Here is a 72,089-nt window from a genome sequence, read left to right as displayed (position 1 = left end):
TTTGTAACACCACACGATCCGTTGAGGGGGCCGATCGATCAAATGATGTTTATGTTCGATCAAACGTTTGACGAATTCGGTTTTGCCTGAACCGCTAGGTCCAGCAATGAGCATGTTAAAGGGATGGCGAAGATACAAAGCCTCCCAACTGGCACGATCTAAGTGTTCGTCGATGACTTTGACAGTAGAGGAAGAGGGAGCAGAGACAGCAGAGGTAGCCATGGTATAAGAAATGTCACTTGTGACACGAAAAACAAACAAGACAAGAGTTTATATACTTTTTCAGAACACGTTTATTGAATGTTTCAAATATGAACACGAAAGACAAAAATACAAACAACCCAAATAGTGATGTACAGGAATATAAAACACAGCAAAGCGATCAAAGTGGAATATAAACAAGTGTCTGTACAACATGTTTTGGGTAACCAAGATGTCCTAGGGACAGTGTGTAATGTTCTTACAGTCTCTACATGAGGTATTGTCACACAAGTGTCCTCCCGGAATGACCTTTCAGGAATGTCCATGACAGTCCTGTCCTGAAGCGAGTGGTTGTTCTCGGTGACGGGTTCTTCTGGCACCGTCACTAACACAGGTTGAAAAGTAACTTTTTTCCTTGAACAACTCTTGTGCATACTGGGCCACTTCTTGGGTCCAAGCCTCAAAACCCCCCTTTTTCCAGTCACGAACATCTGTCCAATGAGGGTGTAAGTCACAAGCTACACACACATCGTCATACACGTCTTGGGTCGCTAAAAGTTGACGAATCTTTTTTTCCTGTTGAGGTCGAGAAGTATCCAGATGAAAACGCAAGGCTTTGAGCAAAAGGAGTTTTTCGTGACCATTTAAGGCCATGGAGGTGGTAAGTACTGATCGTAAAGAGTCCACAAAGAATCGGCTGGTAAACGAAATCCCAGAAAACAAGTCACTAAGACACACACCACTTGTCGTCCCAAATTGAATGGATACAGTTCTTGTAATAATCGATGGTAATGATCCACGGTTTGAATATGGTCATTGAGTTCCTTCCACGGAATCTGTTGGATGACATACGACATAAGTCGTGGCATAGCAGCCTGTTTTTATAGTCTCTTTGTTTCGAAAAGAATACACGTACTTTCTAGCCAGTGATCTTCGTTCTCCAGTTGGGAATGTAAATCTTGCATACTGTAACCGAAACGTCAGAGTTCGATTAGAAGTTTCCTCTTCCGCTAAGTAGATTCCACGTAAAATATGTTGGTAATCCTTTACCTCGTCTTCCTCAATGGGTTGCTCTAGGTGAATCTCGAAGTAACCAAAATGATCAACACGTGAATCATCGGGGGCCTGGAAGTATTGAACAAGGTCTGACCACTGAAACAATTTCTGACGAATCAGTTCTCTTATACCATTCAGGTACCAGTGGTTAAAGATCTGGTGACGTAACGGATGCAATTGTTCTTTACGTTTCACTTGTATTTTCACCAGCTCTCGGTAAATGCGTTCTCTCAACTCCACAGGCAAGCCCAAAATGTACTCTTGTAAAGTATCCATAAGTATATACACTGTTTTTGGAATCGTTGGGTGGTAGCCAATAGCCTCGTTTAACTATGTGCCTAATGTAATATCCACTCATAATCAGTCTTCTTGTACTTTGGAACAGAGCATAATTTAAAAACGGATGAATCACTTTGAGTTTACGTTTCACTTGTATTTTGACCAGCTCTCGGTAAATGCGTTCTCTCAACTCCACAGGCAAAGCACCAATGTTCTCTTGTAAAGTATCCATGAATAGGTCATACTAAATCCTCTTTGGTCTGACACAAGAAATGTACTCTTTGCACAAACATGGTTTCACTTCAGTGTCGAATTTAAATCGTTGAATCACTAATCTACACATTACAATTCGTTCAGAAGTTTCCTCTTTCACCAAGTTGACATTGTGTTCAAGATGTTGGTAATTCGTTAACTCTTCCTCTGGAATTCGATGCAGTACGTTTACAATGATGTAACTACAATCGTCCATACCAAACCAATCCTTTTTAAAACTAGAGGATCGTTGATCAATGTCTGTCCGATGGAACACTTTCAATTGAATCAGTCCTTGTATAGCCTTCAGGTACCAGTGGTTCAAACACCGGTGACGTATCGGATGCAATTGTTCTTTACGTTTCACTTGTATTTTGACCAGTTCTCGATAAATGCGTTCTCTCAACTCCACAGGCAAAGCACGAATGTTCTCTTGTAAAGTATCCATGAACAGATTATTATGGTAAAAAGTTACTTCAATGTCTCGGTCCCACTAAAGGTAAGTAATGACAATTCGGTGACCATCGAGCATGTTCTACGTAGGCCGAATCTTGCGGTTCCCAGTGGTGAAGTGACACACTGCAACTGAAGCATTTGACTTTATCTCCTTCGCCCAAGTAGAAAAATCCGGCTCTGGCTAATTCTTCAGGGGTCGGTCCTCCCAGATACTTTGGCCATTTTCCTTTGAACGATTGAAGACGATTTTCAAAGTCGCAGTATTCCGACGAACGCACAGGAAACGAATATTCGTCTTTCACAGGTTCGTTTCGATGAGGGTTGAGTGAAATGGGCAGGAGTTTGCTCAGGGCTGGATGACATCCGTAGGGAGGTAAACGTGAAGGTCGACATTCTCCTTTAAAACGAAACCCAGTAAAATGTCCAAGAGGACGAGCAGCATCGCTTTCGCATCCCACAGGTTTGACACGCACAGCATCACTTTCCATGATAGGGGTAGGGGCACTAAAGTTCCCATGATGCTTTACGGCATCGCTCAGGTCACAAGGTACAGCATCGGTCCCATCGCAAGGCTCACAATCGCACTCGTCTGCAAACTCCGTTACGCAATTACAATGGTAACCACATGGACAATCGCAGTTTCCTTCCGGACATTTTCCGTCGCAATGCCTGGGTCTTATCCATCCAATATTAGTCACACTAGAGGAAGATACAACTTTTTTACAATCCCCAAACTGGAACGATGTCTCTTTCAAAGTATTCATCTTGTTTGCTCGGTCTTGGTAGTCACAATGAACTATCGATCTTGACCATAGCCCCCTTTTTATACTAGTCGCAATGCAGTCTCCAGCTTGTACATCTTTCCTTTTTTACGTTTTTTATGTCTTGTTTCGGAAGGTACCGTCTCTAAGGTACCGTCAACATTGTACCGTAGTGTAATGGGTGGAAAGGCCATAGAAAGGTAAGGGCAGTGCGGAGACCATCGAGTATGTTCCAGAATAGCTGAATCTTTATAGATACATAGATCCATTCGTAACTTCAATCCACAAGCGAAACACTGTACCTCGTATCCCAATCCTGACTCAGGTCCCAAGTAGACAAATCCTGTTCTAGCTAAAACATGCGAAGAAGGTAATCCTTCCCTATCCGTAGGCCATTTCTGAAACGTGTCCAATCGACGGGCACAATCACAATAGTCAGGTAAGAAGACTGGAAAATGGTAGGGTTTGAACTTGGAGTTCTCATCGGGTTTCTCACTCGATTCTTGCTGTGGCGAAGTCATCTTTCTGGTGGGTGGCTATCCTCTTACAACCAATGTTTTATACCAACGTGTCCATACGGTAAGGTGAAATGATTGGGAAGTCGAACTCTCTTCTGGTACACGATTTGATAAACTTTTTCCAAAGGTCGATTGATGATGTGGTGAGTGGGTAAACGTACAATCTTGTTCGGTTGGTGAGTGGTCACTTTAAAGTTTCCATCCTCTCCCGATTGCAAGGCTTCTTTCAATACCCCAAAGTTGACCACTCGACTGGTACGATAATTCAGAGTCAGTCCTTTCACTTTGCACGTCGTGTGCACTTCTCCTTGTTTGTCCCGGTATTCGTAGCCGTAATTTTTGGGACCGCCACTGACGAAACTTAGAATCTTGTCGTCGGGATGCTCGTCTGTCCAGGCTCCTAAACGGTCTCCTTCGATGTCAGGGTGATGTTGAATCGGGTGATGGATGTAAATGCAACTGTCCGTGTCAAAGTACAGGACGCGTTCTTCTAACAGTTCTAAAGCTTCGTACAATTTTAAGCGAGCATGGGCTGTCACGTAAGCCGCAATGATGACATTTCCAAAAGGGTCGTCTTGTACAAAGTCCAGATCTTCTTCGTAATTGACCAAGATCAAATTCTCTCGAACGACGTCCACGTGTTTCATGTATTTGGTTTTGTCGTGAATCATCTGGAAGTAGCGGGAAGGTTCTGTCAAATATTCCGTCTTGGGTAAACACGGTCGTTGTGCCATTTTACCCCACAAGCAATTTAACATCACTTTGGCAAACGATCGCCTGCCTTCGTTTTTCTCGATGTGGTCTAAAGTGATGCCTTCTTGTTCGTAGTATTTCTCTTTGAATTTTATTTGGTCTTCGGGAGTGTGACACCAGGAAGGATAGCCGCTGGCTTCTTGCTTCAGTTTCAAAAAGGCATCCACGTAGTCGGCGAAAATGCCTTTCTGACTGGGATCACCCTTGCGGTACTGTTGTGTCTTGGGAAAGTGGCAAATTTCGTACACTTCTAACAGTTGGTATCCCATGTCCAGAGCTTTGAACAATTCTACTCTGACCCAGGTTCCCGTCAAGGCCCGTTCTTCCTGGCTGTGATGGCAAGGTTGGTCTTGGTTGCACGTTTCGGCACAAGTACGGCACAAGGGAAACATCAGTTTGCCTTGACAATGGTGAGGTAAGACGGGATGGTATAGGTTCGTGGGAGGCAAAACTTTACACTTGATCAAGCCTTCGTATTGTCGAATGTTTTTCAGGTCGATGTGTTCCGTCAGCAATTGCGGGTGCCCTACAGGAAAGCGACAATATTTGCACACGTAGGGATACAGCGAACACACGTCCAAGTATTTGATTTCTTCTCCTTTCTCTTCGTCGGCTTGGTACAGCAAACAGGTGGCATTGGTCCTTCCTCCGTACAAACTATCCCTCGGGTTCAGCGGGTCCATGAACTGGTAACTTTCCACGGCACGTTTAAACTCGGGATCGGTTTTCAAACGGTGATCGTACTCGTGTTCCCACATTTCCACCACTTGATATCCTTGCTGTTCTAACTTTAGGCGTCGCTGACAAGTGTCCTGGTACAAGTCTTCCATGGTTCGTTGCAAAAACTGATTTTTAGTGCCACGGTCAGGGTAACAAACGGGACATCCGTGAAATAAGCAACCGTTAAACTCGTACACGATCTTGGGGTTTTCTAAGTCCCAGCCATCGACCGAATACGTTCCGATGGTCTTTTCGCCCCCTCCGTTGCGGGCATGCTGAATCCACTTGTCTTCCTTGTCGCACAAGTAATGTAACCAGCGTAAGGCTTTGACCGAGTATTGACGTTTGACAAAGTGGGTCGTTTGAGGGCTGATGACAGCCACGGTGTTTTCAGGCATGAATCGTTGTCGATACACTAAGGAACACGCTTTGGCAATGGTGCAAGCTTCTTTCAAAGGATCGACCCCTCCGTGTTCCATGAACAGTTCTCGAAATTTTCCACAGCAACGCCGTAAAATGTCCACGTCGGAACGACAATACTTTAGCATTTCTTCCTGAAAGTCGAAAGGGTCCGAGGCGTGAGCCTGGTACCAAGCGTAGAAAGCTTCTCGTTGTTCGGTACGCATGTTGTCGGGGTCGTAATAGTGAGCCTCAGGTAAATGGGGTAGAACGGCGTGTTGATTGGCTTCCGTATTGAAAAAGTGTGGAAAGTACCCTTTAGCCATTTCTGTCATTCCAAACGTTTTAGGCATTCGACTCAAAGGCATGGCCAAGTAACTCATCGAATCTTTAAACTGTACTTGTCCCACTTGCATGAAAATGATTTTGGCTCCGTTCAAAGTCACTTTAGGACGCTCGGTGCCTTGTTCCGTATAGTACCTCAAAAGAAACTGTCCATCGTATCCGGAGAAATTGTGAGCCATCACCGTGGCATGACGATGACAATCTCCGTAACGTTCGATGTCCTCTTGGCTCCACGTCTTGTCGATGGGGTCTAAGACCCATTGGGCAAAATCGTCTAGCGTCTTTGGTCCTCGAAAGATTTTTTCACGCCCTCCGGGAATCTTGCTGCAGTGAGGGCAATGACTGAAGATAGGTTCTTGAATGCACTTCTCGCACGCTCGATGAGCCACGCAGAAATTAGGAATGTGAATGCCAGTCTCTTGCATGCATTCGAAATCGAAAAAGATGAAATTGCCTTTTTTATTCTTGTGACCGTCCTCTTTCTCTGGTGGGGGTTGGTATTTTTGCACGTAACATTGGTGTTCCAAGTCCACGATGTGGTGACAAATGTGACATTTTTTCTTTCCTCGACATATGTGTGCCTTGGTATTATTGGTACGTAGGCCTTGTCTACACGTAGGGCACAATCTCAGGAGTTGACAAGCACATTTCTTCTGTGAACCTTGTGTCTTCAGATGTTGTTGGTAACAGGTAGGGCTGACAAACGTGCGCAGACAAGTTGAACAAGGCACTGGTTCTTCGCTCAGACAGGGTGAAGAGGCCAAACATCCTGAGCATTTCGATCCACAATGTTTGTGTTGCTCTCGATTATTATAACCATAGTCACATTTCTCACAATAATAAACATATCCCAGGAATCCAGTGATACTGGTAATGGTATCGAAATGTTCATCGTGATGATAGACATGAATGTATTTTCCGTCCTTAAAGTCTTTGCCTCGAAACAACAGAGGCCCGCGCATTTCTTGAGGGTGCACTTTCAAGGTGTAGCGTGGAGCTAGGACATCTTGCAATTTTTGCATCTCAGGAATGCCACAGGGTGTGTCGTTGGACAGGCCAGCTTGTTGCAACAGGAGTTCTGCTTCATTTCGTTGTTTGGCTCGATCGGATCGTTGAATGGTTTTCCAGGTTCTTTTCCATTCTACCGTGTCGTTCTTGTTGGCATAGGTTCGTCCCACCACGATGGCACGGGCTAAACACATCTGGTCTTGAGGGTTGTGAATTTGGACGAGGCTCTTTTTGGTACTGCGAAGTTCGTTCACCAATAAGACCTTATTGCGTTGTCCAGTCCCTTGAGGAAGAGAAACGTGGGCCATTTTCAGTGTGGCTTTACCATCGGTGATGTCAAACTGGTCATTAGATTGTTGTACGTGTTGAATCTTGTCCATGATTTTGGAAGGGGTTAGTTCTGCGGGTCTGCTAAACTCGATCCAAACAGGGGATTTCAAGCTGTCGTGATCTATGGATAGTGTCAAGCGATCGTCTTCTTTGGGTTGACATTGTCGCTTAAGTGAAGTGAGCAAAGAATCCCACATCTCGGTGATGAGCCCTTCTGCTTTCTCCAAGGGTACGTCGGACTTGAAATCTTTAAACTTCACCGTGTAGGTGTAAGCCGTGGTTCTAAATTTTCTAGAGGAGCGCTTTTCCGTCTCTCGAATGGAATAGTATTTTTCAGGGTTGACTAAGGGTGACGAACTTGGTTTAGAGGGTTGGGATTCTGGTTCACTCATGTCCTCTTCAAAATCACTAGCATGAATTTGTGCCAAGATTTCAGCCCTGGTACGAGGCGATAGATCACGTTTCTGCCTCTTACTTTCTTTTTCTTTCCTCTCAAATGAATGGGATCGTTTCATCTTGAGTGAAAAACGTCAAATGACTCAAGTTCAAACACCATAGACTAATTTATAGTCATGGCAGACTAGCGTATATAAAAGGGTGCGTGTCTTGTTCTTTCACTATTCATTTCACTCTCAAGCCGAGCACAACGATGGAAGAGACTAACCAAATCGAACGTTTCGTCAGAGCTTTGCGAGGGGTCATTAGAAAATTCTCTTCAGACCAGCCTACGGACTACTCTCCTTCCTTTCGAGATAAAAGTCAGGATACTTGCTATATCTGTCAGAAGAAAGGGCATTGGTCTTCAGAATGTCCAGACCGTCAAAAAAGAACAAAAACAGGGACTAAAAAAGACAAAAGTCAAGATACCTGTTATTATTGTAAAGAAAAAGGACATTGGTCTCCAGATTGCCCAAAAAAGAAACAAGAGGAGTCAGAAGAAAAGAGGAATTCTTCAGAAGAAGAGAGGGATTCTTCAGAGGAAGAGAGGGATTGTTCTGAGGAAGAAAGAAGACAAGTGAAGAAAAAGAAACAGGAGAAAAAAAAGAAAAAGGGAAGAAAGGGAGGAGGAAGAAGAAGAAGAAGAGGAAAAGAGTGTGACGGTGAAAAAATTCAAAAAACAGAGAGACTAAACAAGGAGACAGAAGAAGTCAATGAACTTTTTAATTATAGTGTTATGTTGTGAATTGTGAATTGGATTGTAAAAAATGGAGAAAAGAATAAATGAATGATATAAGGTAAGTGTCTTTGAGTTTTGATTTTAAAATAAGAAGCTACACTCACGCACTCATACACAGACACGTAGTATAAGGGTAAAATGGGTGAGTTATTTTTTTGAGTTATTGGCAAATTGAAATTGTATTTCTTTTCGAGAAATGTGGGTGGCCCTGAAAAGGGCCTTTTTTCTTTATGGTGAAGGGGTGAGTTTAAGCAATCAACTTTAACTGCCTTAAGCCTTTGCCACGGCCAAGGCCTACTTCTGGACTGCGTAATGTTGATGATGATAATGATTGGGTTGAAATCACTAAGGGTGGTACGGTAGGCTTAGTCACAGGGTTGACGTGTTTAGCTCGGGAAGGTCGTATTCTTTTCGGTCGTGATAAAGAAGTCTGATACATTTGTTTCAGACTTCTTAACTCCGCTAAAATGTCCAACAGTACCGTGACCGTTTGATTTTCACCCTCTTGTTTCTTTGCTGCCACTTCTTCTTGCTGTTGCTGCTGTTGTTTTTTTCTTACCTCTTCTTCTTGCTGTTGCTGTAGGAGAAAAGCCTGTTCCGCTTCCTTTTGTCGTTGTATAAATTTCTCCAATTCTTCTTTCTGTCTCTGTCTAAAATTCTCCACTTGCGGTAATGAAGAAGGTAACACAGGTTCCGGAACAAATTCTTGCGAGGAGAGAAAATCCACAAAATCCCAATTCACCTCTTCTGAAAGTAAGTCCGGGTTCCCTTGGGCGGTCTCCCCTGCTGGTGCACCCCATTGGATCGTTTTCTGAGTTTCCGTCATGTTGAATCACTGTCGCATAGATTGACTGCACACAAGCGCTAGCGAATCTATATTGACTACGTGACGTCACAGACTGCTCTCTTCGGATTGGATGCGGGCTGACTGAATTCTGTAACACGTGTTCGGATTGGTGAATGAACTCAATCCGTTTCAATCCTTTCTGTCCCTATAAATAAGCGCAGTTCACTGCATTGATTCACCTATTCTCGGAGCCTCAACATGTGGACCGACGTTGAATCTTCAACCCTTGTGTCAACAATGATGTTCAGGACGGACATGCTCATGTATGTCCGATCCAAGTGGACCCTTGTCCACAGGACCAGCAGCAGCCTGTGGATAAGAAGAGTCTATATAGAGAGACAAGGTTGCCTCAAGAGGACTCTAATGTATGACCCTGCTGTAAGACGAAGTTTGAGGACAAGAAGATGTCGCAAATGCCCTTTATGTTAAGGGCATATTAACATAAACCAAAGGCCCTTTTCAGGGCCAGCCATATATCTCGAAAAGAGATAGCCTTTATAATTGCCTACCCTTTTTAAAAAAAAAAAAAAAATCCCATGTTAATTTCCCTTGACGCTAATCAGACCCAAGATTTTTTTTTCTCCATGTTAATTTTCCCTTGTCGCTAATTGGACCCACGATTTTTTTTTCTTCTGTATGTTAAATTTCCCTTGTCGCTAGACAGACCCACGATATTTTTCTCCATGTTAATTTCCCTTGTCGCTAATCGGACCCACGATTTTTCTCCATGTTAAATTTCCCTTGTCGCTAATCGGACCCAAGGGTCTCTGTAATGCTAATTCCCATTGTCGCTAATCCTACCCCTTTCACTACTCTTATTTACTGTTCAGCTGTATATCGATGTGCGTGCACGACACACTAGAATGTGCCGCTTTCAAAACTGTTCCATTGCTTCAATTTATTTCAAAATTCCTGTTAGGCCTAATACAGGTAAAAAAGAATCAATGCTGGCTTCCCTATGTCGGTCGACTTTGTGAAAAAAAACCGACATACTTAAAAGAATCCAAATGAACCAAAGTTTGCTTCCTTATGTCGGCCCACTTCAGAAAAAACTGGCACAATTAAAAGAATCCAAAGTCAGTTTCCGGGGTTGGATTGCTTTGTAATAAAGTAACCTTTGTATTTGATATCCTGTCGGTAATATAAGCAAGGAGTTTATTGCTCGCTGCCAGTTGTGTTTATTCATCACCCGGGATTCTGTTTGCTATATGTAAGCATAACTGCTGTTGCACGGTGAATTGTATACACAGCAATGACTTGCTTTAATAATACCTTTTTAACCCATGCTAGCGAAAGATTATCATTTGCACTTACAGTGAATGTATTTTAAAATAATGATTGTTATTTGCAAGATACCTTCGTATAGTTAACCTCCATATAATACAATCTCGGTCACTTTGTACCTTATAACTTATCATATGTGAATGGCAGGTGCCTTCAAGCAATCAGGTGATATTCTCATCTCTTTTGCGATTTTGTTATCTGACATAAGCTATACACGCAAAAGTAAGGATGCAAATGCCAGCCGGCATCCGCTACCATATACGGAGTTCGTGGATATATTTTGTTTATTTAATACACTTCGCATGATGAAAAATGGAATACTATTAAATGATAACAATGCAATGTTAGTTTCTTTCGTTTTATTTTGCAAATAAGTATTTGTTTATATATTTTATTATACGTGCGTGGGGAAGGACACATTCAACACTTAATTACTTCCTTTCTTATTTGTATAGGAAAATGGAGCAATTATGATCGACGATATTGACTAGCAATGACAAGCCTTCAGTTTATGTGCGCACACGCTAAGACATCAACTTGAAAAATAAAAACCATAAAATTAACTGATAAGAGCTTCATATTGCAGCAATTGAACACTGACGAAATGCTCTGCATTATTCTCTCTCTCTCTCTCATTTGTAATCGAGTGTATATTATATGCAACAGTGTTACAACCTGAAGACTAAAATTAAATATATTTGTTATAATATCTCATGTACACTACCCTTAGAAAAATGTATACGTATGCTGCAGAATATTATCTTTTAAGTATTATTGTTTAATTAAATTGAGAATCTCGTTGTGCAGATGCATATATTTTGTAGCATAAAAGATATAAAAATATTTTAATTAGAATGAGCAAGATATTTTAGTTTGTGTTTTCTCTCTCATATATGTGAACATTTCTAAGTATGATTATTTTCTTTCAAAGAATATTAAGATAGTATATATATATATATATATATATATATATATATATATATATATATATATATATACTTTGAAATGGCGTTAAGTATATGCCCGTCTGCTCACGATGTCAGTAATGTGTAACAAATTATTATGCAATACACAAACCGGTTAAAGAGTTATGGACCGGACACGATTTGACCTTTGACCCTCACTCTGACAGTAACCTTGCTTTTGCATGCGCTGAAAGATGCGAATTACACATCGTTTCGATGTATGCAACATTTGTCCAAATATAATTCGAATATACTAGTTCAAGACTTACAGTCCGGACAAGAATTAGATAAACACGGATAGAAAGATACCACGAGGCATTGCATAATACGACCCGTCATACGAGGGGGGGGGGGGCGGGGCGTATAATAAACACATTTATGCTTTAAAAGCTGTGTAACGTTGTCTCTTTAAGAAGCTTTTCAAGTCTGAATTCCTTCTCTCCCTTTTACGAATGACGTGCATTCAGAATACGCCTACTGGAAATTACTCCCTAACTTGCTAGACCTCTGCGTTGGTCAAAATCCTGGCGAGTACTGAAGTGATCGTAAAATGACCTGTAGAGTAAGGATCTACGTCAGACAGGTGCCCCGCCCATATTTCCATAACTCAGCCCTGATTTGATACTGGGGTCTCGTTGGGTTGTAGTCTGCCTAGTTTATTACGCGCATGTCAAATTTCTTTCCCCAGCGGCTAGGCCAAAGTTTGGGTGTGAATAAACAACCTCTTCCAGTTTTACCAGTGACTTCGCCCCTTTGACGATAGCCACCCCTTTGTTCCCTCCAGTGTCGATTCAAGCCGGATTCTTGCGCAACAAAGGTCAGTTGCCTATTGTCGTGGCGACATTCTCCACCACATGTAAGTTGTGTACACGAGGGCTGTCTTCACAACGTGACAAGTTACACTATAAATTTATTCAGCTAAACAGAATATACGCCATATATAATTATATAAATGTTGTTAGCAAGAAATAAAAATACACCACTGTATAAAAAGGCGGCGCTCTTGTTATTTCAATATCTCACCAAAGCAACTGCTCAAATGCTCTGTTGTCCGTCCGTCAGTCCGTTTAACTTGTTTGCACATTAGACGTTTCATCATTATACAATCTTAATTAAAATGGAGAAAAAATATCGACAACACCTTGCATTTCAACAATACATCGGTTCCTTTAACCAATTTAACCAATCTTGTCAGCAAGTAGGTTATTTTCATAACACGTCGTGACTTTTAAATCCAGAATGATGACAAAGTCCCCCTCATGGATATTGTTCAAAATATGCTGTGGGGTTCCGGTGGGAACTGAGGGGCATGGATAAACGTATTGTGGGTGCTTTGGCCTGTGACCAGACTTAGAGAGTCGTTTGCCATTGGGACCAAGAAAAATGAGTGGAACAAATGATATAATCATCTCGGTGCTGTATCCGCATGGTATTTGATTGGTGGAGCTTGGATATGACGGCTTTCAGAGGTTCGTGTCTTATGAGTGACCCTTGGGTCTTTTTGTTGATTCCCCATACTATCCCTGTATTGATGCTGTTCTTGCGGAGGGAGGGAAACGTGTCTCCTTGATGGCTTGCTAACGACTCATCCATCAGGGCGCTAAACATAAGGCAGAGGTGAAAGGCAGTGTTCTTAGCTTAAGACTGACCCACATGCATGCCCTGAGGTGTTCTGAGTGGGAGAAGAAAGGTTGTGTTCGTCGATTGGAAGATAGTCCGAGAACAAAATTTCAACAACGAAGTCACGGTAATGATAGTGCCTACTAAATCTGAAACAATGGCCATCCGATCCATAAGTACAGAGTGTGGCTATGTCATCCCCACCGCTCCAGTGGCCTAGTGGTTACAGCGTCCGCTTCGGATGCGTGAGGTAGTGGGTTCGATCCCCGGCCGAGTCATACCAAAGACTTACAAAACTACCTCGGCTGGCGTTCAGCAATAAGAGGTTAGTGTTAGGACTGGTCAGCATGGTGTCAGGATAATGTGCCTGGGTTGGACATCATGCTACATGTCTGCGGCATGATGCCCCAGTGCTAGATATCATTATAAACGGTCACACTGCAGACATCGTAGCGATATGATTGAAAAATTTTTTAAACTACGTTAAGATTCCAAATCACACACACATCATCCACAACGTGGCGAGATCACTTGTCAATGCTGGTGTTCTCAATGATTAGCTGGTGGAGTGCAAATGTTAGAACCACCATCAAACTGATGATGAAGGCGGGCCAGAAAGTCCATAACTCTCCCACACTGCGAACGTAACTAAAGTCAGAACCATATGTTTGTCGTAAGATCAAAATATGCTGGACCGCTGGTGCATATTTTTGACGGAATTGGAGCAGGAGGACAAAGTTCAGGGAGCGGAAAAACGTCCTCAGTGGAGGTTCGGAAGGCAGAATCTTCCCATGCTCTCGTGTAGGGTAGAATCGATGATGGTACTGACAGAACAATCAAAATCATCTTGGTTGTGTGGAGTGGGCCTAACGCATGAGACTTACCTGCCGAAGACTGATGAAGTATGTCATAGAATTCAGGGTAGAATGTGACTTCAAGAATGTTGCTGAGCAAAAAGGCTCTTCTCATGGCAGTGTGTTGAGAAATTGCTAAGTGGCATCTGTTGAGGCATGAGATCTACTACTGGTATCATGCCAAGCGAGTATCATGAGATGGTACGAGTTAAAATGGTGATTGCACAAATCTGCAAAAGTCGGATTCAATGTACTGGAAGCCTGGGCTGTTATTGTTTGAACCCGTAATGTCACTGTTTGGCCCTAAGTGATTCCTATTAGAGGGCCTAGGCCTGTTGTAATGGAAAGATATCAATAGGATCATCAACTGGGACGGTTTATGGTATGTATGATCTATGTAACCTGTCCATATGTCCGCTGAATTAGAGGGAACTTGGCTGTTTGTAAGCTCTGTCCCATTCTGTAAGAAGAATCAAGTCGGACCCCGAGAAGGCAAGGTAGGGTGAGTTTCAAAAATTTGACGAGCCCTGTGGTGGTGACTTGGATGATGGAGCTGTTTCCCAGTGTGTCAATGTCCAGCACTTTGTGGTTAAATGTTAAGTTGAATTATCTCCCTTGTTCCCATAAAGGTTCACACTGCGGAAGAAATCAGCATGCAGACTAGTGATGCCTTTGTTCTGAGCTGCATGTTGTTTGCCCTTTGCCCACACATGTAGTTCTAATCTGTAAGACAACATGGAGCAAAATGGATTAAGCTGTGGCCCTGTACCTGTTTGAGAAAGCAATGTGCGTGCCGAGCTAATTCATTAAAAGTGTCACCCAGAAATTAACAAGTCAAATAAGGTAAGGGGGAATCATACGGGTAAACTATGATGACCATACCACCTGTTTACAAACCTGTGTGCCTGCACATGTGATGTTTGCATACCGTGTAGGCACAGAGCTATAGAAAATGAAGGTTACCTGGAAAAAGTGATAGACGATTTCAATGGCCATGCTTACCTGTAGGGAGTTCAAGGAAGGCATGTGCAGGTAGAATCATTGCAGCATGGTGTTTCCAAAGCTAAAAATACAATGGTAAAAGAATTCACCTTGATGTGCAAGAAAGAATGGAATTATACATATATAAGGGGTTCTTCGGAGCATAAATACATGCATGTAAACAATGTAGCCTGAACCTAACTTCTGAAGTCATATGGGCTACAAGTGTGCATGACTAAGTGTTCAATCAATATGATTTAAAGTTATTCCGATAAACATGACTCAAGGGTGTCCTATAGAAACAAGCATGTGCAGGAGGTGACTGAATGAATCATGTATAGCATGCTGACCTATACTTGTCTGACCCGAGTGGAAGAAGCACAGAAATGTACATGAGTATATATATTACACACAAAAAAAAAAAAACTTTGTGTAAAAGGGAATTAAGTCACAGTTATCGACATGTACAGGATAGGTGTGACAAAATCAGTTATGAGGCAATACTTGTTGGGAAAAAAGCCCAGAGACCGCCTATGCAAGTAAATGCATTATTATAGTTGGCACCCGGATGCTATGAAAGCCTTGGACAAAACTCGCCGATATGTACCCCCTTTGTAAAGGAATTATGCATATATATATAGGAGTTATATGAGCACTAAAGACTTGCACATATAAAATAAGTATAGCGTGACCTGACTATGTAGTCACCTAGGCTCCACGTGCAAGTACCTAAATGTGTGATGATGACAAAGTGTGGCAACTTGTAAAGGCAGAACTTTGTTGTGATTGAAGGAGAGAAACAACTTACAATATAGATGGAGTATACTTTCCTATGAAGTGAAAAACTCCTCCACCTTGTTGTTGTTGCAGGGTTTAATGCCATTTTTCAGCACAAGATAGGCTATATATGGTGGCCAGTACAACTTGTGAAGAACCCCGGAAAACCCCGGGAAGAACCACCGACCCATGAGAAGCTACTGGCAGGCTTTCTCAGGTACCCTTGTTAGCCGAGCCTGAGACTCGAACCCACACAGACAGATGAGATGGCAATGATCAGGAACGGTAAGGGTTTTAGACCACTTGGCTCAACTCCTCCAACTTCTAGTGGCATATCTTCCACGTATCTTCTGGCTTTTGAGCGGTCTCTCGTGATGACAGTGTACTTCTTAGCATGAGCAGAAGTAATGATTAAGATATCCTTACACATTGGTGTCAAGTCTTATATGTAAGGTGATATCATTCTGCCCAACCACCAAATAGGTCGGCAGACAACATTTAGCTCCCTTGAGCTAATGGTAGTATCTGGGAGGGCTGGATTTACAAGGTAGTGATAGTTCTAATAAGGTATTATGAGTGGGTAATGTATTTGAAGAAGAAATATGTTCATTGGAATTTACCTGCTGATTAACACATTAATATAATCCAACAGTGGATTTGCAGTGCACATGATGGTTTGATATATTCCAATATACTTAACCAAAGACAATAACAATGCGGACTACTCCGGTGCCCTAGTGGTTATAGCTTCCACCTCGGATGCGAGAGGTCGCAGGTTCGAACCCATCCCCAGTCATACCAAATACTTATACAAAGCGGTACTAACAGCTGTCTCACTAGGCACTCAGCATTAAAAGCTTAGTGTTAGGACTAGTTGGCCTGATGTCGGGATAATGTGACTGAGTTGGACATGATGTTACATGTCTGCTGCATGATGTCCCATTGCTAGACATCACCATAGACTGCCACACTGCAGACATCGTAGCAATAATACTGAATTTTTTTAAAGCTACGTTAAAAATCTGTATCACAAAAATATTACAATGCCCAAATTGACACATAAACACAGCCTGAATGAATTATAGCATATTTATTATGAAATCTCAAGAGAAGTGCATTTCAAAATTCAAGTTTTGACTATTTTGGCTGTAATTGTCAAAGTTAGTGCATTAATTTTGGATCTCCTTTGTCCAGGTTTTCATCCATTAGTCCTTGGTGCATCAATATTTGTCTGACAATCCATAGAAGCAAAGTATTTTGTGTCACTGTCAATATGGTATCTGAAACATTTCAACACAGTAAAAAGGAAATAATTCATATCAAAATTGCTTAAATCAAAGTTGGTTTTGCATTTATTGTTTTAAAACAACTACTAGTCACAATTTTGGTGTATACACAGATATAAAAATTCAATTTTGGTGTTGGAACATATTTTGGTGTTACTAAAAACAGCACACTTCAATGGGTTTTTTCTGCAACATGTATCTTTATCCGTTGCTTATCTTATGAGACTTTGCTCTTAAAATAAATGCGTGAGAGAGTGAGGTTTGGATCTTTAACATAGATTTAACAATTTTTCAGTCATATCACTACGATGTCTGCTGTGTGACAGTTTACAGTGATGTCTAGCACTGGGACATCATGCTGAAGACAATCAGTCACCAGGCCGACCAGTCCTAACACCAACCTCCGAATACTGAGCATCTAGAGAGGCACCTGCTAGTACCATTTTCAACAGTCTTTGGTATGTCTCTGCCAGGGTTTGAACCTGCGATCCCCTGCATCCAAGGCAGATGCTCTAATTACTAGGCCACCTTAAAATAAGTAACAGAAAAGAGTGAAAAGTAACAAGCTTTATAAAATTCAACAGAAAATCTATTTACATGGAATACAAAGTAAAAGTGCAACAAATGAAAAAATTACAATATTGCAAATTAAATCCCAAATAATGCTAGAATTACAGGCACACACCAAGATGACAAATGTTCTGAATAAACCTGAGTGGAAATACAAATTAAACTCAATGATGAAGGTGCTGATGTGCCTATCTTGGCCAGTATTGTGGTGTTGTATCAACATTCTTTTGTTGAATCACAGCAACACAATTCCAAGTTTGAATTCCCAGTGAATGTCTCTGCCCAAGAATTTTACTTTTTTATGAGCACTCTGCATTTCCAGAGAAAACTCAATTAAATTGAACAATTTGAAGAAATAAACTCCAGCCCAAATTAATTACTAAACAACAACCATAATACAATTTTGCTAGACCTTAAAACAAGAATGAATAATTTTCCCAGTGACAAGATTAATATAATCTATGTTGAGGTATGGACCAAAGCAAGGAAGTCCCTGTCAAGGGGTTATATTTGTTTCACCCTGAGGCAATGCCAAGTGGGGAGACAAAATAATGTAACCCTGTGACTGGGATTACCTTATTTTGGTACTAAACACCAACAGATTAATGTTCTCACCCAATTTTTTTCTGATTGAATTAAAATAACCCTGCACCCTTGCAAATCAGCATATTTAAAACACAGCATCAATTAGGTACTATTATTGCTTCTCACTCTTTATAGAGGTCATCAGGTTTTGGCCACTTGGATGAAAATCCTAACCATTATCTAAGAAGAATCTAGCTATATATATGCTGCTCTTAGAAAAGGAAAACAAAATCAAGAATAAAGTTATAACAGTAGTGTGTTGAAAGTATTGTGCAATGAGCATCTCAAGCCATGTGCTCTTTTGTTTATCCAATAATGTGCATTAAGATGAATATGTTAATGAGTGCTATGGGGTGACCTGTTGACTTTAAGTACACAAGTTCTACGCATGAGAAAAAAGAAACATAAAATCATTGGATAGTATTACTGTACAATGTATTACCACATTTCATTGATGGATGTAATATGCAATTGATGATAAAAAGTTAATATATATTATATGGTTAAGATTTAACTTTCATGTTCTAATTTGCAAAATGTTTTATGGTAGGGTACAGTATGATACTGTGCAGAACAATGTGCCTACTGGGTACAGTTATCATGAAGTGTATATTGACATCAGGAAATTTCTAATTCAAGCCTTTCTTGAAAATTTATATCTTCTGTCCTAAAAAGATGGCAAGTGTTGCCAACTAGTGAAATGATATACTACATGGAAATATCTTTGTTGAACAGTGTGTGGACCGATGAATGAACCACTACAGTTGGTAAGTGCAGGAGTTTTATTTGCAATTACATTTGATTCAACTGGGACTGATTTTGGGTGTTCAACAAAGTTAGAAGAAACCAGTCTGACATAACACATTTCTGTTTTTTGCTTGATTTGATGTAACACTTGATAGAGTTCAGTTTGTGTGGCTAGTGACGTGTATTGCCTGTGTGTCTGGAGCTCTATCAAAGAAGTTTTATGTGTGTGTGAACATGTTTTGCATGATGGTATCAAAGTTGGAGAGACTTTAATTTGCTTTTTGTTATATATCTGTTGGTGTTGGCTTTTATAACAAACCCATCAGACACAGTGGAAGACATCAAGGGTTTCTTTCAAAAAGTAGTACCTAGCGCATGGACTACATGATTGATACAGCAGGTATGAGATAAGTAGACTGAGATAGGAAAGAAAGTTTAGCAAAACAGGTAGATTTATCATTTGCATGGGTGAGAATATATAGTCCTCTACTTGACCTCGGGTCACAATTAGCATTTTCTAATTAAAACTATTACCTAATGAAAAACTTCTATTTGGAACTTGGAAGGTTCAAAATGTTTACAAGACAAAATGTTGGTTATAGTTAGAAGGTCTGTTACTACAGTTATAATACAGAACATGGACTATGTCAGGTACACCTGGGGAATCCCAAACACCTACACCCAGATGCAAATAAACATGTTTAATTCTATTAATAATAATCCTCATATTAAACCCATACACAATATTTTAGTTATGTATTCATGTAAATTAAATATATATATATATAACACTTAAATTCACCACAAACTTCATAATTAAAATGGTTTTCCTCCAGTATGCATTGTCACTGCTTCGTAGGTTCAGTCCTCTGACCAGACACACTACCACATTCAAATGGTTTTCTTCAGTGTCTAAGCCAGTCTTCACATACATTTTCAAAATACAATCCTGATTTAACGTTTATCACATACTTAACACTTGAATGGTTTATCTCTAGTACCAGGTATGTGGCTAATCAAGGTGAAGCAATTCATTCACTCCATACCCAAGTTATTCCATAGTATACATATTTATGTGTTCCAAAATTCAAAGTACTGCTCTGGATGAACGTTTTATCACAAACTTCAAATTTGAAGGGTTTTTCTCCAGTATGCTTTCTCGTGTGGTTATTTAAAGTATCTCTCCGACTAAACAGTTTATTACAAACTCGACATTTGAATGGTTTCTCGCCCGTATGAATTCTCATATGGTATCACGGTACCAATTGTTTTTCCATATACCTCAATGCTAATGTTTTGTGAAATAAATATACTTTCTGTCCTACTTGGGCATGCATGTCACACGCTGTCATATAGAACAATGCTAGATTGTCAATTTGACAATGACATAACCAGGTACTCCATTGCATTTAAGAGAGATAACTCTACTGGAACTAGACAGGGGTAAGAGTTATCTAGTCACAACAAGCACATTTTCAGTCATGTGTACCATATTTTAAAAAAATCATAAAAAATACAAAATATGATCTAGATAGAAATTAACACAAACTCACATGTTGCCAAGAGGCTCAACTTTTTTTTAAGCCAAACAGAAAGTACAAGTCTTACATAATGCACCAATCACAGGTAGTTTTGTTCTTTAATTCTGAATACAATGTTCCATACACCTTAAGCTCCGCCCACCTGGACTTGCGCAATTGGTACCGTTATACCTATAGCAAACCTTAATTTTTCCAATAATCTGTGAAATAGTTCGGGACTGTATAAGTAACAAATATACTTAGTCTCACTTGTGAAAAACAATTTGATGAGGTACTAACCTATGTCTTATATGAATGTGTATAGAAATGTCATTGAGCTGTTTGAACTATTGTTTTCATACTTTTGCTTCACCATCAAAATCATCTTTTGAAATAAAATGAATTCTTTCAACTATGAGTTGTATCTTATTCATATCAGCAATTATTGAACTTCACATAGGTGATATGGGATAAATCACATTATATCATATTATGTAATAACTAGGTCAAAGGTCAATGTACCAAATAGTATGCACCTGTCCTACTTCAAAATGTACAATTCACCTAAAAGAAAGGAATTTATATTTGTTTGGTAGGTGCAGAACTTAACATCAGAGACAGGTGGACATGACCCAATCTTATTATAAAGTATAAGCTTTGACCACTTTACACTATCTACAGATACAAGAGGTCACTAACCACCAGTCCTCACACAAAGGTCCACCTACCCATCCTCTTTGTAACACAAATAGTAAGCTTTCCTCCTTTGTAATGTGAATAAAATTGTTTCAGTAAGCCAGTCAGTCACCAAATATAGTAAATCGCAGCTTCTAAGTGGTTATGTTTGGATTGGGAGGTGAAATTAGGGGAATAAAATACAGAAAAATGCCAAATATAAACACTAAGTATAGCACATCAAATGGAGTTAAAAACAGGAGGAAAGTGTTTATCTAAAAGGGAGAGGTAGCTTATGATAAAGGAATTAAAGGTGGCAAAATCAGCAATGCGAAAAATGAGAAGTGAAAGTTTGATGACCTTACCTTGGACAAATATATGGGGCAGGGCCCAACAGGTCCAAGGACAGCCCAAAGGCAACTGTGCTATAACATCCCTTACAGGACCCAAATTTCAAGTGAAGTTGTGTTCATTTCCATCTAATATAAAAGGGTGAATAATTTAGATAATATAGATACATATAAAGTATATTTCTTCTACATAAGAATTTAATAATAATTGGCATAAGATAGAGAGAAACTTATCTCAGAGCCAAGCAGAACATACCTTATCAGTTTTTAAACTTGTAAACTTTACTGTGAGAAATTATCAAATTGCTTCTACTTACATTTGCATCAAGATTGAGGGCTAATATAATACTTCACAAATCTTCTCTTTATTTTCATAATCAGTCACTGAAAATGTGAGATTTTATTTCCTTGAAATGTTATGACTGGTGTAAGGGAGATAACTGAATGATATACATAAGGTGTGGTAACCTTGAATACATTATCCATGTAATATAGATGAGTTCATCAACAACCTGTATTAACTTCATTGCAATTAAATTATCTCAAAATACATTACTGACAAAGTGAGAACCTAACATTTAGACTCCTATGTTTAGTGGAGACCTCAAGAGTCATGTAATTTTAATTTCTAAGATGACGCAGCTCTTTCATATCACATAGTTCATATTTTCTACAATGCCGGCATGTAGAGTGCAGCCTTCCATAACCATGCAGATATCATCTCATGCCAATTTGGATTCTTGCGATGGGATGCAAAGTTTCAAGAACAGTGTGGATTTGAATGGAATGAATATGCACTGTGTGACTAAAATGGTTATCATTCTGTAATGTTGGACCAAACATGGAAATTCCACAGGAGCAGCTTGACAGAAAGAAATAGGATTAATTGAAAGTCAATAGTAGATTATAATTGGGCTTATACAAGTGCCAATGGGAAATGCTGACTTAAGGAAACTGTTCTTGTTTGTTGGTATTCACTGCTACTTCAACAAAAGGGAATGCAAGAGAACTGAACTAACTACATGAACAATTTCAAAGCAGGAGAGTGTAAAAAAAAAAAGGGACAATTAGAGCAGGACAATTCAAATCAAAATGGGAAGGAATACCAAATCCTTAATAAATTACCTAAAAATTACTCATGCCAGAACATCCCACATGGTACAAGTGATCTATCTACAAGTGTACTTAGAATGTTCTCTATACTGGTTTATGGCATGCCTTACAAGAACAAGATAGTTGTTTTTGTACACATGATTTTTCATCTTTTGCAGGTACAATAGCCAATATTTGGCCAAAATCAACTATATTATGTTTACATAACTTATTTTGTTGCATGCATTCCAATCTAGGAGGTAACAGCACATACATAAAGGCATCAGGTAACACAAGCCTATATCTATCATAGCTATAGTTATCAAAAGCCCCCATCCAAAGCCATCTTGTGCTATTTTCTAAAGATTTCATACATTTTATTCTTAAAGAACTTTCAATATTTGACCAAAAGTGTTCAGCATACATTTGTTTTCCTACATCAAACTAGTATAGTTCATAAATGCCGCCCACATGTATGCGTTTCTATGGAAACACTGTGAGGCTATTCTTTCCTTTAGGTATCACGGTACCAATTGTTTTTACATATACCTCAATGCTAATGTTTTGTGAAATAAATATACTTTCTGTCCTACTTGGGCATGCATGTCACACGCTGTCATATAGAACAATGCTAGATTGTCAATTTGACAATGACATAACCAGGTACTCCATTGCATTTAAGAGAGATAACTCTACTGGAACTAGACAGGGGTAAGAGTTATCTAGTCACAACAAGCACATTTTCAGTCATGTGTACCATATTTTAAAAAAATCATAAAAAATACAAAATATGATCTAGATAGAAATTAACACAAACTCACATGTTGCCAAGAGGCTCAACTTTTTTTTAAGCCAAACAGAAAGTACAAGTCTTACATAATGCACCAATCACAGGTAGTTTTGTTCTTTAATTCTGAATACAATGTTCCATACACCTTAAGCTCCGCCCACCTGGACTTGCGCAATTGGTACCGTTATACCATATGGGTTTTCAAATTACTGCTCTGGATGAACATTTTATCACAAACTTCACATTTTAAAGGTTTTTCTCTGGTGTGTATCTTCGTATGCTTTTTCAAACCAGCATTACTACTGAACATTTTATCACAAAATTCGAATGGTTTTTCTCTCGTAGACTTTATGTTGATGCTAACATTAACACTATGACTTAACATCTTATCACAGAAGTGACTATTGGACACACGGTACTAATTATACGGAAGAACTGTGAACCAGTCTAGAAATGGAATTACATCACAATTAATACTTCCAGTTCAGTACCCACGAATGTAGTTCTAGTCTATTTTTAGAACATTTTTTCCTCTCTCATTTTGATGGTGATAGAAGAGTTTTATTTATGCAGTTTTGGTAGGGATTTAAAGGTAACTGTTTATTCTTGATAATATGAGCTCAGGGTGTTGTTGTCTGTATGTATTTTGGCGACAGTGCACAGTGAGTAATTTAAAGGCCTTGGTGATGATCCGGAAGTGAAATACGTGTTCTGGTTACATGCTGTTATGTTGAGAGTCAATGATCTAAAAAAAGAGCAGGTCAACCTTTGACAAGAACTTCACCGTGAAGTCATCTTTGAAGGTATTTTAGATTAACATATGATTTGCATTGATTGTCACACAGTGGAAAGGTCAGTACTGAGAAACAAATGTAGAGAACATATAGTAAAATTAATTGTGTACTATGTCCAAATGGGTAACAAATAATAGAGTATTTACGGGTTTGGTGGTCCATGATTGGTTAATAATGAAAATTAAAATTTTAGTAAAAATATCTTTTGAGAGCTTGTCCTATATGTAATTTTTAAAAAATATCCACAAATTTCTACTGATGCAATTTTAGCATTCTTACAGGCTTGACTCAGAAGTACTTAATAAAGGAAGTAGCACCTGATTCATTTGGTGCAGAATCAATAACATGTTTTTCATGCACATGTATGTAAACAAAATGCCGCGGGTCATATGGTGTTCTCCACACATAAGCTTGCGCCAAGGTTAGATATGCATGGAGAATTATAGGTCTCATCATCAGCACCCTGAAATTTTAAGTTATTGAATTTTGAATATGATGGTATTTCCATATGTTTATTTTTGAAGTTGAATTAGTACCGTGTGTCCTATTCACACGGCGGTCGTGGACGAGTAGGGTTCTATAGCTCACATACGTGATAGGAACCAAAATATCTCTGTTCAGAACCATTTAACATCTGCGCTGGGAACCAATAGCCATACCTAAAACGCGCGTCGAAGCAATATTGAGTCCGGTACTTATGACATTATTCCAGATTATACTTTTATTATTATTATTATTATTATTATTATTATTATTATCATTGTTGTTGTTGTTGTTGTTCATTACCACACTGCTGATTAAAGTTAAAAATATTATCATTGCCCAAGTATTGATGTAGCAAAGCTATTGGGAGCTTGTTATTGATGTAGGCCCTTTAATCATATTTAAAGATATCATATTTAACATTTAAGAAAATATCCTTTACTTGTTTACTGATTTGCCTTAATGAAATTGAAACTTTTCTGATGAAATTACATAGGCTTAAGTGCAATTGATTCAAAATCTAGTTAAAACTGACAAAATCTTCTACTAATTACCTGAATGAGAAGTGAATATATAATTTAATTCATACTGACCACAACATTTTAGATTTATAATGTTTTCATTTCACATTACTTTTAGATTTACAATGTATTTCATCTTCTTGCTTTTCACACTATTTCATCAATAACAACAACAACAACATAGCAACAATATCAATAGTGAATATATCATTTAATTCATACTGACCACAACATTGTAGATTTATAATGTTTTCATTTCACATTACTTTTAGATTTACAATGTATTTCATCTTCTTGCTTTTCACACTATTTCATCAATAACAGTAACCCGATATAACAGTAATTTTATTACTTCATGCTGTGTCTCCATGTATATTTTATTTTATTTGTTAATCTCCATTTAAATTCTTCATAAGACTGGTGGCTAGGTTGGCATTTTTATGAGATAATCCAAGTCTCATTTGATCCAACATTTTAATGCTTTCTTTTCCTAGTTCTTATCTCTATATGCGTGCTGCAGTTTTAAAAAAAAAATAGTTATAAGTAAAGTGCTTATACTTATATCTTTGAGAAAAATGATATTTGTCAAAATCTACAAATTACTTGAAGGTTTTAACTGGATTCATTTTTTTAAATAAGATTACTGACTGTCTTAACAGTTGATGAAATAAAAGCTGTAGACTGGAAGAAAACTAAAGCAAATAATATCTTCAGTATAAACAGCAGTACTAGTAATTGTTGTACTTCTCATGGACTGACTTGGAATTCTCTCTGTGGGATTCAGTTTCGTGAAATTTTCTGCTCTTATGCTTTTCATAGGTTAGTTTTTTCATTCCAAATTGTGCTATTTCTAGTGGAACTGACCCTCTCCCCCATCCTTCTCTTGTTGAACCCACTACTTGTATTTTTATTAGAATTTAGTGCTTCGGTTTAACTTTTCAATCAAAACCTTCGCAAGTCAAACAAAAATGTTACTAAGGGTTGGTGCCAGGGGAGCGGTCCGCCCTGGGTGACAACCAGAAAGGGGGAGGGGGGCTATCAGGAGAGTTGAAATCCCAGTACAAGTTTTCAAACCAAATGAAAAATTCGCCAAAGTTAAAGTTGTTTACAATTTGGTTATGACAGCACTGTATTGTTTAAAAATCTACTTACAAACATAATATATTTTTTGTGTGTTTACATTTTAAAATTATTGGGAGGGGGGCAAAGGATGATCTGTCCCAGGTGCCAAATACTTTAGGTATGCCCACGATGCTTTTACATTTAATAGCGAGCAAATTTAAAATCTTATTATTTTGTCCTGAAGATAATTTCTCAAATATTATATAATATAAGAAATTATAAAATAAAGTGATGCCGGAAACAGTGCCTATAATTTTTGTTTTCTAATGAAAGTATTAACAATATATACTTTTAGCACTGTCAATTCTAAAGGAATAGTCGATGAATGTGTCCGATTGGGACTATCATTTCCAAAACTTTACATTCAAGAACATACTCACAAAGCTAAGGGTAACTGTATGTGATACATAAAGCCAGTGTCATCCATGTTATCAGGGTAATTCATGATTATGTGAAAAGGTTAAGTTCTACATTGCATGACAGTGATAGAGCCAAATTTGGAGATGATATTTTATTCCCTCAGAACCAACTTATACATTTATGCTTGTAAATGCCTGCGTAAAATATCTTGTTCTTCCCGCACATTGGTACGAGTCAAATTATCTGCATGTAAATTGTTTAGCATCTCCTGTTCCTTATGTAATATAATTTAACATCTTTATTATTTAGTCATTGCGCAGAAAATCGTGGTTTCTATGCAAGGTACCAATATAGGTATATTTGAAGATATCCATCATCACTCAGAATCACGACATCCGTACTCAAAGATATCCTAACAGAATTCCTAATTACAGACCATTTCATTTATTGAGAACAAATAACAAACTGTAACGACATTTAATAAACTTTGAATTAAGGTAAAGGAACATCTGCGTCCTCTATGCCACCCACACCCCCCCCCACATATTTAAGAACATGCGCAATGAAATATACACAAGTTACCTCTTTATATTCCAAAAAATTGTCCTAGATTTATTGGCTATGAACTCTTAGATATTATCTATATACATACAAAAAAATGAAAATCTTATTGACAACCGCACTTGACAGTCTACCTAAGTATATTTATTACTACAAGTTTCGTCATATCATCTGCGCCTGGAACCAACATTACAAATCATATATGTCTAATCTGCCATACACCCGCATTGAAATTTGCATCCCATTTCCTAATAATTTGTCGATATACCATGTGTAACAGTGACATTTATGTCATCGATCATCGTGGGGATCCAAATGAAGTTCGTATATTATTATGCCATATTTAACATATTTACCAGGAAATTTGAAATTCATTGTGCATTATTAATCCACAAATATCAAATAATTCTTTCGTTTCATGCAGCTTCACATAAATCAAAGCTTCATGGATCTATGCTACAAATACTGTATCAATTTTAGCATCCGTGCTCAGATTCAAATTGTATATATGTCTTTGTAAGAGCCCAAATAATATATACTGGGTTCCATCATATTTGTACGCGTCACATTATCTCCATCTTTATCATTTACCAGGATATTTGAAATTCTGTGTGCTGTACAAATAAACAAAATGTTGATATTATTCATGCTCTTCACGTTGTTTCGCTTATATCAAAGATTCACGCACATGAGCTATACAGTGCCGTGTTAATTTTAGAATCCATGATCAGAACCAACTTATATATTTCTCTTTGTTAATGCCCGAGTTATGTATATATATATATATATATATATATATATATATATATATATATATATATATATATATATTGGGTTTCCTTCACAATTGTAGGCGTCTAATTATCTTCATGGATATCATTTAATATCTCTTGATCCTAATGCATTTTGATTTAGCAGCTTTCTTCTTAAGTCGTTGCTCACATGAGCTGTTTCCTATGTAAGGTACCTACATTAATTTCTTTCAAGCGGTGCATTTGCGCTCAGAACCACAATCTTCTTACCACTGCCTGTCACAGCACAAGTTGATACCAAAATAAACATGAGTATAACTATTTTTGTTTACAATAACCATATGATACTGACCACCAGTAAATGAAAGAGCTATTCCTTATTTTAGACAAAAATCGTATCACGAGGGTATACAGTGTAACAATCGACCAAAGTCTGTTTATTACTGCAAGTTCTCTTAAAACATCCGTGCTTAGAACCAACATTTCCTGGTGAAAGAAAATTTCATAAAAACAGAGTTCCGATGCTCATTCATCTTTTAGAACAAATGACAAAATGAATAAGATCTTTACTGCCGCATTTAAATTCACGTCCTTTTTTCAGTCATTTGCCGATAACATGTAGATTACGGACATTTACTTCATCGATGATAACATCCCTGCTGCGAACCAAAACAACTTCGTATATGAGTGTGTGTGCTTTGGATTTTTAACGTAGCTTTACAAAATTTTCAGTCATATTGCTATGATGTCTGCAGTGTGACAGTTTATGGTGATGCCTAGCACTGGGACATCATGCTGCAGACATGTAGCATGATGTCCTACCCAGTCACATTATTCTGACACCAGGCAGACCAGTCCTAACATTAACCTCTTAATGCTGAGCGCCAAGCGAGGCAGCTGTTAGTACCATTTTTGTAAATCTTTGGTATGACTTGGCCGGGGATCAAACCCACGACCTCCCACATCCGAGGCAGCCGCTCTAACCACTAGGCCACCGGAGCGGTCACTTCATATATGAAATACTACAATCTAGATAACGTCTTTAATAGGATATGTGAAGTTCAGTGTGCGGTAGATACCAACAAATTTCGTACAGTTCGTTCTTTTCATGTTTTACTTACGTCAAAGATTCATCCACCTGAGCTATAAAGTACAGTATCAATTTTTGCATCCATGCTCAGAACCAATTTATATATTTCTCTTTGTAAATGCCTGAGCAAGATATATTTCGCTTACTACACATATGTAGACGTCACGTTATATTCATTTAACATCTCTGGATCTTTAGGTATTGCAATTTAGCAGCTTTATTCTTAAATCGTTGCTCACAAGAGCTGTTTCCTATCTTAGGTTCTTACTCTCGTTTCTTTCAAGCGATGCATCTGCGCCCAGAACCACGACCTTCGTACCACTGCCTGCCACAGCACACGTTGACGCCAAATAGACATCAGTATAACTATTTTTTTCGACAATAGCCATCTGATACTAACCACCAGTAAATGAAAGGACTATTTCTTATTTTAGACAAAAATCGTATCACGAGGATATATAGTGTAACAAACGACCATAGCCTGTTCGTTACGACAAAATTCCCGTATAACATCTGTGACTTGAGCCAAGATTTCCTGGTGAAAGAAAATTACAAAAACATAGAGTTCCGATACTGATTCATCTATCAAAACAAATGACCAAATGAATAAGATCTTTACTGCCGCATATAAATTCACGTCCTTTTCCCAATCACGTGCCAATAACATGTAGAATACGAACTTCTACTTCGTCAATGATAACATCCCCGCTGGGAACTAAAACAACGTATATGAAATATTATGCATTTGAAATTCTGTGTGCTGTATAAATTCAACAAATTTCATACTGTTCTGAGTCAGATATATTTCGTATCTTACAGATCTGTAGACGTCACATTATCTCCATGTATATCATTTAAAATCTCTTATCTTTAGGTATTGCAATTTAGCAGCATTATTCTTAAATCTTTGCTCACAAGAGCTGTTTCCTATCTAAGGTACCTATACTTGTTTCTTTCAAGCGATGCATCTGTGCTCAGAACCATGACTTTCTTGCCACTGCCTGCCACAGCACAAGTTGATGCCAAAATAAACACAAGTATGACTATTCTTTTTACAATAACAATCTGATACTAATCACCAGTAAATGAAAGGACTATTCCTTATTTTAGACAAAAATCGTATTACGAGGGTATACAGTGTAACAATCAACCAAAGTCTGTTTATTACTACAAGTTCCCTTATCACATCCGTGCCTGGAACCAATATATCCTGGTGAAAGACAATTTCATAAAATTAGAGATCCGATACTCATACATCTTTCAGAACAAATGACAAAATGAATAAGATCTTTACTGCTGCATATAAATTCACGTCCTTTTCCCAATCATGTGCCAATAACATGAAGAATACGGACATTTACTTCATCGATGATAACATTCCTGCTGGGAACCAAAACAACTTCATATATGAAATACCATTTTCTAGGTAAGATCTTTACTAGAATATTTGAAAATCTGTGTGCTGTATAAATCAACAAATGTCATACTGTTCACGCTTTTCATGTTGTTTCACTCACATGAAACATTCATGCACCTGAGCTATAATGTACTGTATAAATGTTTGCATCCGTGCTCAGAACCAATTTATATATTTCTCTTTGCAAATGCCCGAGTCAGATATATTTCATTTCTTACACATCTGAACACATCAAATTATCTCCATGTATATCATTTAACATCTCTTGATCTTAAGGTATTTACCGTGCAACACCCCATGCACACAAGCCATAAACGCCGTGTGGAGTGCCTATAATCCTACACCAGCTATTAGAAGAAAGGGCAATTGTGTAAAAGAAGGAGATGAAGTCACACCAACATACTATCCAACACATCTCTTCTACCATACAATACCCAATAAACACTATCCTAAACACCTTGTGACATCTCTTAAATCCCACACCTAATATTAGGGGTATTATGTAAACTCATGGACTAAATCTCTCAAACATACTATCCAACACAGCACCTATAATATCCATTGCCGCATACACACAATCCAAAACTAATGAACTGTTCCCAAATCAAATGTCCGATGAAGGGACTAAATCTCTGAAACATTATATCCATTACATCACCTATAACATCCAACACCCCATGCACAATATGCATTGTGCAGTGTCCCCATACTTACTATCAAAATAAAAGGGTAGGATTTAAAGCAAGGAGATTAAATTGCACAAACATACTACCCAACACACTACCTATACCATCCTACACCCCATACACATTATTCAAAAGGGATCTTTATAAAGACCGGTATATATTCGGAACAGTCGTGTTACTGTTACCGCCTGACCTTAAACTGTTGCTCCCACGTTAAACCTATGGGTGTATTGATAGGGTCAAAAGTGTTTGTAGTGACATAAGGGTTTATGGGGATAGAAGGGTGTATAAGAACAATAGGGTTTATGAGGCTAGAAGGGTTGAGAGAGTCAAAAGTGACCCTTTAAACTTGTTTTCTGTTAAACCTCTGAACCCTTTTAACATAGGAAATCCAGTTTCTTCCCAAGAGTATCTCCTATCTAAGTCTATGGGCAGCGTTAATTCGTGTTTGTCACCCATTAAAGACCACGTCAGGCTTAGATGGTGTGTTCAATACTATATTTGTGTGATTTGATCTCCTTCCCACATTTGTTTATAAATAATAATGTTCTGCTTTGACTTGTGGACAAAACAAACTTCCTACATCCATTATATTAATAGAAAAAATATTTTTAGCTAAAAGAAAACAATTGTTCTGGCCTGAAACAAATTTTAATGCACAAAGTCTAGCTACATTTCATTTTTTTTATCAAAGCTGTCTTAAATTGACATAATTTTAAAACTATTGAAATATGCTTCCACCTGCTTGATATGAAAATAAATTAGAGGCTATCTGGGTAAGATTTAGTAGAACACATCAGGTGGAACATTTCCTGAATGTTTGATGCCATTAAATGAATAATTTAAAAAAATATATCAAAATTATGTTTCTCATCTGGTAGTCATCGATACCATGATATACATATTGGTTTGTTTTTCATGCAATGGTAAATGCTTCCTTCAGTTCTTTGGCCTAAATATTACCTATGTATTATTCTGGGGAGAAGTGAAAAATATAGTTTAGACTGTACATAGTTACTGTGGAGTTTGAATGGTCTCTACAGAAACCATAACTTGCAGTACATTATTCCAGGAAAATTTGGCCAAATATGGCTGTATATTTAGATGCCAAAGTATGTTTTTGATCATCATGTTATGGAATAGATTGTCACTCCATAAGTTCCTGTTGGACAGATGATAAATGCATAATGTAGCATACTATGTGTGTCTTGTGTAAAAAGTTCTTTAAAGTTCCTAGCAGTCTGAACACGCATCGTTCTTAGGACCAATTTCATCAATATGATCATTCGGGATCTTTGGTATCAGAATTTGTCTCGTAGAACTTATGGAAAGTTATTTTAAAATAGAAATCTTTGGAAACCCAGCATGTCTGCTTTTACTTCTCTTTTATGCATTATTAACCCCATAACGCTCTAGGTGCATGCACGGATGTTAATGAAAATTCTGCAACAAAGGTGGTTTAGATGCAAACATCAGTGTCACATTGGTTGATTGATATGATTTTTAAAATAACTTCCTCAAAGACATTAATTCGATCTTGAAGGTGGCACCAAGACAATGTGTCACGTAAGTGGCGGTAAGTATCTTCTGTTCATTAAAAACTCTTGTTAACTAAGAACTCAAATTGTCGTGAATGAAATATGAAGATAACCAGGTGATATGTAGTGGCTGCAATTCCACCAATGCAGTTTCTTCAAATTCATTGTGTAAAAGCAAAAATAAAGTGCCAGGTCCTTTACCGACACTCTTCATGAAGTTGTCACAATGTCTTGGGTTCCTTGCTGACTCAGTTCCTGAAATGTACATAACCAAGTAATCTAAACTGTCAATTATCCTTTGCTGTTACCCTTTCCAAAAAGAAATGAGTCTAAGCTATTCATTGTCCTTTGCTAACAAACTGCCCAGAAGTTTTTAAATGTACTTTATATTTTGATTTTAGAGATTAAAACAAATTTATTTTGACAAAAATGCACTTGATAAAAAAACAATGCTATTTCCAAACCGATCTAGTTGGGAAACTTTCATGATTTGGATATTTGTGTAGTTTCTCGTGACTGTTTTCATGCTTTCTGTTAGTTTAAAAAAAAAACAGGTTTTATCATTTTTATGGAATGAAAAGATGACTGTGATGTGTCGAATTTTGAATTACAGAAAATTTAAAGTTGAACGCATTGAGCAATTCAAGTCTTATCGCAGTCAAGCCAGAAAAGTCTTTGGGAGGGGTCACTTTGACCTTTCTTCATTCATCTCCCCCATGTCAGTGTAAACTTAAAAGGAACAGCATTCAGACCTAGTAAAATTGACGGGTATCTTAACACAGTCCTTAGAAAGTAAACATTTGAGCTAACAACCCTAACCGCTTGGTAGGAACCTATGTCCACTTATCACATTTTCAAAGGGAAATTGTCATGCACTGTTGTACACAGATTCTGAGCCATCTAAATCTGAAGAAAGTAATTTTTTTTTTGCGAAAGATTAGGGACCACCGCATTTAACTGGGTAAAATAAATTAGGACGTACACTTTAGAGCAATCTGACTTTAAAGTGACGAACCTAGTCGAAATTCTTTAGTCTGGAAATTTCCTAGAAGAGGAAACTTAGTTGACTCCATGGAAAGCATAAAAGTGATTAGTGCTTTCCTCGTGAAACAAGAAAGGACCAGGTGGTCATCGTGTAAAAAGAAAGGTATGCTTAATGCTAGGACGCACAAGTCCTGAAAGAAACAGTGACAAGGTATGCAAATTTAGGTTCACATAATATTCTATTAATTGTTTGTTTTATGAAAATGTGTTTGCTATGACTAGGTTTCTATATTATGTATCGTGTATTCAATTCATGGGAAGGTTTGATGCAAGAGATGTTATGCCATTTATTTGATTCAATTTCATGGAAAGTGTTGATGCTATAGTTATATTGCAATTTATTTTATTCAATTTCATGGAAAGTGTTGTTGCTAGAATTGTTATGCAATTTATCTTTTAATTTTAGAGTTATTAGTTCCTTGGTAGAATTGATTGCATGTGATCCAAATATTTATATGTGTAGGATTTCATATGGTTATATGAAATAACTTGCTTGGTGTTAGAATGCTACAGATCATCGTGAGTTAATGATAATTACCTAGTTGAGTTACATTTCTTTTGAATTTCACGCAATAGATATCGAACATGTAGTAGCAAATGTAAAATAATACTGTAATATTTAGTAGACGCTCACGTGGTAATTTAAGACTTGCTGCTGGAAAGCAAGGTCAATGTCCTACCATACTAAGTCAGAATGTACACAGTGTGTGGATAGCAACATGCTCTGAATAACATAAAGTGAATTATGTACCTCTAAATGGAAGGTATGCAGAATTATGGGGTAAATTTGTCCTTTAAGGAACAGCTTTTGTAGAGCAAGATGAGACCGTCCAAAAACAAGAGTATGGGGAAAAGAAAGAAAGAAGGAGGAGGTCAGAATAAAAGGACCAGGAAGTCCATGAAGGGGCAGAACCTAGAGTTTAGGAAGGATGAACTAGGAGACGTTGATATACGGTCAAAGTGAATGAAGGTGATGCAATCGATCGTGGACATTGCGCTCTTTTCACCTCTTGTTATGATGATGTAATAAATCCAAATTTGACACACCAGTTAAATTCTACTTAGATAATCTAACTTGAAGTGGAAGTGCCATTTTATTTTGTTCTGTTTAAATTTGTTATTTTCTTGTCAAAAGGGGGCTTGTATTGTATATTTTCTTCCCAGTATTCTCGCTCAGTTCTCTGTTGAAATTCCATTCTTCTTTCACTCTTGCTGGGATATAATATCGAGGGAGCCAAACCCAATTAACCACCCCTCTTACTAAGAGGGCAATGTTACAATGACAAATATACACAACTTAATAAACTTTTGCATTTTCTATAAGAACGTTTTTATTTGAGAAACTAATTAGAAATGAGAGAAGAGGAGCAGTTTTGTGTTCAGTTTTTCTAAAATAATAAGATTGTCCTCTAGGCAAATTAAAAATAACTCTCATGGCTCTTGTACTACTTGTTTTCTTTGAGATACGCTGATACACCTAAACAAATTTATATTGGAGTCTCTTACCTTATTGAAGATGAAAATAATCATTGTCTTCTACTAGACATCCTTCATAATTGAAACTAAATATAATCTACATTTGCCATTAGCATAACAAGATTTTCAGACCATCCCCAATTTAGAAAACTAAATTATGGGTCCTCCACGAAATAAAAAAAATGTTGGGGTTGCTACACCAACACCAGGGGATAAGGGGAGCTCCCCTAACACACACACAAATAGGGAACAATTCCTAGAGTATGTTTTTATTTATAGATAGATAGTTAAAATTATTCTTTATACATGTAGATAGATAGTAACAATTATGCTTTAAATGTAGGAGCTTCTGGGTTCTTCATCCACTTCGGTCCCTTCCACAGACACCTTGCCCATTTGTTCATGCCACCCATCAACAATATTCCTGAGTCTGGCCTAATCTCTTTGTTTTATCTTTTGCACGATCTATGCCAATATTATATAAATATGCTGAATGTAAAGCGACATTGCCCCTGAATCCATCTTTACCGTCAAATAAATAAATATAAGCCTAATCATGTAATTGTTGTTTAATGAGAGACATACAGATGAACAGACAAAGACACTCATGTTATCATGTATACTTTTACTGTGTACTACCTTGAGATGACTTCCACGATCCCAGTGTACAAGAAATGATTGGCTTTATCTACTGCTGAAAAATAGCGTACCCAAACGGCTTGGATTCTGGGAGAACACATCACTAAGTATTACGTACATCTATTTCAACCCATCTTTTACATCAGTAGTCTTTTATTATCAAATACATTAATCTTTAAGCCGCGATATAAAATCTCTCACTAGATCTACCTTCCATTTGCACCTCAGACTAGCACTTGGATGCATCACCTGACTACATATTTAACGGAAACTCCAACATATTCTAACCTTGTCCTTCCTTGAACGCAGTTTCCAGCCACTTTACATTGAACACAAGCTTAATTGATTGAGATTTTGAATCAGGCAGAATAAATAAACATGAAAAATAGAAAAATGTATGAAAATGTAAGAAGCAGTACTTAATTATAATGGATTAAAAGGACAAAGTTTGATCCTTATACAATTTGACGCATACTTGACTGGATACTACAAGTTCATAGTGTATGCTTTTTCACTTTGATGACCACGAATAATGAGACAGTTTGAATCAAAACAGAAAAAAGCAAACACAAAGTACAAGTTTTGACAATTAATACAGTGCACCATTTAATGGACAATAAAAACACATAAACAATGATCATCGTACAATTTGATGCAAATACTAGGAGCTCCCAGTTCCTGGATTTCAGTCACATACCTGGTAATTAAGAATAATGAGACAGACTTACATCATTAGTTGAAAGACCATAACTGCTGTAATAAAGAGCCAGACTAGAATGGACACAAGGTCTAAAATCTGCATTCCGTAACGATTTTTCTGTCCAGTCAACTGAGCTCTGCTGTAAATGAAAGTATATCTCAGTTAGTTTCCCTGTATGCTATATACATTCATTTCTTAGCATTGAACTTTGCACTGTGTCCAAATCCTAAAATAGACTTGGGCTACATTTGTGGGTAATGAACCTGAAGAAATAATTAGGACCCCAGTCCAAATGTGGGTGAACAATGTGTATGAAGTCTTTGTCAAAACATTGCACACAACTTGGAATTCCATATTGTTGCGCTTACTCCAGAAACTGCAAAGTGAAGTTTCCAATGTTTAAAAGTAAAACTTCATCAGAAGGCATCTTAGAGATTTTCATCGTTTTGCAGGAGTAATTTATGCCTCGCACAATTTTAAATTAGATGCATCAAAATTTCAACTTTGTCTGATTTTTCTGGAGCGAGTCTATGGAAATCGTTTGTTCATTTCAAAGGCAAAGTTTGATCTGTTACACAATGTCAACATCATTTACGTGTTTTAAATTATTGCATGATGTCAACTACTTTGCCGTGCATGTTTGCTATATGTATGTTATGTTAACGCTAGATAGCTAATGCTGCAGATAGGACAAGATGGTCAAGGACCTGCTGGGATTAGTGAATATTTATTGGTTTGTGCTGTGAGATCTTGATATCTCACTGGATGAGCTGCCAATGACGTCTTGATGAGATAGTGCTGGTGATGACGTCTCTAGGGTCACATGAGTTTTATGTATCATTTTTTTGTCCCTGGTGACACAAAATATCCAGAGCACCTGATATAATCAATATAAACTGGTCATCACACTTGGCAAACTTTACATACTAACTCGGTGCTGTCATTATTCTGTTTGAATGGTACTTCAGTGATTACTTATTATCGCCATTCATGTGTATGACCCTCAGATATCTACTGAACATGATGTCCTAAGAACTCGTCTTTCTGTTTTATTTGATTTCTTATACTGACTTATTTAACATTTGAAATTAATTGACAAAAAAAATTAAAACACATGAAAAAAAGAAGAGAATTAATGAAAAATTCATGAGCAGAGAGACTAACAATTAAGCGATATAAATAAAAGAATAAATAAATAAATAAATCTGACTCAAAAACATGTAGTAGGTAAATGGCAATTCCAGAACTAGACGGGAAACCAGCCATTCACCTGTCAATGAAAAAATGGTTTATAAATATATTAGTGGATTCCTCAGCTATGAATTTTGAAGAATCATACGAGTGATAGGTATTATAATTTATGTAATCATCATTATTTACATGTAAGCTAAATGTAAAGTTTGTGTGCCATCAACTTGTTCACCTCATCTCGTCTCATAGCAACAAGTGAGGAATATAGCTTGTGGATATATTTAGCTGCAACCTATCTCGGGCATGACTTGACTGATCTTGGATATCAAATTCCTTTTGCCCTCAGTTCAAGTTTATGCATTCTAAGTATATAACGGTGTCGTCCACGTTGGAGCTGGCTCATGGTAAATACCTTGCAAGGAAAGTGGCCTGATTATTATGACAAGTCCTTTGTACAGCCAGTTGATATCTACAAGTGTGCATCCACTTATGTACTGTCTGCTCCATCTCAATCTCTCTCTTCACTTACTGCGATGTTAACTGTCATTGAAATTAAACACAGTCACAAAGACTATATATATATATATATATATGACATGATGACATGCCCACTTTTTGACATTTATAAATGTTTCTGATACAATAGATATTGCATGTTTGATTCTGCTTTTATGAAAAAATTTGCTTTTTCGGTTTACATCGGAAAATCTGGAGCTATTAGAGAACACGACAATACATCACCAATATTTGTTCATTTTCTTTCCATATTAATATATTATCTCATACATATATGTAATTGATACAAGTATATTCAGAGTCGATCTTTAAATAGTGTAACACACTTCAGTGATGATCTTGACAATATTGATGGAAAGATTTAAATTTATTTTATATATTTTAAAGGACTCATTAAGAGCTCAATGTTTCCACCTTTATTTAGCTCGCATGTGAATACTTTTTACGCCATTCATGACATATATTGACTAAGAAACAAAATGGTATGTTTAGGAGAAAAGACAAATTCTAGATTACCAACAGCCACACCTACCATGAATATCTTGGGGCATTTTGAACATTTGGCTTTTCTTTGGAGCACTAAACCAAAGTTCCAAAAATAAGTTCAACCTTGTGCTATGTCAAAGCATAAGAATGTGTATTACCAATTTGCCAGAAAGCTAGTCTGACAGATGGAGGAAGATTTTCAAAATGCCATTCAATCTTCTCAGGATATAACCAGTAATCATGATAAAGAACAATAATCGCTATAATATTTGTAATGACGCAGGGAGTACGTACAAACAAGCAAATTAATCTGACAGATAGGAGGATTTCCTGATTGGTCTCATTAAATCAGGAATCCGGCAAAAAAGTAATGATAACACAGGCAATTCAATAACGCCTTAAATCCATATTGAAGCCAATATGGAACCACAAAGACCAATCCTGGAGAATGACCTTACTCTTTACTTTTTGTCTCCTGTCTCTAATAACTCATCATACTGAAGACAGAAAAATGATAACCAGTCTAGAAATGGGTGAAGATAAAATAGGCTATATATAGGTTTAGCTGGCCAGGATTAGTTGATGATGAAAGTTTGCTTTTAGTAAACAGAATCCTTTGAGAGCTTATCCTAGCTGTAACTGAAAAACACAGAGATATTATTTTGTTGATGGAATTTCAATGCTTTAACAGGCTTGAGTTTGGAACACTCATTACTGATATTAGCACCAGACTCTTTGGAGCGGAACTGCATGCTTAAAGGTGATGAATTCTCATGACTTTATGTCCCACCAATTTCATTCAGTGAATGTTTTCAAACTTCATATTTTGTATTTTAATTGGCTTATGCTTATCTGACCTAAAATATGTGTTCTGGGGAATATGCGGTAATATCTGTATTTGTATCTCCTCTTCTGTAATGATTCATGCACATATAGCTGGTCACCTTGACCTTTGACTCATTTATGACATGGCTGCTAATATATTTCAATCTTAAACTGAAGAGAGATAAATGGTGACAGTAAAAAAATGTAACTGATGATTAGACAACTTTAATATTTTTTTCTGGTTTCCGGTAGCCAAAGTGGTTAGAGTATTCACCTCAGATGCAGGAGGTCACAGGTTTGAACCCAGGATGAGCAATACCAAACACATAAAAATGGTACTATCAGCTGCCTTGCTAGGCAATCAGCATGAAGAGGTAAGTGTTAACACTGGTCGGCCTGGTGTTAGGATAATATGACTGCGTGGGACATGATACTACATGTCTGTGGCAAGATGCCCCATCACTATAAACTGTCACACTTCAGTTATCGTAGCTATTAAGTCTGAAAAATTGGTAAAGATACTTTAGCAATCTAAATCACACACACACACACCCTTAAATGAAGCTCAAATACTTAAATGTTGCCAGAATTGCCCCATTGCTATAATTGGTACAAATGAACTTGCGATATAAATAAATATTCATTAATGTAATAACTGACAAGTGAACAATAAGCAGTGTTTACTACTAATTCTAGGACTGTCAAGTAAATCAAGTGTGGGTCTAGGACTCATGATACTAATGACATGGAAAAATGGGAACCAGTAAATTAGAGTATAAACAGGTTTGGCTGTCCAAGATTGGTCGATAATAAAAGATAGATTTATGAGCTTATCCAAGCTGTAATTGAGAAAATATAGAAATTGTTTTATTCATGGAATTTCAATCTTCTGACAGACAAGTTTGCAACGCTCATTATTGAAATTAACCCCTAATTCTTCGGTGTGGAATTGAAAGCACGTTTCAAACACACATAAAACACTAGAGAATGATGCTGCCAATATGATTTTCTCAACACATAATCTCTCATCCATGATGCGTCTGTACTAATAAAAAACATAGGTGCAATCATGAGCACTCAGAAATTTAAAGTTATCAAATTTTTAATATCATAATGTTTGCATAGGTTTACTATGGGAACTGAATTAGTACCATGATTCCTTTAACTACTTTCCTGCTAGTTATTTAAATAAAAAAATTTCTGTTTGATATATGGTGTAATTTAGAAATAGAGCATCCTATTGACCAGGTTTCTTTGTCCATATCAACACAGAATGAAGATGCATCAAAGCTTTATGACAAAATATATGACCACTTTGGCCATGGTACTCAGCATTAATGCTAAGGTTCATTACTTTACAAGACTTAATAGATTCAAATATCCTTCTGGTCTTGGGTTGTACAATACACTAAAACTTTTCAAAGGGAAATAACCCACTAAGCTACTACATAACCATATTCTTTAGCTTTTTCTAAGACATCTGGGGTCTAATGATATTTGTTTGCATTAAAACAGACACATGAACCAATAAGTCTTCTTTATTGTAGATATGTGCATTTGTGTGCCCCTTGCATACAACTTTCGATGTGCTATAGAAAGGCTTGAGAACAAATGTATTGATGGTATATGATATTTCAACATTTTTATAGTATCAGTTTCAGATGTGAGCCACGTTAACTTCTGTAATGTTTTGAAAATTGCCGAATCCTAGATGAACGAACAGAACAAAGATAAGCTTTAGATATATAATGTTTGCCATTTAAAATATATGTACAATGCTCATACTGTAAGAAAATCTAGATACTGAATATTAAATTATGTACACTATAAAGGGACATAATCATGACATAAATATTGAAACTGGGAATGGAGACACAATAGCAAAGATCAGAAAAATAGTTTCCGAATATACTGATATTTTACACAAATTACTGATATTTTACACAAATCACTGATATTTTACACAAATCACTCATTTTTTATATTTCTTTCTTTTTATGGACATTTCGAAGTGCAAATTCTTAGCTATAATTCAAGGCAGAAGTCAGCTATGCAATGATTAATCAATTTGACTAAAGTCTATAAAATAATAATAATAATGGAATTATTCTGCATGATTTATGATGATAGCACTGATATTTACCAGAGAATGTCATGGTAGCAAAATATTTTTTACTCTGCTAATATGTTCCATATGTATTATTGTCAAATTGCTATGTTTTAGGTTTATAAAGCTTCCAGCCTCAAGAACATTCCATTGACTGGCTTGGTAAACGCTCCTTTGTCAAGCTTTGGTGGGATCTGAAAATAACAGAATGATGTCCTTATTTTTGCAATGAATGGAAATGCAAATGAGCCTCTTAAAGCTGATAATAAATTTCTGCTTTTTCAAAACAATTATCCAGATGGAGCCAATTTGAAAAGATTTCAATGACTTGAGATTTCACAGTATCCGCTATCTGCATGTCAAGTTAACTTTATGAACAGAATTTTTGAATATGCTCTCATCACTTTCAATTGTCATGAATTTACAAGAAAGTAAAAATGACTAGTTACTCTCATGTGAAAACAATGGCAGCATCAGCAATGTTTTAAGTAGTCAAATGCTCGATCCAAAAATGAACTTTAGGAATTGACTTTCATTATGCAATCCACTTCACTTCAGCAAAACAGTTGTAAATAATATTTGGGTAAAGTCTGTAAATAGTTCCTGGTCCTTTACACTTACTTATGCCCGCTTTAGATAAATAATTATTGTTTAGTTCAATAGCTATATGGCATAGCAAAATGCCTTTTTCAAACGGCAACAAAAAAAAAAAAAAAAAAAAGAAATCATCATGCCAACATACCTCAGTGTCAGGTGCTGTCTGAAAACGGAAGTTCTGGACCATGCCAACAATTGCCATCTTTGCTTGCAGTAAGGCTAGCCTCATTCCTATGCAGTTTCTAGGCCCGGCCCCAAACGGCAAGAATGTGAATGGTTTGATGTTATCCTTGTTCTCAGGAGAAAACCTTATTAATTATTAAAAGATCTTAGGATTCAATAATTAAGAAGTAATTATAATAATATACTTATGAATTAATCATAGCCCAAAGTATATTCTCTTCTAAATAATTTCATGAAGTTTTCTTCAATTTGTTAAAAAGGTCACTTAAAGGAAAAAAACACAAATGATGACTATTTTATAAATCATACTTTCAGAAACAGTACAACAGATATTGATATGAATGTGGACAAAGATATACGTACAAATAGTAGGCAGAAATGTGGATGAAGATATATATTGTTGTTGTGGGGTTTAATGCCATTTTTCAGCACACGATAGGCTAAACATGGTGGTCAGTGTTAATGGGGAAGGAAGAATCCAGGAAAACCCCAGAAAGAACCACCAACCCACGAGAAACTACTGGCAAGCTTTCTCACATATCCACATTGACTGAATCCGAGACTGATAGATACTGACTCTTCCTTTTTGTATTCTAAACTCTTTATGTTGAAAACCCTTTGAAACCATTTAGATATTTGCAATTATATAATATAAGCAGCCAGTAGGACAAGGTTATCATTATGACTCTTTTTGGAGATAAAATGTAAATTTATCTAATGCCCTTTCTCTGATATTAAAGGACAGAACTGGATACCACTGCCATGTAAGTACTGGTTATTTCTCTAGTTCTGGAACCCGTTCCAGTGGCCATGTGGTTATGGTGTCTGCCTCAGATGTGGGAGGTTGTGGGTTTGAACCCAGGCTGAGTCATACCAAAGACTTATAAAAATGGTACTAACATTTGTCTCGCTTGGTGCACAGCATTAAGAGGCTAGTGCTAGGACTGGTCGGCTTGGTGTCAAGATAATGTGACTGGGTGGGACATTATGCTATATGTCTGCGGCATGATGCTCCAGTACTAGACATCACAGTGATTCACTATAAACTGCCACACTGCGTATATCGTAGCGATGACTGATAAATTGTTAAAGCTACATTAAAAATCCAAATCACACACAAACGCACGAACACAAATAAAAGTTATGGATGAGTTCTTCCATGTAAGTAAATTTCCATCATTCTATAATAAGGTTATTACCTGGAATCAACCGACAAAAGGTAGGTAAACTTCTTTTCACTTCTTGACTGGAAACATGAATGAGTTGGCATTTTTGCCTTATACATGCTGATCCTATAACTTTGTTCCTTCTATGAAGTCCTTTACTGTGCACTTACAAACATATCGCTCAATGCTAATTCACATTTATTTGAAAGAATGTCTTCTTGTTATTAAGTAATTGTCGCATCAAAGTTTTTGAAGATTTAAAACTGGGTGAGCGAGAAAAAATTGAGGAAAGCGAACATCAAAGAAAAATTCTGGACCTTTGGTAAATAAACAAGTGATGGAAGCAATCTCAAATATTTGCAGATCTTTGGCATTCCAAACCGATCACCCAATTGGCAAACTGCACATAACCCTTCTTAAAACATTGTGAAATGTATGATCATTATTCCATTAAAAGATATAAAATTAGTTGAAGATACAATTGATTGATTGATTGGTCAGTTGATTGATTGAATATGCATTTTACAGCACACCAGCACTATAAGGCCAGATAGCCCAACAAACAGTTATATGAAGAAAAAGAATAATCAGAAAGGTTTATTATAAAAGAGTGATAAAAGTATAAGAACACAATGTGGTAGTAATACATGTGGGTTACTGATCAATAGGGATGTAATGTTTTTTTGGTGTAAATTGTAAAAGGATAAGATAAGTAAGGGTGATTAACAGTACGAATATTCAATGAAAATACTCAAAATAAATAGGATTGAACACTAATTAAATTTTTGAACAAGAAGTTTAAAAAAAGAAGTTACGCTGACCGTATCAAAAAGTGTCTAACATGTTGAACATTGTATTAACGATCTTGTAGAGACTGGAGCTAGAAACAATCCATCATAAAGTGTTTCACATGTGAAATGTTCGTTCCAAGAATCTCACCCAGCTGGGTCTTTGACTTTCAATATGTAAGAGTGGGTTTATTATGACCTATTCTGATGCTTGCAATGTCTTGTTTGCTTCAGCTAGAAGACTTTCACATGAAGGCTTTCACACAGAGATGTCCTAAATGCTCCCAAAGCAAGTTATATTGCTTGGTGGCTAATTGGGTTATGCATCTTGAGTATGACTTTCTGGCTGAACCATAAAGAACATAGCCATAGTCATGTTTAGATTGAAATAGGTGGATAATGGCCTTTCTATCAAGTCTGTGTGCACTGCTACTTTTAGAGAAAATCAAGAGCTTTCAAGCATTAAGCTTTTAAGTTCTTTAAGTGTGGAATAAAGGTGAGTTTTCTGTCGAAGACAATACCTAAAAAAATTATTTCCTCAGCAACTGGTATAGGTGTTCCAACTAGCATGTGCTTAGGATCATCATGATGTCTTTGTAACTGACATATATGCATGCTTACTGTGTTTGATTTTGAGAATTTGAAATCATCGGCATTTGCCCACTTTTGAATCCTGTTTATATTTTGTTGCAGCTGTCTTTCAATTGTATACACGTGCTTTGATCCATAACATATTAGGAAAATATTAAATTATAGGGAACAATTCAGACCAGGAGACAAACATTTGGTAATGCTTTTAATTTTGATGTTGAAAAAAACCTCTTCCTACAACTGACGTATGATTAACTGTAACAGATAGATGGGTACATGGACTCACAGATGGAAAGATAGAGGGACATGACTTATACCAATATATCCGCAAAAGTGCAGATATAATAAGACACTTGATTAACGTTTTTTTCTTAAATAAGCGGATAACTTTCATTACAATCATTTTTACATTTTAAATTTGTACTAAGAAGAGTTATGTAATATACTGCTTCTCGATAAAATCTACAGAAGTTTAGGTTAATTTTTCATGCGAAATGTTCTTGAATCACACTTGATTTATGCATAGCTATATTAGCTAAGTATGTTCTTGATTGTTACAAATGTGTTGAGAAAGCCGCACCTTTCTGGGTCAAATTTGTGTGGGTTGGGCCAGAATTCCGGGTCAAAATGTAAACCGTAGACTGGAACATTCACATCTAGTCCTTTGGGGATCTTAACACCACAGATTTCTGTATCCACAAGTGCTTCTCTATTGAACCTGTAAGAGAGGGTATAATAATCATCATGAATACCAACATACATTTTCATCACCAACTTAAAATATTTACTTGCTTTTACCCGAGTCTCTTATGGATACATTTCTCATCAGCGTCAAACAACAAAATAGTTGTGTATACCCTGGTAAAGGCTTCTCAATATTTTTGAGTAGTTCACATGTTACAGCCAGGAAACAGCTCCAACTCAACAGTAGCAGAATCATAATTGCTTGTGATGACCTTGGCATATTTTAGGTAGTTGAGTATGTTTAGCACTGAACCTCTAATCATCGTGTACTCTGGGTAACATTTGTGAAAGTATCACAGGTAGTACAGCAGCTGAAACCCGTATACATTTGGCCTTTAGTAGAATAATGAATGGATTTGGGGAACAAATACTTCGCACATTTATTTTGTTTTGTGGTACAGCTAATGTACCATGTCATTTACCTAAAATATGGCATTAAAGTCATGAAATAGAAATCGATGGTTTCCTAATTAAAGTTTGTTAGTTACATAAAAAGGTGAGCATAGAGTGAAAAACTGTCAATTCAATCAAAAAAGTTTACAAAATAGTGACAAATATTTTCAAAATGTTATGCAATAATTCCAATTATATAACCAACCTCCTTGCAGGTGGGTAGATTCTGAGCGTCTCTGACACTACCATATCTAGGTACTGCAATTTGAAAACGTTGTCATAGACTGGCTGACTCTGGAATAAAGTTTAAATGCACAATTATTTGAACATATAAAAGGATGGTAGACTCTGGGTAAAGGATTGCAAAATAAACTCAACTGAGTAGCTTAATGTCCCGAAAAGAAGTTTCTAGATTAAATACAGCATGTGACCCTCTGCAAGAATTGCAACAAAAAAAGGCCTTTTAATTAGGAGAATAAGAAAAATGTAGCATATGAGATAAAAACAAAATGGAAGCTAATCAACGGATAAACTTTTAATAGAAAAGTTGAAATTTGCGCAGGAAATATTGAAAAGAGAAATGTATGCTATTTTCAGGCTACGTAATAACTAAAATAAATATTTCATCAGAAAAAATAAACAAATACAGCAACTACTCCCAACATACTTTGCCTAATTCCTTGTCAATTTCCGATCTCAGTTTATCTTGAATGTCCTGGTTCACAGCGAGGCAATATGATACGAAAGTCAAGAGGCTGGATGTGGTGTCGAAAGCGGCCAGGAGGAACATCAGTGCATTTGCCAAAACCTCATTGTCTGTCAAGCCTGCAAATTATGCTTATGTGCAAAGTTGCAAATAAACAGACAGATGGAGACAGATCAGGGCAGATGCATAAACAATCAGAGAGGGAAGACAAAAAACAGACATCCAGTCATGCTTACACAAGTAGCACTCTTATGGTGCGCCAGTAAACACATAACCAGATAATTAGATATAGATATATAGTGTATGACAGAGAGAGAGAGAAAGAGAGAGAGAGCTAGCTATCGAAAGGTAAATATGTATTGATTTTAGTGGTAATGGAACCGCTACCGAGTACTTATCTTTGCACTAATATGGCAGCTGTATTATGTGGTTGGCTATATAGATTTGACAGAATATGTGTCAAAAGTGAAATCTGTGCTGTTGTAGGTTGCATACGGGAATATCTTTGTATCTTTTATGAACAAACAATTATGAATCAGTGATACTAGACAAATAACATGTTGGTAGTGCAATGAACTTAGCATAGAAAAGAAAAGCACCTTAAAGCTTTGTTAAAGGGAATCACCTTATGTTTAAAAGTAGAATCCAGAAATCTTCCCAACAGTAATGTATCCTACCCACCATTCACAACATCCCTTCCACTGACTTGCCTGAAACAGATGCTCCAGAATGGAAATTTAATCCCTAGAGAACTGTTTGAAACTCATTTTTCATTTTTCAGAAGATTTATCATCGACGGTGTGCTAGCATGCTGCTCCACCCAATTCGAAACCCTGTGAAAGTAAACTATCTTACCTCTCTTCTTATATGAATCAAAGTCTAGGCCTTCCACATGCTCTTCATTCTTGCCCTCCTGATCTTTGTGCGCATTGATCATTAACTGAATGAGATCCCTGTAGTTCTGCGTAAAAAGACATTCGTATTTACTGCAAAAAGCTGTCTTATGTGAATCAGCTGCTACTAGTCAGTTCCATTCTGACCCTTTTCACACAAACATGCAATTCTATCCACACCCCTCCTGTCCACCTTGTTTAAGGGTCATGGAAAAGTATACATGCATATGTTATTGCAGAGCTTAAAAGAATATAATATAGCTTAATAAAATGCTGTCTTTACTATAATACATGTAGTCTATAATACCTGTAGTAAATAATTCTCAACATGGGATATATTGGATCGTATGGGGTAATGACTCAATACTTGATGTAAACAACCTGTAGAATTTAACAGGTGACTTCATACAATGTTTTCCATAAAAATGACAGATTTTGAGAATGTTCTTACGTTTGACGTGCTACTTCTACGCTCTTGTATCACCGATTTGGTTGCTTCTATGAAAAATTCCACTGCACTTTTATCTATTAGTGGCATGCCCCTCATGAACATTTGAAAGTCAGGAAACATCACTGAAATGCACAGATGAGAGGGTACGTCATTATTCTGCACATAGCCTTACCATCCTATGATAAAAAAATGCAGAATAAGTTTGGATTTCATGCAGAGGCTTTACGTGTTATCCAAATGTATTAAATGATGGAAGAGTTTGAAGAATTTAGAGCACTCAGGGAAAAAACCCAGGTGAGCTAAGTATCTGTTAATCTATTGCATGAGGTGTACTACATTGCTTAAGCTAAATATTCGTTGTTTCTTTAATTATGGTTGAAAGCTTGCTTAAAATGGGACAGTACAAACGTTAAAAGCACGTTCCCCTCACTAGTTGCCGCTTAACATCCTCCTTACTAAGGTCACTCAACTCATGAATGAGGTGTACCGTATCAATATACGGGGGAAGTGTATATGGACAGATAACATTTGTCTGTGTGTCATGCGGAGGGCAATTAATTTCATGGGGATAAGTAAGGAAGAATATGGATGTTTAATTGCCATTATGCTTTTGTGAGACATATCCAAAAATAGTGTCCATAAAAGAACAGTACACTGAGGAGAAATGACATGAGGACACCGATGTAGAGGAATCCACCTCGAAAAGGAAATGGGTATACATAAAAGAAATTGATGAGTGTAAGTGAAACAGTAATGATCTTGACACTTAAGTGGTTGAAGAGTAATGCATCCAATCCAACTATGTTTCGAGAATACATTTAAATGATGCCAAAAAGAGAATGAAACAAGACAATGACATATACTCCACTTTAAACCCAAAATTAACACATTCATATCCAACTAAGAAAATAAAATCTACTTTTGTGGGAGGAAGTAAGACACAATTACCACCTTTTTCAATGAAACCTTGCAATAACATGAGAAATAAAAAGATTTAAGAAGTAGATATATGCTTTACTGTACATGATAGAGTAGGCTTCTTTATACGCGCAAATGAGAGTCTTCCGATCATACAAATGGACAAAGCTATCAGGTGAGTCTGTATCCAACATCTTGGCATTGTACTATGGGTGAGTTGAAGGAAGATATTTTTATAACCCCTGCATTATCTCTAAACATTTGTAAGATGAAACTAAGATTCCAGTAAGCTGAATGTAACTTTGAACAGAATAATGTCTGACACCTTCAACTTAACTTCCATAGAACATCTCTGAATTTGGGGTTGTTAGCTTGTGTTTGAATTTCGTGCAAAATACTTTCATGAACATTTTGTCAAATGTTTAAAATTTTCTATTCTTTTTTCTACATAAATGATAATATTTCAGTCATGAACAATTCAGACTTTATGTTAAACAGTTGAATCTTATAAGAAAAATTAATAATAATACTGCAATATTATTAGTAGTAGTGGTAGTAAGAGTAGTAGTAGTACTGAAGCCAGACTAATAAAGACTGACCACTGAAAGGTTTACATTAAAACAAGAGAAAACAAACACATCATGAAGAAAACATTTAACTTGATTAAATATGACGTGTGCGCTGTAAGAGCGAAATAATTAAATTCTGAGACTGTCCTGATACTTGTAGGAAGCATTTTGGCTTACTTGCCAGTAAAATCCGTGGCCCTACTAAGTTTGCTGTCATGGCTTTTGTGGCATTAATCACAAAAGGATCGTTCGGATTACTTTGTGAATCAACCTCCATTCCAAATCCTGTACTGCATATCACATCCATTGTGAAGGCGCCAAACAAACTGAAAGTCATGTTACGGACATATTGTCAGTTCCATATTTGTTTCATAAATTTCTTACATGTCCGCAGTATCTTGGTCAAAGAGAGATATAACAAAAATGGTTTCAGAAACCTCACTTTTATAGAAAGTAAATTTAATCATTGGATGAAAATGATTTAGGCAAATAATGAATTTTTTCAGTTCTTCATTTGAATGGTTCCAGATCACAAATGTCATCTAAAAATCTGAACCAAGTAGATGGATCAAACTTATAGTTTTGAAGAAAATCTTTTTCTAATTTACCCACGAAAAGGGAAGCGTATAAAGGAGCCTAAGGACAAACATAGCCGTACCCACTATTTGGATGTAGTTTGTATTATTAAATTGAAAATAACTATTTTCCAAGATAATTTTTATCATTTTACAAATATTTTCACTAGATAGTGTGCTATTATTAGGACTGTTACCAAGAAAATATTTACACGCTTCTTTACCATCTGTATGCGGAATGTTGGTATATAGTGATGTTACATCTAATGATACCAGGATTGATTTATCAGATAGATGTGGAATAGACTTTTTAATGGAATCAGTTGTATCTTCGATGTATGAAGGAAGCGATTTCATTAAAGGTTGTAAAACGCTATCCATAAATTTGGATAGGTTTTCAGTATATGAATTACAACCTGATATAATGGGTCATCTTGAATAATTTAAAGGTAAAATATGGTCAGGATTTTTATGAGTTTTAGGTTATATGTAGAATTGAAGTGTACATATGTTTAGAGGAAAGTATCAAATTCCTCATATAAGGAATTATTATTTTTCAGCAGTCTCATTAATACATGATCAAAGTTTCGATTTAATTTCCATTTTCTTTGGTAATATGTTTGTAGCATTTTTCATCATTTATGACGTTCAACTTCTTTAATATAATCTTCTTGATTCATAATAATAATAGTGTTTGATTTATCAGCCTTTCTAATCACTATACTGTCGTCATTCATTAGATAATATAAAGACTTAATATCGCTATTAGAAATATTATTATAATATCGCTTTTGATGATTCCCATGTAATATCTCTTTTATGATTGTATCAATATAAAAAGTTAAATAGGAATCACGTCCATTAGCTGGTGCAGAAGATGATTTAGTTGTGTTGAAATAACCCGGTTTTTCAGAATGAAACAAATCCGATTTACCCTCTGACTTGTTGTATCCTTTATCATAAAAAAGTTCGTTTCATTTTATGAGTCTTGAAAAATTCAAACTTTCTTCAGCTAATATAATTTTATTGTGATATTTAGGTTTGGGACAAAATTTTGGCCCTTTGCCTAACAGTATATAGTCATTATCAGTTAATCTTCTATGTGAGAGGTTCAACATGGTTCTTTTTACTCTCTTAATTTGTTTCCTTTGCTTTTCAAAATGAAACGTTTAATCCATCTGCTTGGTTTAGATTTTTAGATGATGTGTGTGTGTGTATGATTTGGATTTTTAACGTAGCTTTAACAATTTTTCAGTCATATCGCTACGACGGTTGCAGTGTGGCAGTTTATAATGATGTCTAGCACTGGGACATCATGCCGCAGACATGTAGCGTGATCTCCTACCCAGTCACATTATCCTGACACCAGGCTGACCAGTCCTAACACTAACCTCTTAATGCTGAGCGCCAAGCGAGGTAGCTGTTAGTACCATTTTTGTAAGTCTTTGGTATGACTCGGCCAGGGATCGAACCCACGACTTCCCACATCCGAGGCGGATGCTCTAACCACTAGGCCACCAGAGCGGTAATTTTTAGATGACATATTGATCATCTGGAACCATTCAACTGAAGAACTGAAAAAATTCACTGATTGCCTAAATCATTTTCACCCAACGATTAAAATTTACTTATACTGCATCTAAAATACATGTTTCATTTTTAGATGTAAATGTAATAAATAATATTGATAACACTATCTCTACAAATATTCATGTCAAGAAAACTAATATCCACCAATATGTGGAATATTCTTCATGTCATCCCGTCATGTAAAAAATGTATACCCTATAGCCAGACCAAAAGATACTGATGCATTATTTCAGATGATTGTCAATTACAAAATTTGATGGATGAATTAAAAAAATATTTCCAAAATATAAATTATCCTACACATATAATTGATTCTGCGCAGAACAAAGCCTGTAATTTTACTCAACATGAGGCTTTAAACACAGCAAAATGTACAATAGAGAAAATTATAATTCCTTTCACAATAGAATATAATTCTTCATTACCTAATATAGGTCCTTTAGTTAATAAATATTCGAGTCTCCAAATTTAAAAAAAAAAAAAAAAAACCAGTGTAAAATCACTTTACAAAAATAAGATTTTCTAATTAGAACAGGCAGAAAATAAAAAAGACAATTTTCGTTATCTAAATGTAACAGACACCAGTGCTCTCAAAAAACAAACATAAGAGAAAGTACTTCTTTCAGTAGCGCTAAGACAAAAGAAGTTTTTTCTCTACGTTATAACACTAACTGCATATCAAATGATGATAACCTGTACAAAATGTGACATGCAATATGTTCCACCATATTGCATGCTACATTTTTTTATACAGGTTACCAAATAAATCACATAAGTTGAGAGAAAATACCTCTTTTGTAATAGTGCTACTGAAAGAGGTACTTTTTCTTATGTTTGCACATTGAGAGCACTGGTGTCTGTTAAATTTAGATGATGAAAATTGTCTTTTTTTTATATTTTCTGTCTGTTTAGTTCTAATTAGAAAATCTTGCAAAAGAGCTATTTTCTCCACATGATAACACTAACTGTATATCAACTGATGTGATTTTTTTGATAACCTGTAAAAGAAATGTAGCATACAATATGCTGGGCAAACACTTCAACAAGTTTCTAAGAGAATGTATAATCAGTGTTTTCATATAAAAAAATGAGTTCCTCAGTTTCCCTCTAATATTTCAACACACTTTAATGCCAGTAATCACTTTCTACTCGATTCTACTTTCATGCCAATAGATATTGTGCATGGTGACATGAATAGACTCATAGAAGAAACTTATTGGATTCATAAGTTAAATACTTTGCATCCTAATGGCCTTAATGCCAATGCACTAGAAATATTTTATAAAATATTTTTTTAAGTTGATATATTGTATATCCTTTATAACAATATAATTATATGTATGACTGTTTGTCTCTATTTTATTCTATTATTTTACTGATTCAGGTTTAGAGACTTAGGTAACTTTTCAATCCTGTCATGTATATAAAATTGTTATGATGATGCATATCATTTATGATGTTACCTAATGACTTAATTGTTATTTTAAAATATAAAGACTTCATCCGTTTCTTTCAAAACATTTTGTGCCTCAAGAAGCATACATTAAATGTGAAACTAGTTGACAGAATTTTTGGCGTTTGTGTTTCAAAAAAAAAAATCCCAATTCTTCAATTTAGTAAAGAAATTCAGTATTGAGAATAACTTCATCCCTTTGATGGCATAATGTTTGGTAACACATTACTTAGTTAAATATTAGCATGTTTTAAACTTATTATTACAATTATTTCTTTCAAGTGCACTTCATACACTAAATGTTCAAACTTTTTAATGAAAACAGTGGCTAGTCCTAATGGATCCTTTGAAAACCATCCATGTTTTGAATCTGTAAAGAAGTTGATAACCGAAAAGAAATCTTGCTAAACAAAAATGATGTTGCAGGATAAAAGATCCATTCAATCAGAATACAATTTCCTCAAGATGTATTCATTTTCTCTTCTTTTAATTATCAGGTATTTAATTCCAACATATGCTTTCATTATCATATGTAAAGTATATTAAAATGACATCAGTATCTACTTCAATTATTTACCCTTTCATTTCAGCAGATTTCCCATTCTCTGACATCTTTCTTCCATTGCAAATTAATCTCTCCAAACATTGAGAAATAAGGGGGGTCATCTAAAAAAGTAGACCGATGAATATCAGTAGTAAGTAGAGAAAACAATAAGTAAATAAATGTAATTTTGATGATTTTAATATTTTACTCAATAGTTTTAATATCTACATTCACACTTAATTTTTCCAAACATTAATAGCAAACAAAACCAACTAGAGTTGGAGGTGAAAACAAATGTTTCATATAAATTTGTGGTATTGTTTAAAAATATCCCCTTAATGTATTCTCCACTTACTTAATAAACTTAAATCGTTAACTTATTCAAATACCTTATAAATTACATTGAAAGAGGGTGGAGAAATATTGTACCACACCATGGGTTTATAAGATGCCAGAATATCCTAACCCCAAAACTGATCGAAGCAAGTGTTGAATCCACTGTGAGAGATTAGCTTGAAGTCGATGTTTATCATACTTCCTAGGACCTTCAATAAACATTCTTTCAGTTGAACATTTCCCTTTTTCTTTTAAAAAGCTAATACCACAAATAATTTTCTATAATCAATCTAAGAACCACATATTCCTGAGACTAACTTCCCAGCTGCACGGTTTTTCTTGCAAACCATTTCTTTGTCGCAGATCCGTTCTCATGATATGTACAAAGAAACAAGACCCAAACACCTAATATACATAAATTACTATTTTCTCAAATTAACAAACACTTATACAGGAGAATATACTGATAACTCTTTATATGTGGCCACTTGATGAAAGTAATCCATGATGCCACAAAGCCTAGTGGATACCATTCAGTGTGAATGACACATGTTGGCTTGAATAATATGTTTACAACATCAATTCCTCATCAGGAAACAAGTGATCACTAAAACCCTAGCAAAACTATAAGCAGAAACACAGATATAAATAGCGTCTATTCTGTGTTAGTTACAATATGTTCGAAGTAATTTCATTTGCATTTGACAATACAACAGTATTCCTATCTAATGATAGACTTTTGCCTCACATGTATATGCGTGATGAGATTGTTATTATATATAATAAGAGATTTCTGTCTCATCTATATATGCATGATGAGATTGTTACTATATATGAGATTTCTGTCTCATTGATATATGCATGATGAGATTGTTACTACATAATGAAAGATTTTTGTCTCACCTGTATATGCGTGATGAGATTGTTACTATATATAATGACAGATTTCTGTCTCATCTATATATGCATGATGAGATTTTTACCATATAATGAGTTTTTTTTATCACCTGTATATGCATGATGAGATTATTACTATATCATGATAGATTGCTGTCTCACCTGTATATACGTGATGAGATATAAGTATCTTTGTCTTATCACGATAGTAGCAATGGAGGTTTCGCCAACTTTAAGATTATATGATAAGGTTTTCCAATTCGGATAAAGACTTTGTCTGAGAGGGTTACATAATTAAACCGGTTGTGGAAGTACAACTTTTATTTTGTGAAATAGAACAAAGTTTCATCGTATGTATGTATGTATGTATACAACGTTGACATTCTTTCCCAACTATTCTATAATTGCCTTTCCATGCCTACTTTTAAATCAGTTTCTTTTCTGCTCTTTGCCACAATTTATGTTGATTTTTTTTTGTTTTAATTGAATTTTATGTGGGTTTTTTTTCTTCATAATTCCATTTCCATTTAATTGAAGATTTCCTTTTCAGCCCAAAGAAATTTTTTGAAATAGAACATTTTATGACATTTGCCCACTGTGCATATCTTAAATGATAAACAACTCCATAATAAACATGACAAAAATGTTGACGATCTCACACTCCATAATAAACATGACAAAAATGTTGACGATCTCACATTTCTCATTTTTCCAGAACTAAAGGTAGGACTTAGTGTAGAACGGAGAAATTTCCAATGTTCCCCTGAGGCCAAGTTTACTGCGGAATCCATGAACTTTGAGTCTTCCAATGTGTGCTATTATAAAGTAATAATAATAATAATAATAATAATAATAATAATAATACTGATAATAATAATAATAAGAAGAAGAAGAAGAAGAAGAACAACAACAACAACAAGAAAACGATTCAAAGAAGAAGAAGAATTAGATCAACAGGGATGGTCCTGGCTTTCAAAAAGCTGTCGCCAAAAAAATCGCCAACCTCAATATTTTGTCGCCAATTTTCAGAAAGTGTCGCCAAAACAACTAGTGCACATTTTTCCAAGTGTTAATTTAGTCTATTAATGTAACAGGCAATGAAAATTACAAAAGATGAGTTAGTTAATACTTTAATTACAACAAGCATTAACAAAATGTTACAAAGTGTTACATGAAGATCTGTCGCGATTTTAGGACTGCCCACTTGTTGAATGCAGTTTCAAAGTCTAATTTTTCACATCTGTACATGCTGATTCTCATTAAATTCTCGAGAGATGAGATGCAGAGCTTATTTCTGATGTCAGTTTTTATGAGGTTCATCTTACTGAATCCACGTTCACAGTCTACAGTGCTGATAGGTGACACCAGTAGTCTCTCAGCAGCCCCACCCCACCCCCCACCCCTTTATGGCTAGCTTCACAAAGCTTGTAGTGAATTGCATCCTAAATCCCAAGAATGATCACTGAATGCTGTATAAATTTTCTTGACAAGCAAAATAGGATCTCCATTCCCACCAATGAAACTTACACGAGTCAACACCTGGCAATATTGGACCATATATATAAGCATAAATTCACACCCAATTTAGGGAATCTTTCACTCCTGTGTTTTGAGAAATAAATAATTATTATTAATTATGCAAAACTGTTTTTTTTGTGCTATTTCTTGCTGCGGAGTTTAAGTTTCTGCAGCCGTACTCAGATCAATGAGTAAAATGCTGCACTGGTGACAGATATAATTGTGATTGAGATTTTTTCCATTTGCTTTGTATTTATACAGTGGGTACTTCAAACGTTATCAGTTTTCTATAAAGGTTCAGCGAAACTATTGTATTGGTATATGTAAAAAAAAAAAACACAGAAGGATTAGCCATACAATTAATTGTATCTGTTCTATTCGCGTCTTCAAAAATCGGTCAGTTGTAGGTATAGTGTGGTAGCATGATTGACTATCGCAGCCTACAGTACTCAGCCCAGATGTCAGCATAAGCAGATTATGATGTAACAATGCACTGTAAAGATGGGGTCGTCAATACGAACAAAGGATCGTTTGTGTAACAGATTGATTCCAATGCATTGCTTAGTCAAGTTTGTGGCTTCCTTTCATTCTCCCTTTTAATTTATCCAGTCCAAATCCATGATTGTATGTACAAATTAAATAACCAAAAAGTATGTCACCAAAAAAATAGCCAGATGGGATATTTTTGTCGCCAATAAGGGAAAAAAATCGCAATTTGCGACATTGGCGAAGCCCAGGACGATCCCTGGATCAATGACAATGATGAGAATGAGGAGGATCATTACAAAATTACTTAATGCAATTAAGTAATGCCTGGAATATCAAAGACTAAAGTTATTGCACATAATTGTTACAAAATATATGCTACTAATTAAATGAAATAAATCAGGTAATTATTTAATAATATTTGTCTACAACCTTTAAAAACATATCAATTATTTTTAAAAATCCAAACCACAACCAAAATTATTAATGCTACATTAAAAGTCCAACACACACACACACACATACACACACAATGAAATATCAGATAAAATATTTAACTTTTGAAAAAGATGACTATATTTATGAAGTTTTCATTATATACATAAAATGAAGACATATACAATATTCATGAAACTATATCCATTTTGTACGTATCAAATAACTAAGACAGTATTTATGAAAGTCAAATAATAGTAAATAAACCACATACCGGCCGATCTGTAAAATCTGGAAATCTCTTCACTAATATCTGCTTTATCATCTCCGGATCAGTGATTAACAACTGAGGAATGTTGCCAAGGTAAATTCTAAATAATAATAATAATAATAATAATAATACTAATAACTAATAATAACAAATAATAATAAGAAGAAGAAAGAAGAAGAAGAATTTTCTCATTCTGTTTTACCTATATTATCCTTTTTTGTAGTTGTTCAAAAATTGCAATTATTTTTAAAGTGTCTTAAATTATATCAGTCAAATTCAAAGGGTCATCAAATTCTATAAATTCTTAGGAGATACAATAAAGGTCAATGTGGAGAAAAACTTTTACTTTTTTAATGATTTCTGTGCTCCAATATGTGTAAAACAAAAATCCTGGTAAAATGTATTCCAAGCATATTGGTGAAATTTTGTTTTAACTTGATGAATGGCTTAGTCCAAAATTAGCTGTTGCCTTACCTCCCTTGACTAAGGCCTTGCTTTTTAACACCTTTGCAGAATAGAACAACCATCATTACAACATAAAAGGTGTTAAAACAACATTTTTATGAAGAGTATGCAGTCAACACTTGTAAAAGGTAAATTGCTTTTTCTATTTTCGTGGGTATGAAGAGATCAGGGAAAGCTAACTTTCTGGAAGAGTAAAAGCAAAGAAAACTATTGATGGACTGATTGAAACTGAGTCAACCTGAAATTCTCATCTCGATGTTTGTGAGAACCTTACATCGTCGATATCATTTCGTTCCATGTTATTTACTGGTGACAGAAACTATCAGTACTTCATAATGTAATCATAAATTTGTCATGATATCGGGGCAAAACGTTATCAAATTAAGCAAAATAAGTCGTTCCTATCCAAAGGGGCAAAGGAAGCCTAATCGAAAGAATCTTGTGTTACTTGTTTTTCCTCTACCTTACCTGATAACCAAAAATAGAAGATGGGAAAGATTACTGAAAGTGACAGTTACTATTTTGAGATTTTTCATTCAATCAATCATCTCTTTTGAAAGAAATTTAACAAATGTTAACTTTTTTCTTGTATTAACCGCACTTTTAGTGCATTATTATCATGTGGAGAAAACAGAAGCGAAATGCATTTGCAGACGACACAATGCGGCACAGTATCAAATCCGCAATCCTTGCATTAGGAGTCTGACAGCAGTGATAAATATTATTGTGTAAATGGGGAAATTAACATTGGACTGCCATATTTAAATGTATTGGGGAAAAATACTTTGTCTAAAATCTGGTTCATGGTTTGTTTTTTACATCTGGGGTGAGCCTATCTGGTTAGAAATTGTAACAAAATTACAGGTTGGTTCTGGTGTGGGTGGGTGGGAGAATCAGTGGTTTTCTAACTGAAATGAATATTAACTCAAAGTTTTATCAGAATCGAGATAGACAAAGGGAGTCAATGTTTTAATGGATAAATAACTAGATAAGTTATTCATCAAATAAGAGAGATATTACCCATCAACAGTGACAACTGGACTCCTGATGTCCATAGTTCAACATGATGTCTTGAGTATAAGAACCGGGGAGAATTAACTTGAGGCTACCACTGTTTTGTAGGACATTTAGGAGATGCAGACATCCTGTTAAAAATCTGTCCATAGGCTTCACGTGATGGGTGCTTATAGAGCCAAAGTGAATGGCAAATTTGTTTAATATTCAATAATTTCTGACAAATCTCTGATATGCTAGTAGCTTTGTGTTTTTCATTGTTTTTGTTGTAAACTAACTGACGTTGGCCTAGGTAATAAATGGTGTAAATTTGCGAATATACTGAATGTTAAGTTAAATATCATATGGAGACGATTCAATGGTTTATGTCTTAAAATGTTTTGAACCAATCTGATAGTGACTGATTTGTCTCAAATGGGACAAAAGTCATGTTTTGGCTTAGATTTAAGACACACTGAAAATAAACAGCCTATACCAAAGTTAAAATATCTTCTAATAAGTTTGTGAGTTTGAAGGTACCTAGTTTGAACTGTACTCTCAAGATTATTTTTATGGTAAATTTTCAAACTAAAGGCATGAATCGACAAAAAGATAAGATTTTTCTTGTAAGGTTGTGACATTTTCGATTCAATTGGTCACGTTTTGATGTAAGATAGTTTTCTTGTACAATGAAGCTTGAGTTTTGAAAACAGCGAAACTAATTTAAAAAACAGTGTAAACTAACACTACATATATTATGAAGGAAATGTACTTCATGAAGAAGCACCAAAATGAGAGAGAGAGAGAGAGAGATATTTCTTCAAAACCCAAATGGTACTTTTTCATTGCTGGCCTAAGTCTCTTTGATGTATGTGTGTGCGTGTGTGTGAAATACAGAGAAAGAGAGCATACTGTAAGTAAAGGGCCATTTGGGGTTTTAAAAATACAACACTCTTGATCTCTCCCTCTCCCTCTATCCTCTCTCTCCCTCTCATGTTAAACCTATGATGTAATATTGATTTTAGTTAGAAACCAAATGTTCCGGTCAAAGCAGAACCAACCTGAAATATCTTTACAATTTCTAATCAGACTCACCACAGAGAAAGAAACATATGAACACAAGACACCCAAATACCCTAAAGAGTCCCACTATTCTACTTCAGATATTTCTGTCAACTAAGTTATAACCACTCCCCCCATAGATAAATATTAAAGAGTAAAAATTAGTGACTTATCTATTGATCCCCATACCATTCTCTCTCTTTCTCTGTTTCAAAGAAGGCAAACCAAACTTTAGATTTAATTGGATTATTGTAATCTACCCCATGAACAAACAAATAGTGATACACACACGCCTAACCAAGCTGTACAAAAAGGGCCATTTTGGGGGTTCGAAAACATATATGGACTTGATCTATCTCTTCCTTGCATCATCCATCTCCGAATAAATCAACTATTCCCGTCAAAACAAAACCAACCTGTAACATTCTTAAAATTTCTAATCAGAATCTTTACAGAGGAATAAACCTATGAATACAGGACTCCTTAAGCCCTAAAGTGTCACCCTATATTACTTCAGACACACTGTCAACTGAGCTATTGCATCTGCCCTGGCCTGATGTTTTAAAAAGTATAAATGAGGTCTGACTTTAAGAAAAGGGAAATGCAGTATTTTTTATGGCAATGCTTTATAGATAAATATGCCCAAAATTGATCACTGCACTATATAATGATTTCATTTCCCATGATAGCCTTTATTTAAATAAAATCGAAACTAAATGATAAAAATAGTAAATCTTTATTCATTCAAAACACAAGAGTTTTATTTGCCCAGCATGATGCCATTTTTTTCTTATTACAATCAATATTTGAATTTGTTCAAAATAGTTGAACCACCAAAGCCTCACATACATGAAGGTAAGAGGGGCCCCGAGTGGCCGAGTGGTCTAAAGCTCTATCTGTTATGGATCACTGCCATCTCACCTCTGTCTGCATGGGTTTGAATCTAGGATTCGGCGAATGTGGGCATGTGAGAAAACTTGCCAGTAGCTTCTCATGGGTCGGTGGTTCTTCCCGGGTTCTTCCTCCACCATTAATACTGGCTGCCATGCATAGCCTATCATGTGCTGAAAAATGGCGTTAAACCCCACAACAACAACAACATGAAGGTAAGAATTTATGCCTGTGTGCACGTGCTTACATACACTACACACATTTATGTTATCACAAATATGAGGAAAAACCATCCAAGAATGAATGTCACATATTTCATTAACAAATGTTTTGCCTTAACAGACTGAATGTTAGATATATGGGTGACAGAAGTCTGAGAAAAATATTTAAATGCAAGAAACAAAAACCTGGACAAGTTACAATTTTATTATAAATACCGCAAAATCAGAAGGAAAGACTAATTTTTAGGAGAAAAAAATATTAATGGTTAACAATTACCTGATTTTTGATAATTATTGCTCGTCCAAATGGATTTCATTTAAAAGAGCAAAATTTAGTGTTCAATGATATTAAGAAATCATACAGATACAGGTACATCCCTAAATCATACAGATACAGGAATATCCCTAAATCATACAGATACAGGAATATCCCTAAATCATACATATATATCCCTAAATCATACAGATACAGGTATATCAATAAATCATACAGATACAGATATATCCCTAAATCATACAGATATATCCCTAAATCATACAGATATATCCCTAAATCATACAGATACAGGTATATCCCTAAATCATACAGATATATCCCTAAATAATACAGATACAGGAATATCCCTTAATCAAACAGATACAGGAATATCCTGAAATCATACATATATATCCCTAAATCATACAGATACAGGTATATCCCTATATCATACAGATATATCCCTAAATCATACAGATACAGGTATATCCCTAAATCATAGATACACGAATATCCCTAAATCATACAGATACAGCTATATCCCTAAATCATACAGATACAGGAATATCCCTAAATCATACAGATATATCCCTAAATCATACAGATACAAGTATATCCCTAAATCATACAGATATATTCCTAAATCATACAGATACAGGTATATCCCTAAATCATACAGATACAGGAATATCCCTTAATCATACAGATACAGGAATATCCTGAAATCATACATATATATCCCTAAATCATAGATACAGGTATATCCCTAAATCATACAGATACAGGTATATCCCTAAATCATACATATATATCCCTAAATCATACAGATACAGGAATATTCCTAAATTATACAGATACAGGAATATCTCTAAATCATACAGATATATGATATCCCTAAATCATACAAATACAGGTATATCCCTAAACGTTATTACCTTCACAGTATGAAGATCTGTTTGCTGCGCATGAACTGCAGCAGAAAATCTTAAGCCTGAAGCAACATAACGACACATATAAAGCATTGGAGAGAGAGAGAGAGAGAGCATGAGAGAAAGATAGTTACCCGACGCATCTTCCATATTTCTGCATCAAGCTGAGGTCGGTCTCATGTAAGCCCTGTAAAGAAGTTTCATTACAATACTTTATATCTTATAAGATTTCCAAAAGGAAATATTCGTATTCTTTTTATGCAAAGCCCCGTTTTCTTTGAACAGATTGTTTTGAGTTTTTATTCTATCCTTTTCACCAAAAATTTGTACACTTAATTAGCTCTCTGCATTCAACAACTATCACATTTCAACACATTCACTGCATGTCAGGGGTGCCAAAAATAAAACAATTTTGACATTTGACAAATTTCACTTTTTATTTGTTGTAAGAATGTATGAATAAGAAAATCAAAAGGAGGTAAACAAAATAATTGTGAATTGCAGTTACATATTTTAGTTATCAAACTGATTTTCTAAATTTAATATAAATTCTGTGTAGCAGTTTCAAGTGAATTTGTAACAAGAATTATTCTTTTACCAAACTATACAATTTTTGTCATACACCTTCTCAAAACTTATCACTAAAATAATCACAAAAAGAGTGGCTAGTTTTATTCAAATGTTTTGCAACTGGATAATCATCTTTTCTAGTTCTATTTTCAAAAAGGCAGAATTACATTCTTTATTACAAAGAATCTATTGTTTGACCTATACAGACATGTTTCTACACTTCTTAAAGAAAACAGGATCAACAAGTCCTACTGATGTACAATCTATATTTCCATGGATTTGTATTCTTTCCTGTTAGCCTCGTATATCCGGTAAATGACGTTAAGAACTTCTGAACTATGTAATTATTAGCTCTAATGTTCTTTAAAAACGCATCGCCAAAGCATGGTTCATATTTTGTAAAAGTGTTATTCTTTCTTCAGTAAGTATGTTACAAAAGAAATTTATTTGTTTATCTATTTAAACATTTCAACAAAGTCGGGAAATGTAGAATGATCAGAAGAGAAACAAAATCACTTTAGCAAGCTAATTGAAACATATACATTGCTAAAATATTAAGATTCTTAGAACAAGAATAGAGAAATAATAATAATAATAATAATAATAATAAAAGCTACAATGGTAAACAAAAATCATCCCCGTTTCATACTTTGCAACTATTAAAATGACTTTTTCTCCATTGAAATGGTTTCTTTATAAATATTCTTACCCTTATATAACCCACTGTCAATATCCGTTTCAGTTTTTAATATATTTGGTACCTTCTTTCCAATGTCAATGGCAATTCCAAAGAACGGAATCGGCGTTGGACCTGGGATACCAAGTGAGCGGAAGTAGCTCTGTTTATAGAGTGTGTACCTGAAGCAAAATGGACAATGTTGATCATATGTTCGTTGTGCGCACTCCTTCGAAATAATTTTCCTGTTTGCCTAATAAAGCTTTTGCGAAACATGTATGCACGTTGAAACAGATAAATTTTACCTTGCATTCTTGTAAAAGTGGCTAAGGACTAGCTTTATTTCCATCATCTATTGCATGGGCCAAAGGTGAATAGAAGACAGAAATGGAAAAAGTTTCAGGATAAACCACTAATTGAGGAAATTGTGGAACACAAAAGACAGTACCAAATGTTTTAAATTTCCAAATGAAGAGAAAGCCTTGCGACAAGGAAATCATTGACATTAAATTATCTCCGGATATACATACATATATAATTCCAGGTTGTAAAGAAATTAAAGACTATCCAAGAAAGGTAATAATAATTTTTCTCACGAATCAAATTGAAATGGCTGATGAGACGAAATGTGTGAGAGATTTAAGTCTTTATTCATGATCTTGATTAAATTTTGATGCAGTTCTAACATACATCTTTTATAAGCATTTGTTCAAAGTGCTAGCATTGCGCAAAAATCAAAATCACGAGTGACCTTTATTTTTCTTCCATAGAATGCTAATTGATGACTGGGATAGCTTACCATCCGAACAGCAAACAGATTCAAAGTGATTTTGAGACACGTGTTACACAAGCCAGAGGTATAAACATAATCAAAAATATCAAGTTCTCTGTGTTTCTTTTTTGCATATTCTGTCTTAGCTATCATCTAAACTTGCAGGCATTTTAGGTTAAAGAGATAAGGGTATGAAATCAGGAACATTACCTTTCTTGAATAGATATCAAACGGTGTATCTCACTTGTCAAAACAATAAAATATAGAGGAAGAAGACACTGAATGCCATTCAAGTTTGATCAGCTTTTTGGATTTACAGTTGCCAAAATATTACCGTCACAGGATAATTACTTTTCGCATAACTATGTAGACAGTTTATGTCAACAGCTATTTCAGTCAAAGTAGACTAACGAATGCGATGAAGATACGTCACCATCATATGATCCTAGGAGTACGTTTGCACTGCAGATAGATCATGTACGCCCTAGTTAGTTATTGGCTCAATAATAAAAATGCCTGCAAAAGTTTTCCCAAACAATATCCCGCCCAGAATTAGTTTGCTCCGATTTGTGGACAAAAGAGATTATTATAGCGATTATATTAGCAGAAAGAAGAATTATCTTTAGTTCAAAGAAAACATATTCTGTTTTGGAACAAAATCAAACATGCCTCCTTCCGCCCGCCATCCGATGTTTCCTATATTTCTAAAGCTCGACTTAAACCGCCAGATGCTTAAAAACTATATATATATATATATATATATATATATATATATATAATTAACCTAGATCATGTGAAAGATAAATGGTTGCTATGGAGGCTGTAAAAGACAACATTGACTAGAACGTGTCACAGATGGAACAGTATCTAAAAAATGTAATGACATTAAATGAAAGGATATGGCGATGTCAAAGTATTGTTTCTCACATGACAATCATTAAGACCAAGATAATGATTAATATTTCCTTCAATTTGATTAAAATTTTACCTATGCAATTTTGGGGAAGAAGTGAAATCTATTTTTATCCTGGTTGTTACTGAGTTTGAATGGTTGGTTATAGACATCATCAAGAACAAAATTTGTCTAAAATGATTCCTGGAAGGTTTGACCAAATTAGGCACTTTATTTAGATGCTAAAATATGCATTTCATCTGGTTGTTACAGTAACATAGATTCAGTCACTTCCAAGTTCATGCAAAACAGATTATAAATGATTAATGCATGATACTGAATGTGTCTTTCTCACCTTCTATGAGATTCCTAACAGATGCAGACACCCCTCATATTCATTATTCTATTTACCTAGTTCATCTGAGGAGTTCTTCGGTACCCAAGATTTTGTCATAAAACAGAATACAACAGAAACTTTCTGCAAAGCAGTATGTCCTTCCCTCTAATGCATTATTAACTCCATACCACTAAAGCTACATGCACAGGAAGCCGTTGCCATGGTATGTGATACACTCTCAAGTTATGATATATAACTGGTTCAAGTTTCATTAAACTATCGTTAGCAGTTCAGAAGTTGTTCATCAGACAATTTCTAAATTACATAAATACACTGTGCCTTGACTTGCCGTGAAGTTAACCTTGAATGTAGATTCTGTCTTAAGCTTATGAGCTATAAATAGAATCAGTCTAATATTGAACTCGTGTACAGTTTAGTATGCTTGAGTGCTGTGACATAGATCAGGTGACCTGGTACTGAAAGTTAGATTAAATAGATCAGGTGACCTGGTACTACAAGTTAGATTAAATAGATCAGGTGACCAGGTACTGCTAGTTAAATTAAATAGATCAGGTGACCTGGTACTACGAGTTAGATTGAATAGATCAGGTGAACAGGTACTGCAAGTTAGATTAAATAGATCAGGTGACCTGGTACTACAAGTTAGATTAAATAGATCAAGTGACCAGGTACTGCTAGTTAAATTAAATAGATCAGGTGACCTGGTACTACGAGTTAGATTAAATAGATCAGGTGACCTGGTACTGCGAGTTAAATTAAATAGATCAGGTGACGTTATATTGCGACATAGAGTAATGAAGATATATATAAAAAGAGAAGAGAACATTTATTGATTTTCCTATTTTTATTACTGTTCTTATCTTATTGTCAGTTTCCAGAAGCATTTAACGCCTGTTTTAAGAATTAATTTAATCATTTATTTACATTTTTATTGGAATTATATAATGCTGATATGACAGTTTGGACAAAACTATGCTTTGGGATTATTATGAATTCATTCATTGGCGTTTTCGAAAATGTCATTACGATACATCAAGACTGTGATCACTTCAGCACACTCAAGGTATCAGGACATTCAAGACCTGGAGAACTCCCATGGATCTTGTACTATTTATTTCCCTTGAACACATTTATATTGGATACTCTTGCCTTATTGGGGTAAAAAGCACCCATTTTTCTTCTCCAAGACATAAAAATGTAATCTGTAGAGGCGGTTTTCAGAGAGCCTCCGCCCCAATGTGTGCAAAAAATAGTAAGTTTTGTTTATAGTTTAATGGTTAAAAGTATGCCCTGTAAATGCTTTAAGGCAAGATGTTACAGGTAGCTGCACCCCCTGGGCCCCTACCAGGAGTTCCATCCCACAAACATCTTGCCAAATTCACGCAACCCCTACACAATATTATGGATCCGCACCCAATCTCTTTGTTTTATCTTTTGCGCTATCTTCGTCAACAATATTATTAAAATCTGCTGAATGCATTCACTGCAACCAATCTTTAGCTTAAAACAAATTGGTATGTCTTGTTCTTAATTTTTTGACTAATGAGACAGACAGCCATGCTATCAACTATACTTTTACTCTATAAGACATTTAGATGAACCCCAAGATCCCATTTGCTTTATCGACTGCACTTAAATAGCAAACCCAAAACGGCTTTGCTTTACATTACAAAGTATTAAATCTTTTTTCATTCATTTTCTGACCTTAGCAGACCTATCCAAATAAGACGAGTCCATCTCGGTAAGGCAGTTGATTTTTCCGTAAGTTTGACCAGTTTTCAGTAATGTGTAACAAAATACCATAAACTGTTATTGTAAAGCTCGAAAATGTCATTAAAAGTTCGGTATTCGGAACGTGCAGCGACGATAAACATTATGTTCAACTGAAAAGTTTGTAAAGTATGCGTAGACTTTATTTACCACTAGTACAGTTGCACAAATGTTAGTTCCAAACACTATGGAGCTCAATGGCTTGTTGCTATCTTTCAACTTGATGTAATGTTTGGAAATTCTTTTTTTCCATTTCACATGACGATGGCAATCATATCTCCCGCCATGAGTCATACTCAAATTGGCACGTGATGTCCAATAAACATAACTGTGTCCTTCCCAGCTTTTATTCACAAGAATCTGATTATTTTTTTTATTTTTCTGTGTTAATTATTAACACTTTTCAAGATGCTTATTTCCCCTGTTGTCTTAAGGACACCTGGTACTAATGGTATAAACAAATGGGAACCAGCCTGGAAAATAGAGTAAATATGGGTTAGGCTGACCAGGATTGGTTAATAATATAAGTTATGTTGAAAGAAAAAGAATCTTTTGAGAGCTTTTTCTAGTTGTAAGTGAGAAGAAAAATAGAAACATTGTTTTATTATTGAATTTCAGTCCTTTAACAGTCTTGAGTGTGGAATAATCATTACGAAAATTAGCACCAGACTCTTTTGTGCGGAATTGAAAGCACACGTTTCAAACACAATGCCGGTCCAAAAAATGCCGCGGCTATATAGGTTTGACAAAGAGCACTTAAAAACTTTAAGTTATTGAATTTTTAATATCATGGTGTTTGCATAGGTTTACTATAGGAACTGAATTAGTACCATCAGTCCTTAAACTATGGTTCACTACCTGGACGCCATTTACATTTTTTATATATATGATCAACAGTTTTATCATGTAGACGCTTTACATGAACAAATATGTTCAGTTTAAAGCGTCTGGTGTGCTGCTGTAAAGTTAGTCTGGTTTCCTAACTAATTTCACTATTTCTAATATGTAACCCAGATCGAAATCAAACACGGATAAAACACATTTTCCAGATATTTGGCAATGGTCATTTTCCCGTAGGTTTTGCTTATATGCTTAAAGTCCGTATTTTAAGGATAAATTTCGTAAGACTTACGACCAAATCGCAAGAGTTGGCAGGTCTGCATTAGTTAATAGTCTTTTTTATTACCACATGCATTAATCTGCAAGCCGCTATGTACACTATTTACACCTCAGGCTAGTACTCGAATGCATTACGTGACTACATGAGCGTAGTCAAGTTCTATTTTTAGAATAGGCAATTTGTACACATACGTATAAACTTGTCCTTCTTTTAACGCGGTTTTTAGATTCTTGACCGTGAATATAAACTTAAGTGTCCGACATTTTAAATCAAACAAAAATAAACAGAAAGTAAAATGCATGAAGATGTATATGGCAGAGCTGGATAATAAAGAGGAAAAAGAAAACATATAAAACATCGATCCTCATGATGTATGCTATTCGGTCTGCTGACTATGTGTAGTGAGACAGCTTGAGCAAAACAGAATGAGCCCAATATACAAATGAAAAGTATACTTTATAAAAATATAGAGAGCAGTGCTCAATTTTATGGACTAAAAAACATACAAACCTTGATCATCATTGAATTTGACGCAAAAACAATGAGCTCCCAAATCATGCATTTGAGTCTGATAGCTGGCAAGTAATGAGAGAGAGAGAGAGAGAGGGAGAGAAACTTACGTCATTAGTAGACAAACCACAGCCATCAGGATCAAGAGCCAGTTTGGAATGCATACAAGGCCTAAGACCTCCATTTTGTAAAATGCGAACGGTTAACGTAGCCGGGATTCCAACTGCACTGAGTACATTAACTTTGTGTAGAACATTCGGTACACGCCTGATAGGTAGTACTGCCTTTGGCCTTCACGGTAAAGTACCTGAATGAGATAACGTTAGTGTTACATCGTATGTAGGGTCACGTAGGTCTTATCGATCCATTTGATCGTGTCTGTGTCCAATCTAGATGATCTAAATTTACAACCTTTGCGTGTGCGTGTGTGTGTGAGTGTGTGTGTTTGGTATTATTAATGATAATAATAATAATGAGGACTTTGTATAGCGCCTAATCTTTAGGAGCTCTAAGCGCTTTACAACTTTAAAACAACACCTATAAGATAAGAAACATAATAATATTATTACAAAAACAAACAACATGAAATCAGTAAAACATTTTTTAAAAAATAATAAAAAAAATATGCTGAAAATATTTCAGGTAGGAAGCATTATTGGGTCTTTAAGTTTGTTTTAACATAGCTTTAAAAAAAAAAAAAAATCAGTCATATCGTTACGATGTCGGCAGTGTGTCAGTGGGGCATCATTCTGCAGACATGTAGCATCATATCCCTCTAACCCAGTGCTGTCCAACCTTTTTAACACCATAGACCACTGAAAATGTTTTTCTTGAAGCCGAGTGCTGCAGCAGAAAACTGAAAACTGAAAAGCAACGACTATATAGCTGCTCCAGCTCTGACGGGTCATTTAAAATCAGGCCGCGGGTTGGACAGCACTGTACTAACCCTTTAATTCTGAGCGCCAAGCGAGGCAGCTGCTAGTACTATAGTTTTTACAAGTCTTTGGTATGACTCTGGTGGGGTTCGAACCCGCGACGTCCCGCATTCGCGGCGGACGCTTTAACCTCTTGACCGGAGTGGTACAACCATTGTATATTAGGGTTTTATGTGAACTTTCAAAAATGATGACATTCCGGAGAGTATGTATTGGTATCAACATCTACCAATTCAAATTGCTACTTCATATCATAACAAATGTGTAACCCTGATTTTCTTATCAGGAAAAAAAATTGACCTTTCAGATGGAACAAACGTTACGTATTAGCTTGATGCAATGCAATACACGTTTTGGTTTGCCTGACGTTTCCCATATTTTTCCTTGAAATTATCATGATAATATAGTAAGTGTTGAAATAAAGATTAGGTTGTTGTTGTTGGGTTTAACGCCATTTTTCAGCACACGATAGGCTATACATGGAGGCCAGTATTAATGGTGGAGAAAGAACCCAGGAAAATCCCGGAAAGAACTACCGACCCACGAGAAGCTACTGGCAAGCTTTTTCCACATTGGCCAAATCGGAGACTCGAACCAACGCAGACACAGGTGAGATGGCAGTGATCCGTAACGGAGAGCTCTTTAGACCACTCGGCCACTTGGGGCCCCTAAAGATTAGGTGAAAGTCAGTTTGAAATTATATTTCATCTCCTCGCATCCTAATAAGACCAACATCTTTATGAAAAGAAGAGTTTCATTCAAATTTTTCAGATAAAGTATCAATGATTACAACTATGTCTCAAAAGGCATAAATCCGGCCTAAATATTATAAAATGTTTGAATTTTAGTACATTCTAGACTTATGAACTTCTTGGTCTTCTGGAAAAAATTTCTTCGAAATCTAAAGTATGTTTTGTATTTTAAGTTATCCATCCACCTCCCCATACACACACATCCACACCCCATTTTTTCTTCCAGGTTCGTTAAAATACATTTTTAGAAAAAAGAACGTTGGCTTTATGTGATTTTACTATTGTTGCTTACAAATTATATTCACGAAAAAGGTGAATTGAGATCTTTCTGAACGTTGAGACATTGTATGTTAATTAATTTTCAAGACTTGGAAATTATAAAATTGCCTTAGCTTGAGATTTTTGTATCAAACAATTTCAAAAGACTTTACTTAATAACACCGTGTTTGATTGGCTGATTGCAAAGGTCAAGCTCGGACTCGAGGTCAAGAGTGTTATAGTCTCCAGGCTTGTCATTACATTAGAAAGCATTCCATTTTGATTTTTTTTGTACCTTTATTCACAATAAGTGAGAAGAAAGGAACTTTTAGAATTTTCTTAACTTACTTTTTTGACTGGCATTCTAAATTGCAATGACATAGTTATACGTCAGGTATCAATACTAACTCTTAAGTTTTTACTTTAGCTTACTTTTCGTCTTATACTATTTTCAAGGTCCTACTATGCAGATCTGTTAAAAGTATAAAGAAAATTGATTTTGGATATGCAATCTTTTGGAATAAACCCATCGGGTCAAATCATATCTGTTTTTGTAAAAAGGCTGAATCTGAGCAGATTCAGACATTTCGGCCGCATACCACGATTGTTGTTCTTCTATTTATATGTAATGACATGATGCCAATTTTGTCATAACTGATATACTTGCATCGCTTCCTCTTACACATTAACCTACTTCAGTTCAATAAATCTTGCAAGGTTTTATTATAGGTTGACTGGCTCATTGTTGTATGTCCCTAAGGTAAACTAACTGCTATAGAAGAAACAAAAACAAAGTGTCTGCGCGACCCAGGAAGCAGGGACATCTTGCTATTTTCACTAAACAACAAATAAACGCAACTTTTTATGCAATTTCAGAACGTTTAAAGCTGTACCCTTTTATAATTTGTAAAATAGTAACTTTACCACACGAAACACTGGCGAGAAGACATTGAAATCAAGGCACCATTTCGTCGGAATATCTTGATTTCGGTTAACTTCGAAGTAGTGTAACTGTGGTCTGAGGCAAGGTAGTTTCTCCTTGGCCAAAG

General features: G+C 35.8%; 1 protein-coding gene across 3 annotated transcripts; it reads right to left on the bottom strand.

The window, feature by feature from the left end:
• Window positions 1-40,919: 40,919 nt before the first annotated feature.
• On the bottom strand, window positions 40,920-69,442 carry LOC149787709 (cytochrome P450 3A24-like). 3 transcript variants are annotated; one of them, XM_089973895.1, is made up of 14 exons: window positions 69,206-69,442; window positions 63,759-63,855; window positions 62,562-62,614; window positions 57,614-57,710; window positions 55,599-55,715; window positions 53,701-53,789; window positions 49,683-49,831; window positions 48,019-48,140; window positions 47,530-47,635; window positions 46,636-46,793; window positions 46,174-46,262; window positions 45,412-45,549; window positions 42,249-42,411; window positions 40,920-41,700 (listed from the first exon to the last, which is right to left on the bottom strand). In XM_089973895.1, exons 1-14 carry the CDS (start codon window positions 69,277-69,279, stop codon window positions 41,626-41,628), a joined length of 1,527 nt encoding a protein of 508 aa, XP_089830021.1. In that variant the 5' UTR covers window positions 69,280-69,442; the 3' UTR covers window positions 40,920-41,625. The 3 variants fall into 3 exon arrangements, with proteins under 3 accessions (XP_089830021.1, XP_089830023.1, XP_089830022.1); XM_089973897.1 differs by lacking the exon at window positions 69,206-69,442 and adding an exon at window positions 69,096-69,165; XM_089973896.1 differs by lacking the exon at window positions 69,206-69,442 and adding an exon at window positions 67,616-67,880.
• Window positions 69,443-72,089: the final 2,647 nt, after the last annotated feature.

The sequence above is a fragment of the Sinohyriopsis cumingii genome, chromosome 11 (assembly GCF_028554795.1).
Source record: "Sinohyriopsis cumingii isolate HCF-2022 chromosome 11, ASM2855479v2, whole genome shotgun sequence".
Lineage (NCBI taxonomy): Eukaryota > Metazoa > Mollusca > Bivalvia > Unionida > Unionidae > Sinohyriopsis > Sinohyriopsis cumingii.
The sequence above is the reverse complement of the archived record's forward strand: the minus strand, read 5'-3'. Positions and strand labels throughout refer to the sequence as shown.

Bases quoted from the DNA above. Each gene is read 5' to 3' on its own strand.
- LOC149787709 (XM_089973895.1), bottom strand. From the start codon at position 69,279: ATGGAGGTCTTAGGCCTTGTATGCATTCCAAACTGGCTCTTGATCCTG. The intron at 62,615-63,758 runs GTACCAAATATA...ACTTCTTTACAG, and splicing joins CCATTGACATTGGAAAGAAG to GGCTTACATGAGACCGACCT. The intron at 53,790-55,598 runs GTGAGATCGTCA...CTACTTTTTTAG, and splicing joins GTTCTGGAAAAATGAGAAAT to ATGACCCCCCTTATTTCTCA.